The 72,089-nt window shown below is 38.3% G+C and overlaps 1 non-coding gene across 1 annotated transcript; it reads right to left on the bottom strand.

The window, feature by feature from the left end:
- Positions 1-45,390: 45,390 nt before the first annotated feature.
- On the bottom strand, positions 45,391-45,463 carry TRNAW-CCA (transfer RNA tryptophan (anticodon CCA)). The gene has a single exon. It is a non-coding gene; the product is annotated as a tRNA-Trp (tRNA).
- Positions 45,464-72,089: the final 26,626 nt, after the last annotated feature.

The raw sequence follows: 72,089 nt of genomic DNA, 5'->3' as shown, positions 1-72,089 counted from the left end.
TACTGAATTGAAAATCACTTAGTTATTTCAGTTACAAAAGTCAGAACAAAATAAAATTCATGCTTGTGTTCAAAACCTCTGAATAGCTTGCTGTTGTGTGAATCCTTACAAAGAGAAGAAAATTATGCATGGCATTAGACATTAATATTTGGTATTTTCTTTTGTTATCTCCTTTGTTTTATAATGTCACCTACTGAACAAATTCAATAAGGGGCATTTAAAAAAATTTCCCCCCTGATTAAAATTTTCAATAGTTAAGAGATTAGAGACGATGAAAGTCTGAAAACTGACTGCCACCCATAAGACTGACCTTTACTAACATTGAACTTGACGTCTGTCTACTCTTTCTCAAGCCATTCCTCGGATGTAGGCATTCCTCTGACACTGGTCTTAGCCCTTCTTGCACATTATGGTTTTTTTTCTCCTTGGAAATTGCAGCTACTTCATGACATCAGCTACCACGGGGAATGTTACCACGTTTCTGAAACCTTCTTGGAATTTTCCCCAGCAGAATGAATCCATGTTCTCATAGTAATCTGAATATCCCAGTTAGAACCCATCATACTCTGTTAGAGTTCCAGTACATTTTGACAGTGTCCTCTTGCAAACATCTGTGACTCTGTGCGTGGACTTTATGTCAGCCCTTATATGGAAGGGGCTGGCTGGGAGTGCTGGGTTTCTAGAAATCTTCAGCCGATAGGGGATGGGAGTCAGAAGACACTCCAGCTTCCTCCACTCTCAAGGGGGCTAGATCTCAGACACGTTTAGTACTGTCTCCCAGAGATCCAGCTCAGGATTGAGGCACAGTGTTACCCGCTTGTTCATACACCTTTTATTGGCTTTCTTCCTTCTCATTCTCATTTCTTATTCTGCTGATGTTTCCTGGAAATCGTCTCCTAAATAAATGACTTTCTTTTAAATCTTTGTCTCAGCATCTGCTTCTTGGAAATCGCAAGCTAAGATAGTTAGTGTCAGAAGTGATCCTAGGAAGCAGAACTTCAGAAAGGAATCCTGGAATTAGATCACTTGCCATGTAAATGGTAACAAAGATCTACTGATGGTGAGAGGAGGATTGCTGATGACTCTTGGCCTGTTGTAGCATCATGATTACTAAGACTTTCAGGTGTGGTTAAACTGGGATGGAATATAGGTGTGCTAGCTCCAGTACCCTAGAGATTTGGGGGAAAAGGCAATGGTAAGGATTGGATTTGGCTGGCTGTTGTTAACTCTGATTGGAACCCTGAGGAAGGAAAATTGCAAGCTGAGGTCAGCCAACTATCAACCTCAAGCATGGTGTGGTGTGAAAGTCAGAAAGCTACTCGGCAGCTATTTAAGGAGATTCTCATATCCTAGAGCCACAGGGCAGAATGTGCTGAGAATCACTACCAAGGTCTGGTTGTAAAAGTGGTAGAGTTACAAAGAAGGCCGAATATACAGCCCCAGCAAAACTCCTATGCTAAAGGTAAGCCCTGATGGGGAAAGAGTAGAACACTAAGAAATGGAATGGGGACATTTGAAAATAAGCACTTGAAAAACCTTGATCCAACAGATCTACTCTCTTTTACGCTCATGGCTTCTGCCAATAACTAGAGTCAAGTCTCAGCATGGCTTGAGCTGGGGAGTTCTGTTCTGGCTATACCAGACAGATATGTAGCAGTAGGAAATGGGAAAATACACCTGGGAAAGATCTTTTGGGCGCTGGATTGGGGTGAGGGTCACTGAGCTTAAAGCTGGATAGAGGAGATTTTATTGAGGCCCTCTCCTGAATCAGAATTTAACATCCTGGCAAGGACATTGGTGCTAATCTTAAAACACAGGTGAGATGGTTCTTTAAAGTTTGGAAACGAGAACCTATAGGAAACAGGCGAGGTGGCTGGCAATACCTTGGCAGAATATTGAGAGTATCATCAAAAAGTTGAGAGAAGTGAGCATTGTTTTTTTTTTCCAGTTTTAATATTTTTTATTGAAATATAGTTGATTTCCAATGTTGTGTTAATTTCTGCTGTGATTCTGCAAAGTGATTCAGCTATACAAATATATATACATTCTCTTTTTTAAATATTCTTTTCCATTATGGTTTATCATAAGATACTGAATATAGTTCTCTGTGCTATACAGTAGGACCTTGCTGTTCATTCATTCTACATATAATAGCTTACATCTGCTCACCCCAACCTCCCACTCCATCCCTCCCCCAACCCCCACCCCCGTGGCAACCACAAGTCTGTTCTCTACGTCCGTGAGTCCGTTTCTGTTTCATAGAAACATAGGTTCCTTTGTGTCATTTTTTAGATTCCACATATAAGTGATATCATATGGTATTTGCCTTTCTCTTTCTGACTTACTTCAAGAAGTGAGCATTGTTAAATGGATTCATTTTGGAAAGCTAGAGAATTCTCTAGTGCACGATGTTTCCCAAGTAGGTAGCTGTAAGTTACATAAACAAGTAGTCCAAACGCCCATGCCACCCACCTCTGTGCTGACATTTCTCACTATGCTTTCACCTATGACTTCATAGGATAGTCCCAGTGATGAGCTGATGAAAGAGTTAAAATTCTGTCCCGGTACATATGTGTCTCAATATGTTAGTACAAGCAGAAATGAACTGCTCCCACATCAAAACCCCACTGAGGGGTGGCCTTAAATGACAGAGGTGATGGTGAAAATGTTCTGGAGTTTTGGGTAGTACACCTGCTTATCAACTTGTGTGGAGAGATATGAGGTCTCAGCTAAGACTATATGGAGTCCTTGGCAGTGGTAAGTGGCTTGGCTTGCTGGCCAAGGCTCCTATAAGGAGCAAGATGGGAAGAACAGAGATAAGAGGGTCAGGTGAAAAGGCATATGGCTGTATCTATGGGAGTGAGCATATATAAAGTCTGTGAATCTTTGGTTTGCATGTCAATGTCTATTGGGGATCATTCAGCACAGAAAAGGCACAGAATTATAAAGTGAACAGGATGATTGTCCAGTGGACATCAGCCAACCTCTATCCTCAGCTCCCTAGGGGATTCACTATGGCACAACGACCCCCTGAATGACATAGCCGTGGTGGCAGCATGAAGGTCGCACATGGATGCAGCAGCCTGGACCTCTCTTATCTACGCTGATCTATCTGCTGCCATGTCTGCACATCCAACTTGTCAGCAGCAGACAACGATGAACCCTCAGTGTGGTGCCACCTTTAAAGGAGAATAACCACTAGTGACAAGTAGATTACATTGGATCCCTGCACTAGTTTCTTATGGCTGCTGTAACAAATTACCACAAACTTGGTGGCTTAGGACAACAGAAATTTATTCTCTCACAGTTCTGAAGTCCTTAAGTCTTTGAGTCAAATTCGAAGTATTGGTAGGGCTGTGCTTCCTCCGGAGGCTCTAGGGGAAAATCCTTCCAGCTTTTGGTGGCTGCTGGCATTCCTTGGTTTCTGGCCACGTCACTCCAATCTGCCTCTTTGGTCCCACTGCCTTCTCTGTGTGTCAGATATGTCCCCTCTCTTATCACACATGATTGCATTTAGGGCAAACTGGGATAATGCAGGATAATCTCCCCATGTCAAGATCCTTAATTTAATCACACCCACAAAGACATTTTCCCATATAATGTAACACAGTTTCCAGGGATTAGAACCTGATCTTTGTATTCAGACCACTACACACCTTCCACTCAGGATGAAGCAGAAATCCATTCTTACTGGGGTTGACATGTGTTTCTGGTGTGGGTTTGGCTTTCCTGCCTGTGATGGTACCACTGACGCTAATATCTGAAGACTCACAGAGTGAGTGTCTGATTTACCATTGTAGAATGCCACAGAACATAGCCTCAGACCCAGGGATCCACCTTCTGGTGAAATTGGGAGCTATATGCACAGGTCCATGGGATCCCCTGTTCCTACCATATACCATATCACTTGGTCTATTTTCATGTTTAACTGTCTAAAGGGGACCTTAGGGGTGACAGCCTGTAAGTTTGGGACAGTGTTGAAGATTCAAGAAACGTGTGAATCAACAGCCATTATATAGGTTACTGTATTCTTCATAGGTAGAATATACAGATTTGGGAACAAAAAAAGTGGAATTAGGAGTTAACTATCTCATTGTTACTCCCAAGGGCCCACTTGGGGAATTTGTGCTTCCCATTCCTCCAAATTTAGGTCGAGTTGAACTAGAAATTGTAGCTCCTGGGTGTGGGTGTCAAATCTACCAGGGGACAGAGTGAAGTGCCACAAAAGCTAAAGTAAAGGTACTGAGTGACTATTTTGAGTTCCTCATGTCAGTAGATCATCAGGCAAAGAGAGGATTTACTATATGGTCGTGGGTGATTGACCCTGATGAGCATGAGCAGGTAGGATTATTGCTACATAATAGAAGCAGAGAAGAGTATTTCTGGAACTCAGGAGACTCACCGGAGTGGCTCTTGGTGCTTCCCTGCCAGCTGATAACCTTGAACAGGCAATTGCCTCAATCATGGCCTGAAAAGGACAAGGTAACCAGGACCCCAGATTCCACAGGGCAAGAAACCTAGACCAGCACAAGTGCTGGCCAGAGTGATGAGAATCAGGATTGGTTGATAGATGAGGGAAATGATAAATCTTGCTTCTGGCTTCAAGATCACCTACAGCAGTGTGATGCTTGTGTTAAAAAACTTTATTCTTAACTTTTTTAAAGAAATGATGACTGGCCATCCTCTTGAAGAAGCCGTGCCGGGACAGAAAAAACTTAATGTGGGCACAAGTGGATCTGAGTGGTGCAAGGGGTGGATGACAGCAGACACTCTCAGCACGCCACTCACATCCGCTTGGCAAAGAGTGTTTGTTTGAATGTTATGTTCCACATCAAAGGTATAAGAAACATGATTCCATGGTAAAATACACAAACGACTACAAAACTGCTTGGTGGTATAATAGATACTCAGTAAATGTTTGCTGAATTGGTTAATGGATACAGAGGATGTATTATTATACAGATGACTTCTGTGGTAAGCAGAATTCTAAGATGCCTCCTCTTATGCCTGTTATCTCCTCATGTTACTCCTGTGATGATGTTAGGTTACATGGCAAGCAAAAGGAATTTTGTAGACGTGATTAAGGTTATTAATGAGTTGACCTTAATATAGAGAGATTATCTGGGCGGGCCTAATGTAATCACGTTGGCCCTTTAAAAGCAGAGTTTTCTCTGGCTGATAGCAGTACAGAAATCAGAGAGATTAAAAATATGAGAGGGATTCATGTGAGGGAGGTTCTCTGTTGTTGGCTTTGAGATGGACATGGCTAGAGGGCAAGGACCCAAGAGTGTCCTTTGGTTGCTGAGAGCAATCCCTGGCTAACAGCCAGCAAGAAAGCAGGGATTTCAGTCCTATAACCTCAAGGAATTGTATTCTGCCGACAACAAGAATGATGCTGGAAGCAGATTCTTCCCCCAGAGCCTCCAGAAAAGAGCCCGACATTGATTTTGGCCTTCTGACACCCCCTGCAGAAAAATCTACCTGGACTTCTGATAGTCAGAACTGTAAGGTAAAAATTTGTGTCATTTCAAGGCACTAAATTTGTGGTAAGCTGTCACACAGCAATAGAAAACTAATATGACTTCTAAACCTATAAGCCTCATCCAGAACTAGGCTCAAGCTTCTGTCTTGAATGGACCCCTGAGTGCCAGAATTCTTGAGGATATTTTATTGTCACCTAAAACTGAATATGCATAAAGCAGAATCTATCATGGTCTATGACCTACTAACTCATCTTCAGGGGATTCCTAAGTGACCCCACAATCTTTTCACTAAGTGTGACTCAAAACCTCTGAGTTTTCACCCGATTCCAGGTGGCTTTTGTAATTTACTGTAGTATTGTTAAACTCCAGTCTTCTGTCACCTTCAACATTTTTGCTACATACTAAAATTAACTGCATTGCTATTTCCTTAATATTTTTCTTTATATCCACTCATTCTTTTACTTAAGTACATTTATGTTAAAAGTTAAGGATATATCACTACCATAAATGGCAAACTAGTATCATTGACCATAAATAGAGGGTAACTGTAAAAATAAATACAATGAAAATAAACTTTTAAATTTCAGCTAGATACTGCTGGCTGCTGAAGGCTCTGAACATAAGGCCTGCTCACTCTTTGTTTAAAAAAGGAGATTAGCAAATGTTAGAGAGGTGTTAAGTCGAAATAGCTCAAATAGCTCAAATTGAGAATTTCTTCTTGACATAATTAGAGGGATTGAAAGAGATTTAAAATGGAAATAACATTTTTCCTATGTGATAGTTACATTCTTTAATGCCTTTTCCACTGCAATTTAAATACCACCAGAAATCATCTTGGATACCTTGTGGCGAGAGTCCCACACTTTGCAAAACGTTCTTAGAGTGACTAAAAATTAGCTTTCCATCTAAGAGAACTGTGTAACCTTGGACACGTACTGAGTAAATGTTCAAGACATACCTTTATTGCTGTTATGATCAGTACCATCATATCATCATCAATCATCATCTCCACCCTCCTCCACATTCTTTATCTCAAATCAACTTTATTATTTATAGAACACATCAGTGGTTTCTCTTACAGCTATTGCTTCTCCTCATTCACCTTCTAAAGCTTTATTTTGGATAGACATTTATTCTCTCCTAATTGATACTGTTGTGTAATAATCCTTTGTGTTACCACTAGCTTTCCTTCCAAAATTCATATTTGATCACTTCTGTCCTCTGAATAACATAAGATCAGAGTGTTATATTGGGAGTATCATGATCTGTTGAGTAAGGCAGACTCTTCTGCATCACCCCCAGTCACTCCCAAGCATATCAGCTTGTTTTACTCTCCTTTAGGCCATTTGTCATCATTTGTGAATTTTCTTATTTATTTTTGTGGGGTTTTGTTTAAAGTCAGTCTCACTCAACCAAAACATAAGCTCAGGAGTGTGAGGACCTGGTTTGTCTTGGTGCCAATTTATCTGCAGCATCTAGAGGAGCGCCTATCACATACTAGGTTCTCAATGACCTTGGTTAACCTTAACTTCCCTAGCCTTGGTTTTGTAATCTGCAAAATGGAGATCATAGTGCTCACCTAACCAGGTGGTTGTGAGGATTGAATGAGATAACTAATGTAAAGGTTCTGGTACATCAACAGAAGCTGTTATTACTATATCTTCCTGTTGTTGTTAGAATAAAGCCAATTTTAGACTAAGTATTCTGAGACTTCCGGATTATGTCATCAAATTTTCTTTCTGTTTCTCAACCCATTCCTTCACATTAACCTAATACTCCAGCTCTTGTTGCAATATTTATTTATTGACTGTTTGTCTTAGGCTAGATTTTGGGTATACAAAATAAAAAGACCTGGTTCCTGCCCTCATAGAGATGTAAGATAGACTCATAAAGGAAAAAAATCATGAGTTAATAACCATAAATAAATAATGCACAACATGTAGTACAAACATTAGAGAAATAGTGTCCTGGGCTACCTGGCTAGGAATGAACAAGGGGTGGAGGAAGCAGGAGGAGAGGAACAAAATGAGTGAGCGCCGTGGGTCCTCATTCGTACAACTTTCATGCCACAGTTGCATAACCTGGGCTTTTCCCGCCCTCTGAGATGCCTTTGCACCCTACTTAAATGTCACTTTTTACAAGGAATTTCCACCGAAGCTCCCTATCAGCATTTACGCTGCCTTTTTCTTTACTCCTTTACTCTTAGCTCATACCTTGTTGGTGTACTCCTCCCAGACTCCAAGCTCTCATATTTAATTTTACATTTTTCTGTTCATTTCACAAGATTGCAAGTTTCCAAAGCATGGTGAATGTTTTTTGTTTGTTAATCTCTACAGACTTCGTGGTTATTTTGGAAGTATTTTGCTAAAACTAGGACTTCTACTTTTTCTCGGGGTCTATAGGTCCCAAATCCATGCCTTCGGTTTTACTGTAAACTATTGGTATTTTTGTTTAAGACTACTATGTTCTTAGAAAATATTAATTTTATGAAAGCAACCATATATAACTCCTTTCATAAAGTGTTAGAAAGAGGATTTAAAACACAGAACAAGTCAATGCACAATCCAGTGCAAACTGTAAACTGGTACTTGAGTTTAAATGAGTCTGAATATGGGAATAAGAATAAATGTGGGAAAAAGTAGAAGTGAGTGAAAAATGCTTGTGGCAAAATTACCAGCTGTTATTTATAGTATGTGCCAAGTATAAATCTGTCCTTGAAAAACTTGAAGAGATGAGTCGTCAGTAATTTCAAGACAAATTTCTGACTTGCTTTATATTATTTAAGCATATTTTATGGAGACAGTATTAAAAGTTCTGTGCATAGAGGGAAAGATATATGGAAGGACATTATGATGTGACCAGTGGGCCTCACCTAAAGAATTTAAAATTGTGGTCACCAAATCTTTTTGGTTTTACATACCTATCTATTTTTTTCTGAAATAATATGGAAAGAAATGCATTTGACTTTATAGTAATCATAGCAGCTCATAACTCAACACAAGTTTAGCAGGCTAATTGCAGAGAGCCATTGGTTTGTAGCTCCTCAAAGGTAAGATCAAAGCAAGAGGCTTTCTGCCCCAAATATACAGATCTCAGCCACTATACATATTTTGTTTTGTGGTTGCTACTTCTTTTGTCCCTAATGGTGATTGCACATATTTATTTAACGTGGGAGTTGCAGCAGGCATGAACTCCCAACAAAACCAAAAATGACCTTCTGCTCCCTTTACGCACTCAACAATATCTGTTATGTGTAAGGCATTGTGCTAGGGGTTGGGATAAACAAGAAGGAATACAGCAAAATCCCTTTCTTCAAGAAGTTTATAGAAAAGTAGAGAAGCTAATATAGAGAATATAGAAAATGGAAAAGTAGAGAAGTCAATCCCTGACAATATGATGTGATATTCAAGAAGTACATATCCCCAGTGTCTTCACAGGGTCCTGTGGCAGGGAGTGCATCCTTCAGTGTGTGGCATTTGGGAACGATTTCACTAAGGAGACAGCAAGCTGGCTCAAATCATAAATATAGGGGATTGCTTGGAAGAATGGTGGAAGGAAAAGTCTTCCAAGGAAGAGAAGTCATAAAATTAAAATCCTTATGTGCTGGATATAGTGTTAAGCACTAGAGGTATAAAGACAAAGATGATGCAATTTCAGAATTTAAGGTATACACAGCTTTGGTAAAGTTAGGGATAAAGACAAATATATATGTAAACAAAATACCTGCAAGATGGTAATGAGAGCATAACTAACTTGGCTGGGCCTAGCAGTGAATCTGAAGACAGAGCGGGCCAGGGAGCCCCAGTCACAGGATGGGGCTTGGGAAGACAAAGTGTGCAGACAAGTTTTTGGGACAGAGGAGGCAGCTGAAATTCAGCCTCTGTACACTGGTACTGAATTGAATCTCAGAGACAGAGTTTTGGGTAAAGTAGAAAAGAATAGCTTTATTGCTTTGTCAGGCAAAGGGGACCACAGCGGGCTAATGCCTTCAAAACTGTGTGTCCCAACCCCGGGGGTGTGGGGATTGAGGAGTGTTATAGTCAACGGGCAGTGTTGCTGATAAGGATCAGGGTGCCTGCAGGGCCTGCATTCCTTCAATCCAGAGATCTTCTGCCATCGGGTGGTCTCATGATCTGTAGTTCTCAAGGTTATTGAACTGTGACCTTCTCTCTGGAACATCTTCCATTTGGTGGGGTTTTAGTTCTGCAGAAGAGCTCAAAGATATTGTTATGTGTATCCCTTGTGGCAGAACCAGGACCCTGACCCAAGGCTGCACTATTGTTTCTTTTTTTTTTATAAATTTATTTATTTATTTATTTATTTTTGGCTGTGTTGGGCCTTCGTTTCTGTGCAAGGGCTTTCTCCAGTTGCGGCGAGCGGGGGCCACTCTTCATCGCGGTGCGCGGGCCTTATACTGTCGCGGCCTCTCCCCTTGTGGAGCACAGGCTCCAGACACGCAGGTTCAGTAGTTGTGGCTCACAGGCCCAGTTGCTCTGCGGCATGTGGGATCTTCCCGGACTGGGGCACGAACCCATGTCCCCTGCGTTGGCAGGTGGATTCCGAACCACTGCGCCACCAGGGAAGCCCTGCACTATTGTTTCTTGACTGTTCCTCCCTTGTCTTCATATCCCCTCCCTTCCCTGATTAGCAGCTGTTTGAACCTGCCCTTTGGAACTCAGGGAAGGGGACACAGAAAGGTTTTTGTTCTCAGGAGCCCCACAGGGTCCTGCTCAGTTTCAGGAAGGAGTGAGGCCAGGATCATATACGTAATCATCACTTAGTTTTGGCTTCTCCAGAAGCATAACCTGAAATAAGGATTTGATTGCAAGTAGTATATCTGTTAGGTGTCTCCAAGAAACACTGGGAGGGAGGGCGGGCAGCCAATAAAAGATGTATTGTTAAGTTCCACTGTAAGTAACTGGGGATTAACCATGCTGGAGGAATTCTGTGATCCAGGGTACAGTGGGTCTAGGTGTTAGTCCAACCCAGGGGTAAGGGTGGCTAATCTATCCAAGGAGTAGGAGAGCTGGGATATTTATACACTAAATCTTATCAGTTATGGGTCCAGGATTGCAGAATGTGTGCTAATTCTTAGTGCTTCTAGCCTAGTGTTGTGGAGGACTCAGTGGACTCTAGTATCCAAAGTAAACCCTCAGGCAAGGAGATGCACAAGCGGGCAGTTGGAAGCCAGGCCTGGGTGGACCTCCATGGGAAGGCCTGAGGGCATATAGGCAGATTGGTAACAGTGTCTGCCACATAGCTAATCAGCGTTTATTGTGGTCAGGATGGTGTCTTCTAAATCCTCATCTCTATTCACAGCCCATTGCCTTCACCATACAGGATTCAACCTGACTGTTTCATTTAGATTTTATTAATAAGAAGGGACATTAGGGGTCATCCAAATCACTCATTTTTATAGAAACCAAGCTCCCCAAAAGTTTTAACAGCTGGTTAATGGTTTAGTAAGCCTTAGAATCCAGGTCTCCTGATTCACAGCCCCAAATGCTAGTACTTTAGCCACATTCATCCACATCCTCAACCCTTTGAAGGAATGTAGCCCAGATTTGTTAACAGATTAACTGATAATAGTATTTGAAATGCTTGAAAAAGATGATCAGACTCACGAAGTTTCATATCTATTGTTGTATAGCATCCACTAACTAGTAAAAAAGGATTTCTTGAGACTTTTAGTTAAATAAAACTTTAGATTTTATTTAAAAGTATATAGATAAGTGAATCTCACTTGATACAATAAATTATTAATCAGATTTTAGTAAAAACAAATCTTTTCTTGTTGTTTCATTTTTTTTTAATTTAATTTTTATTTTATATTGGGGTATAGTTGATTTACAACGTTGTGTTAGTTTCAGGTGTAGAGCAAAGTGATTCAGTTATACGTATACATATATCCATTCTTTTTCAGATTCTTTTCCCAAATAGATTACTACAAAATATTGAGTAGAGTTCCCTGTGCTATACAGTAGATCCTTGTTGATTATCTATTCTATATGTGTATATGTCAATCCCAAACTCCAAATTTTTCCCTCCCCCCAACTTTCCCCTTTGATAATCATAAGTTTGTTTTTGAAGTCTGTGAATCTGTTTCTGTTTTGTAAATAAGTGCATTTGTATCATTTTTTTTAGATTCCACAAATAAGTGATATCATATGATATTTGTCTTTGTCTGACTTACTTCACTTAATATGATAATCTATAAGTCCATCCATGTTGCTGCAAATGGCAGTATTTCATTCTTTTTATGGATAAGTAGTATTCCATTGTATATATATACCACATCTTCTTTATCCATTCCTCTGTCAATGGACATTTAGGTTGCTTCCATGTCTTGGCTATTATAAATAGTGCTGCAATGAACATTGGGGTGCATGTATTTTTCAAATTATGTTTTTCTCCAGATATATGCTCAGGAGTGGGATTGCTGGATCATATGGTAGCTCTAGTTTTAGTTTTTTAAGGAACCTCCATGCTGTTTTCCATAGTGGTTGTACCAATTTACATTCCCACCAACAGTGTAGGAGGGTTCCCTTTTCTCCACACCCTCCACACCCTCTCCAGCATTTATTGTTTGTAAACTTTTTGATGATGGCCAATCTGACCGGTGTGAGGTGATACCTCATTGTAGTTTTGATTTGCATTTCTCTAATAATGAGTGATATTAAGCATCTTTTCATGTGCTTTTTGGCTGTCTGTATGGCTTTTTGGAGAAATGTCTATTTAGATCTTCTGCCCGTTTTTCGATTGGGTTAGAAACAAATTTTAAAATGCACCAAGCAAGAGTATTATTTAAGGAAGCCACTGGTGAAATTATTTTCTGGAATTTTTAATAGCTGTCTAATTTATGTATTATAAGGGATTATTTTTATTATTCTTGTGGGCTTGGTGTTTTTTACATTTATTTATGGATATTAGTCTTTCTTAAAGCCCAGCTACTTTTTAAACATAATAACATTGATACATTACAGTTACAATTCTTGCATTGATTATTAAGCCTAAACACAAAGATAAAATGCATCTCATCTCTTGTAAGGGAAATAATTGTGCTAACTTTATATTTTATTCCTGTATTCTTTGTGGTGAACTGTTATTAAATATTAAATTGCATTTTAAAACACAATCTTTGGTTACATTTCTGTTCTGTGTTGGTTCAGATGTTTATGATTCCCCTGACCACTAGAAATTCTTTCTTTAAATTCTCTCGTTCTTGAGTGGAAGTCATGAATTTTAAGCTGGATTGTCATTACTGAAAGTAAAGGGAAATACGGTAGTATCTATTGGAGGTGTTGCATCTTTCTGTTTTTTCACAATTCTGGGAGGAATCTGAGATGCAAAAAGGTATGCATCATATGGATGTCTATGGTTACTGTCTATCAGTAATTTACGTATCAGGTTTGAATGGATCAATAAAGTCTCACTCCTCCTTATCTTGATAAGATCAGCCCCTTGGGAGGAGAATTTTGATTGAGGAGGTGGGTGACTTTGGAACAAGAACATGTTGGAGGGCTTCCCTGGTGGCGCAGTGGTTGAGAATCTGCCTGCCGATGCAGGGGACACGGGTTCGAGCCCTGGTCTGGGAAGATCCCACATGCCGCGGAGCGACTAAGCTCGTGCGCCACAACCACTGAGCCTGCGCGTCTGGAGCCTGTGCTCCGCAACAAGAGAGGCCGCGACAGTGAGAGGCCCGCGCACCGCGATGAAGAGTGGCCCCCGCTCGCCGCAACTAGAGAAAGCCCTCGCACAGAAACGAAGACCCAACACAGCCAAAAAATAAATATAAATAAATAAATAAATTAAAAAAAAAAAAAAAAGCACTTGTTAGTGTTGGTTTAACACTAACAAGGTGGTTTTAAGAACATGTTGGAGCTTAGGGCAGAACTGGGTAGAATGTGAAATGGGGGTGGTAAATTACAATTACAGTAGCAGCAAGATAATGTGTCCCTAAAAGGTGAAGGATGATGACACTAAAATAGTAACAGCTCTATTTGTTTAATGTTTACACTGTGACTGATACATTTCTAACCACTTTATGGAAATTAACTCATTTAATCCTCCTAACAATCTACGAGGTGGGTACTGTTAGTATCACCATTTTACAGAAGAAGAAACTGAGTGTTATGGTCTGACCTAAGTCCATTTGTCATACTCAACTTTAAGTTATTTAAGGTAGATATTTGTTAAAGGGGGGTGGTGAAGGCAACGGGTTATTCCCTCATCATCTCACTATTAGGAACTTTATAAAAAGCAAGTTTGATACTTGTACACCAATGTTCATTGCAGCATATTCACAATAGCCAAAAGGTGGAAGCAACCCAAGTTTCCATCAACAGATGAATGGATAAACAAAATGTGATATATAAATAGAATGGAATATTATTCAGCCATAAAAGGAATGGAATTCTGATGCATGTTACAACATGGATAAACCTTGAAAAGATTATGCTAACTGAAATAAGCCAGACACCGAAGGACAAATATTGTATGATTCCACTTATATTAGGTACCTAGAATAGGCAAATTCATAGACACAGAGAGTAGAATAGAAGTTACCAGGGAAGGGGGGAAGGAGGGGATTATATAATGGGTACAGTGTTTCTGTTTGGGATGATGAAAAAGCTCTGGAAATAGTGGTGCTGGTTACACAACACTGTGAATGTAATTAATGCTGCTGAACTGTATAATTAAAAATGATGAATTTATATTTTGTATATTTTACCACAATATATTTTAGAAAAAAGTTCGAAGATGAATTCAAAAGACCTCAAACATTCATGAGCCAATATTTATTAGTCAGCAGGCACAAAACTAGCTCAGACAACCAGTCCTGTAAACTCAATAAAGTCACAGGCCTCAGTCCTTGTGGGTGTTCCTACCACATCTTACATGCAAAGTGCACAAGAGGAAGACACAGCAATCTAGAGGGAGGGTTCCAATAAATTTATGGTCAGCATCAGGTGTAGACAATGCTATAAATTATTGGTTGGGTAGAGGACAATTTCAGGATCAAACTTTGGGAACATTCCAAAAAACCAATAGCTTGTTTATTCCTTCTACCCCACTGGTGCAAGGATGTGGAGGGCCTCCCAGAGTTTAACCCATCAACTCATATCCTGGATATTAAATTGCACTCAATTTTGGGCAGTTTCCTGGCAAAAAACACCCAGATGGCATAGTCAAATGTCGTAGTTAGGAAAAGTTTGAGAAAAGGACCATTCTTTATTATAAAAAGCAAGCCAGTAAAATGTGAAATTTTAATATCCAAACTTATGAAGTTATGCAACTTCTATGAAAGTTATGCATCTCTCAGTATATTTTTTATTCGAAGTTTATACCTGAAAATTTTGTATTTATACCCATTTGACTCAGGATAACATTAAAAACACAATGTGGGGCTTCCCTGGTGGCGCAGTGGTTGGGAATCTGCCTGACAATGCAGGGGACACGGGTTCGAGCCCTGGTCTGGGAAGATCCCACATGCCGCGGAGCAACTAGGCCCGTGAGCCACAACTACTGAGCCTGTGCGTCTGGAGCCTGTGCTCCACAACAAGAGAGGCCGCGATAGTGAGAGGCCCGCGCACCGCGATGAAGAGTGGCCCCCGCTCGCCGCAACTAGAGAAAGCCCTCGCACAGAAGCGAAGACCCAACACAGCCATAAATAAATAAATAAATAAACCCAAAGTTTAAAAAAAAAAAAAAAAAAAAACCACAATGTGAAGGAAAAGTTTCAAGTTACATTTCAAATACAATTTCTAGAATTTCATAATCCCCTTTAGATATTAAAATGCAAACTGAATATCAACAAATGTGATGTGTGGGATTTGGGGATTAAATAAGTTTTGTGTGCTGACCAGCCAATCAATTTTTTGATCCAACTGAATTATATATGAAATTTGAAATAAACCCGTTTGTACGTAGGCATTACTATTGATCCTGATATTTTACCTCTTTGTCTGTAGTTCAGGGTTTTAACCACCCTTGGACTTAAGGGAAGCATTATTAGCAAAGGAAATTGGCATTCCTTTCTCCTGAAAGATTTTTCTCTTCTCTTGTTTTGGGAGAAATTACGGGAGGGAGAAAAATGTCATTCCGCCTTGCTTCCTCCAGAATCTCTTGCCTAATTGACCATTCCTCTACGTCAGCGGTCCCCAACCTTTTTGGCACCAGGGACCAGTTTCGTGGAAGACAATTTTTCCACGGACTGGGGTGGGGATGGTTTCGGGATGATTCAAGCACATTACATTTATTGTGCACTTTATTTCTATTATTATTACATTGTAATATATAAAGAAATAATTATACAACTCACCATAATGCAGAATCAGTGGGAGCCCTGAGCTTGTTTTCCTGCAACTAGATGGTCCCATCTGGGGGTGAGGGGAAACAGTGACACCCCAAGTGTGTGGCTTATGTCCAGTCTACTCCGTAAGCTGCAGCTTAATCGTCCCTTGCCACTCACTGATCAGGTTTTTTTTTTTTAAAGACTTTTTTTCTTTTTTTAAAAAATTTAATTAATTAATTAATTAATTAATTTATGGCTGTGTCGTGTCTTCGTTTCTGTGCGAGGGCCTTCTCTAGTTGCGGCAAGCGGGGGCCACTCTTCATTGCAGTGTGCGGGCCTCTCACTATCGCGGCCTCTCCCGTTGCGGAGCACAGGCTCCAGACGCGCAGGCTCAGTAATTGTGGCTCACGGGCCCAGTTGCTCCGCGGCATGTGGGATCCTCCCAGACCAGGGCTCGAACCCGTGTCCCCTGCATCGGCAGGCAGATTCTCAACCACTGCGCCACGAGGGAAGCCCACTGATCAGGTTTTGATATGAGTCTGCAAGCAATTGATGTATTATGGTCTCTGTGCAGTCACACCTCTCTGCTAATGATAACCTGTATTTGCATCTGCTCCCCAGCACCAGCATCACTGCCTCAGCTCCACCTCAGATCATCAGGCATTGGATTCTCATAAGGAGCGCGCAACCTAGATCCCTCACATACGCAGTTCACAGTAGGGTTCACGCTCCTAAAGGAATGTAATGCGGCCACTGATCTGACAGGAGGCAGAGCTCAGGCGGTAATGGGAGCGGTGTAAATACAGATGAAGCTTTGCTCACTTGCCCGCCACTCACCTCCTGCTGTGTAGCCCAGTTCCTAACAGGCCGCATAGCGGTCCATGGCCCGGGGGTTGGGGACCCCTGTTCTATAGAGTCTCCTTCAGCACTGATGCTGTCAGCTTCTACTTTATAAAGAGGTACTGATCTGTCATTTGGCTTTGTGTTGTTTAGCATTTTTCTTATGTGTATGTGTTCTGCTTCCCCAGCTAGACTGTTGGGGAATGTGTCTCTTATTTTGTATTCCCATACAGTTCTGCAGGCAGTTGGTTCTCCCTAAGTCTTGGTGCACTAAACTCTGAGGTTTCAAATGCACAGGAAGCATATACTTGTCGATACCTTCATTTTAGCCAGAGAAAGAATGGAGCTACCAAGTTTCCAAGTAAGGTTTTACAAGTGCTCCCCTTTCACTAAACAGAGGTAGAGGAAAAGATTTGCTAGCGTTTGTCCCTGATCATTATTTTAGTTGGTTGTAGGACAGCTCTTGGGCATCATGCTTGCCTTAGGGGCTGAACACAGGGAAGACAAGGCCAGGAAAATTCTGCACACTATTTGGGGCCAAATGCAAAGTGGGAACTAATGGTGTTCAATATCTCTTCTCCCCTGAAACCTTCTACTTTTTGTGTAACAGAAAAAAAAAAAAGGAAGAATGTAGGAGTGGATGGCATACTATAGGTGTCAGAAAACTATGACCTGTCAGCCAAATCCAACTCACAGCCTGGTTTTGTAAATAAACTTTAAACGGAACACAGTCATGTCCATCCATTTCCATATTGTCCTTGGCTTCTTCGGAGCTACGATGCTTAGCTGAAAGGGTGTGACAGAGATCCTATGGCCCACAAAGCCTCAAGTACTTACTCTATGGCCCTTAACAGAAAAAGTTTGCTGACTCCTGGAATACTAGATCCATGGAATTTTTTAAAAAATCCTGAATTTTGAGTATTGCTTTAAAATAAAAGTAAATAAGTAAATGAAAATTTAAATGACTGGCTTCTGTTTGCCTGAGGTGAGAGCAATGCTTTTGAGTTCATGACTCCTTTTGTGGTATGATTTGAAGCACATGCTTGTTCCAGAAGAGGTGGCCCCTTTTCTGGTAGAATTTGAGGAATCTACCACTGTAGACTTTCCCAATTTAAGCAAAATATTTTAAAATGCAAATACTCTTGCAGGAAGATGCTTAAGGACTTAAAAATCAGTCCTTTTTTTCGTGTGTGTGTGTGTGAATTAATCTCCTACTTTTCTTTCCTGCAAGATAAGGAGGGAGAATAACAGAGTAATCATTAGGAGTTGAACGTTGAGCTGGAAATATGGAGGAAGCAGTAAAGAAGGAATGGAACTGATGTTACATATATTATCTCATTGGACCTCACAACAATCCTGTGAGCTTTGTAAGGTATAATTACCCCATCCTTAAATAAAAGGAAGCTGAGTCTCAAAGAAGCCAAGTGAATTGCTTAAGGTTAAACAGTTAATAGCAGCGAAGGTCTAATTCTCACTCTGAGGGGGTTTTTTCTATTATACTCCATTTCTTCTTTTTTTAAAAAAAAAAAATTTTTTTATTTGGCTGTGCTGGGCCTTAGTTGTGGCACGTGGGGTCTACGTTGCTGTGTGCAAGATCTTCGTTGCGGCATGCGGGATCTTTATTTTTAGTTGCAGCGTGTGGGAATCTTTTAGCTGCGGCACTCGGGATCTTCATGGAGGCATGTGGGATCTAGTTCCCTGACCAGGGATCCAACTCTGGCCCCCTGCATTGGGAGCACGGAGTCTTAACCACTGGACCACCAATGGAGGGAAGTCCCTTCATTTCTTCTTCAACATCTTTGCCATCTCCACTGAGGCCACCATGCTAAAAGTATAATCTCCTCTCTCCTGGAAATATGTCTGCCTTCTGGAACTTAAAATCATTCCCATAAGAGTTGTTGCTGCAACTTGGTCCCATCTAAAATCCCCAAATTAAAACCAAACACTCAGCACTTAAAGATGTTTCTTAAATTCAGTCTGGATATTCACTGGTCAACACACTACTAAATTGATAGTCAGTAATAATCACTCTGTTGTATCAGATGTGATATAGGACATTGCTCTGTATTGAATTACAGGTGATACAAGTCGTGAATTAAAATCAGGCAAACCATCTTTTCACAATAAAGAATGTATAATAATTAGCTTCAAATTGGGGTAAATCATCAAAGAAAGTTAGGTATCCTGGGAGTTATTTACATGAGAACAGATGCCTATGGAATTTAAATGGAGTGTGGAAATTTCACAGCATGCTGTAGTAGAAGAGAGAAATTAATAAAATGATCACATCTCAAGTTATGTCTGGTATGAAATAGAAGTTTTATATATTTTCATAGATTCCTATTTTCAGTAGCAGAAAATAGAAGGTTCAGAATAGTTATTTCGATAAGTATGATCATACAAAACACCAACACAAACAAACACATCTAACTTTATACATATATATCTATGTGTATGTGCATATACACATACACATAGCGGACAGAAATCAGTAACAATAATTTTGTTTTTGTTTTTGTTTTTGTTTTTTTGGCTGCGCCGTGAAGCTTGTGGGGTCTTAGTTCCCCGACCAGGGATTGAACCTGCGCCCTCAGCAGTGAAAGCATGGAGTCCTAACCACTGGACTGCCAGGGAATTCCTGATAACAATAATTTTGAAAATCTAAAAATGATTGCCGCATGTACATTATCAATAAGCTACCGTTGGAATTGGAAGCCACTAAACCCCCACTTTCAGGTAGGATCTCATAAACACACTCAGACAGATGGTTCCCATAATGGTAGCAATCAGAGCCTATTGGGCACTTATTTGAGTTTTACCTAGATCAGTGAAATCGCAGTTTAAGCCCATTCCTCTGCCCTGCTTTCAGAGAATCGGGGTCAGGTAGAAAAAGTCACCTTCTTACAACCTTAGTTCAGACCTGCTACATTGTCTCTAGTTGACTTTCAAATATCTTTGCATAGAAAGTGGTATTTAATCCTATACTATTGGTTAACTTTGAAATGCCCTAATTAAGCATTCATACTTCAGGTGTGGTAAATTAGCACTGGAACAGATTAATTAGAGTATGCTTTCCTGTTTTGGCTTCAGTTGTCTCATATCACAGCAACGCAAGAAGGTTGAATAATTTGCATATTAGCTATTGGAAATTATTTTTCATTGGTAAAAGAATGGTATTTCAATATATAGACACTGGTTAGAAAGAATGAACTGGCACCTCTGACCCTGCATGAGCAGGTAAAACCCTCTGAGTGGCCATCTTTATCTAGGGTTCTATTTAGCACACTTGGGTTCAACAAAGATTCTGTGGTGTCACTCCCAAATTTAGCTGAACCTGGCTACTAAATGTAGATCATGTGCCTCAAGTGAATTTTTTTATGCAGGCTTCTTGTCAGAGAGACGAAAAAGACAGAGGGGTAGAGCTTCATGAATTTGCAAGGACAGGCCATGTGTGTGTGCTGCTAAATGTTTGCATGTTTGGCAGAATTTGGTTTGAGACTTTAATTGCAAGATGCCACCTGGAAGTGATGATGCAGAGGAGAAAAGCTGTTGTCAAGGAAGGATTGACATCAGCCTTCTTCCTTTGCATAAGCCTTCCATGGTTAAAAATTAACTTTTATTGGAGTATAGCTGCTTTACAATGTTATGTAAGTTTCTGCTGTACAGCAAAGTGAATCAGCTATACATATACATATATCCTCTCTTTTTTGGATTTCCAAGCCTTCCATTTTTATTTGGATTTCACATCTTGCCCATAGGTTGATATAAATATCACCCCAAAATACGCATAATAATAATTTACAAGAGAATAATATGAAATCATTTATTTAAAAAATCTTGTGGTATATGGAGGCTACCCATCACTAGCAATATACCTAGCAATTAAAAAAATCCACTAAATTGGCTTGAGTCTGTTTCAAGAAGGCCCTAATTAATTCTGATGGCTCCTATTTTTTATAGCCTCTTAACTGGTGTCCTCACCAGTTAACATATTATATGATTATTATTAGAATATTCTAATAATGATCCCTGAATGCTAACTTATTTTCCTCATTAATTGGAATGGTGACTAGATTAATTTCCTAGGACTGCCAAGACAGAGTACCACAAACTGGGTGGCTTAAAACAACAGAAATTTATTCTCTCACAGTTCTGGAGGCTAGAAGTCCAGAATCAAGCTGTTGGCAGGGCCACGCTCCCTCTGAAACCTGTAGGGGAGAATTCTTCCTTGCCTCTTCTAGCTTCTGGTGTTTGTTGGCAATCTTCAGCACTCCTTGGCTTATAGATGCATCACTCCAATCTCTGCTTCTGTTGTCACATGGCCATCTTTCTTCTGTGTCTGTGTGTCTCTGTGTCTTTACATGGTTTTCTCCTCTCTGTGTGTTTCTGTGTCCAATTCTTTTTCTTATAGGGGCACAATCATATAGGATTAGGGCACACGCTAATCACCTCATGTTAACTTGAATACGCCTGCAAAGACCTCATTTCCAACTAAGATCACATTCACAGGTACCCAGGGTAAGGACTTCAGCACGTATTTTGGGAGGTTGAAATTCACCCCATGACAGTTACTATATCATGTTCAATTGAGGGCACTTTTGAGAGTCAAAGGATATAGGCTGTTGTAAGCTGGCACTGTCCCAGGCACACGGGGAATAATAGTTGTAAGCTGATCATCCTGCCTATCATATAACCTGGCCCATGTCTCCAGCTCTTATACCCCTATTCATCCTACACATTCCCTAACTTCCAGTCTGTGCTCTAGACCACAGGTTGGCAAACTTTTTCTATAAAGGACTAGATAGTAAATATTTTAGGCATTGTGGGCCATGCAGCCTCTATCTTAAATGTTCCACTTTATACAATATATAAACAAATGGTGTGGCTGTGTTCTAGTAAGGCCCCAAGTGGATTTGGCCTGAGGACATAGTTTTGAAACCTGAGACCCTATAAAGGGGAGGGAAAAGAGGATGATCTGTGAATTCCTGGAGGGGGTTCTTTATATATTGGTAAGAACCCTTTCTTTGTGTTATGGACTGAATTGTGTTCCCTCACAATTCATATACTGAAGTCCTAACCCCCAGTACCTCAGAATGTTACTGTATTCAGAAATAGGGCCTTTATAGAGATAATGGAAGTAAATGAGGTCATATGAATGGGCCCTAATGAAATGACTGGTGTCCTTATAAGAAGAGGAGATTAGAACACAGACAACACAGAGATGGATAGGTGGACCTGTGAGGACACAGTGAGAAGGCGGCCGTCTGTAAGCCAAAGAGAGAGGCCCAAGAAGAAACTAAACCTGCTCACATCTTGATCTTGGACTTCTAGGCTCCAGAACTGTAAGAAAATAATTTTCTGTTCTTTATGTCACTCAGTCTGTGGTATTTTGTTATGGTAGCCCTAGCAAACTTGGTGATAGAAGATACAAATATTTTCCACATTTTTAATTCATCCATTGATTTTGGTTTTTTTGAGGCAGGGGTTTTGATTTTGATTATCTGAAATATCCATCATTTCTATATATTGTCTTATAGTTAGAGAATCTTTCCCTATATAGTGGTTCAGTGAAGGATTATCCCATGTTTTCTGCTGATACTTTTGTGCTTTCATATTTTGCACATTAAATTTTGATCTGTTTGCAATTAACCCTTATGTGCAGTACATACTGTGGATGCAACTTTCTTTTCCCCCCCCAGATTGCTGTCTGATTTTCCCAATGCCATTCTTAGAATATATTTTTTCCTCACAGTTGGTTTATGATGCCACTCTTTTCATGTTCTAAAGTTCTGTATGAATCGTGTCTATTTCTAAAATTCTTATTCCTGTCTTTCTATTCCTATGGCAATATTGCATAGTTTAAATTACTGAATCTTTTGGGTATATATCTGGTGGGAATAGTTCCCCTACATTGCTTTTCCTTTTTTTCAGAGTTTTTCTATATATTCTTCTAATTTACATTATATAAAATTTGTCTTATTTCCCACTCCCCAAAATAATCCTACTGAATTCTCTCATTGTTTATACTAGTTTTAAAATGGTTTCTCTTGGACTTTCCAGATATAATATCATATCATCTGAAAATAGTGATAATTTTACCTAAAGTACTTTCTCTTGTTTAATTGTATTGGTGACTCTCTCCCACAGAGTGTTAAATAAGGAATATGAGAGTGAGCATCTCTACCTGGATCCTGAATTTAGTGTGAATGCCTTTAATGTGTACTCACTGCTCAGCACAGTGGGCTGCAATAGAGAAACGTTTTCATGTTAAGGACATATTCATTATTTAGTCAACACATTTTTCTTGAGCATCTAATATGTACTAGGTGCTGTTCAAGGTGTTTGAGATTCTTTAAAGAACTAAAAGTATTGCACTTGTGGTACTTATACTCCAGTGGAGTACTGAGGTGGAGACTTAATGTTCTCCTCTCTGTCCTAGGCACAAGTGAGGGCTGTATTTCCCAGCATCCCTGCAGTTAGGCAGGGGCATTTGCTGAATTGCAGCTAATAGAATGCGAGCAGAAGTGACTTGCATCACTTGTAAGCCCTACCACTCTCTTTGTCTTCACTCATTGGAAGGCCATGTAGAGAGGCTCAGTCAGAGATTTCACGGATGCCCTGGCGGAAAGTAATCTTATAAGAGGAAGGAGCCTGGATGCTTGGTCAGCACTTGGAGGTGGAAAGTAAAATTAAATATATAGAAATCAATGGTTTTCATAGAATCTATGAAAACAACAATCAATTAAATATGTAATGGTAGAAAAGATCTCGTTTACAGTAGTGTCAAAAAAGAAAAATGACCTAGGAATTAAACCTAATGAAAAATGTTCAAGACCAATACGAAAAAATAACCTTAAAGCACACTTGAAGGACAAAAAAAGTGTGTATGAGCCAACAGAAAGACTTACCATGTACTTATGTTAAAAAAAAAGTCATAGGATATCAGTCTGCTCTGAAAAGATGAGGGTATATGAAATGTAAAATAGATAGCTAGAGGGAAGCAGCCGCATAGCAGAGGGAGATCAGCTCGGTGCTTTGTGACCACCTAGAGGGGTGGGATAGGGAGGGTGGGAGGGAGATGCAAGAGGGAGGATATATGGGGATATATGTATATGTATAGCTGATTCACTTTGTTATAAAGCAGAAACTAACACATCATTGTAAAGCAATTGTACTCCAATAAAGATGTTAAAAAGAAAAAAAAGATGAGGGTATATGGTAGGGTGAGCCAACTTGTCCTGATTTTGCTCGGGATTTTCCTGATGTTAGCACCAAAAGTCTTAAATTTTCAGGAAACTCATCAGTTCCAGGTAAATTGAGAGGATTGATCATCCTAGCACAAGGTTATTTATTGTAGCACTCTGTGTAAGAGAAAGAGACCAAAATCACTCAAAAGTCCATCAAATGTGCACTGTTTGAATAAACATGGAACATCTATACATCTATACAGCTGCTCTATAGCAGTTTGGAGATATGGGGAGAGAGGGGATGAGAAAATCTGATTGCTATACATTTCTGCTAACTATTCATAAAACTTGTTGCATGAGAGAGAGAAAGAGGAAGGAAGGAAGGAAGAAAAGAAGGAAGGAAAGGAAGATGGGAGGAAAGATCAGAAGAGAATGTTTACTACATATTTTATAAGAAATTGAATGAAATATGAATATTTATCTACTTATATTTTCAAAAATAAAATTTTGTTTTATAAACATTAACATGAGTATAAAAGGGGAAAGGATAGACTGGATGAAGAGACTGAAATGGAAACTAGACCTCTCTGAATGTATGACATTTTATAATTTTAACTTAGGAACCATGTAAATTTAAAAACAAAATTGAATTAAAAAGTTTAAATAAATACATATGAAATTGAAACAAATGACCCATGCATCAACTTGGAGGCATAACCACAGGGAGAGGAATTATTTCAAGTAACTTGGAAACAGTATTTTGGCTGAATAACTCTGGTGGGCTATATTCCAAAGACAAAAAGAATATCAAAGACATCTTAAATTTCATTTAGTAGACTTATTGTTAACATTAAAACTGGTATTGTTATTTTGCAATTGCACACACACATATATACATATATGTATATATAACATATATATGTACATACAACTACACACACAAATATATATATACATGTATGTATATATAGCATATATATGTACACACACATTTGAACTATGCAACATTGCTACCATTCTGTAACTACTGATCTATAAATGTGTTACTTTAAGATAGCTCAGCCTTTATGTATATCTATGAAGAAGAAGAGGAAGGGGAAGAAAACACCTGTGCAGATAGGTCAGTTAAGATGAGGACTGAGAACTGACCACTCGTTTTAGAGATATTGGAGGTCTCTGGTGAACTTGACAGGTACGTTTTTCTTAGAGTAGTGGAGTTATAAAATCAAATGAATTGGGCTTCCCTGGTGGCGCAGTGGTTGAGAATCTGCCTGCTAATGCAGGGGACACGGGTTCGAGCCCTGGTCTGGGAAGATCCCTACATGCCACGGAGCAGCTGGGCCCGTGAGCCACAATTGCTGAGCCTGCGCGTCTGGAGCCTGTGCCCCGCGACGAGAGGGGCCGCGATAGAGAAAGGCCCGCGCACCGCGATGAAGAGCGGTCCCCGCACCGCGATGAAGAGTGGCCCCCGCTTGCCGCAACTGGAGAAAGCCCTCGCACGAACCGAAGACCCAACACAGCCAAAAATAAATAAATAAATAAATAAATAAATAAGAAAATCCTTTAAAAAAAAAAATCAAATGAATTAGTTTTAAGAGAAAATTGGAGGAGAGGTAAGTACAGTTAGCACAGGCAACTTATTTGGAGAAGTTTTGCCACCAAAGAGAGCATAGAAATGGGGTAGTAGCTACTCTGGGAAAGAGGATCAGGGAAACATTTTTATGAGATGAGAGATAATACAGCATGTTTGTAGGCTGATCAGAATGATCTGGTAAAGAGAGGAAAAACTGATGATGTAGGCTAGATTGAAGATAATTTCTGGAAAAATGTTTTTGAGGAGGTGAGAGGTATGCTTGAAACTGGCCATTTCTGACAGATGTGGGATTCCTCTGAGAGGCCACAGCTGCTGGATTTCCCATCGAGCTGGCTGAGACAACTCTCACAACTGCACTGAGGCTCTTACTCAATCCTCCCTCCTCCTTCCACTTTCAGAGGTGTCAGATCTGCACTGAGGTCTGAAAGTCTTTCCTAGACTTCTCTTGCTCAGTCACACTTGATCTTTCACATGCAATTCTCCAAAAGATCTTATGCACTTCAGATCTTGTCTTGACATGTGCTTCTTGGAGAGCTCAGATTGACTCACCTTTTGGAGTTATCTTCAATAGTGCTTCATGAAATAGCCATTAGATAAAAATTTTCCCAATTCTTCTACAGAAATCCAATATTACATATGCTTTCTTTCTTTTACATTAGTTTGGTAAATTACATTTTTCTAGCAAATTATCTATTTCATTCCAAATTTTGAATTTATTTATGTGTAGTTGAGCAAAATAGCCTCTTATGATTCTTTTAATTTCCTTGCTTGTTTCTTACTTTATTTAGTTGTGCTTTCCCCCCTTTTCTTGGTTTGGTTAACTCAAGGTTATCTATTTAATTATTCTTAATAAAGAGAGAGTTTAAAAAAATCAAAGTATAGTTGATTTATACTATTGTGTTAGTTTCAGGTGTACAGCAAAGTGATTCAGTTGTATGTATATATATTTTTTCAGATTCTTTTCCATTATAGGTTGTTACAATATATTGAATATAGTTCCCTGTGCTATGCAGTAAATCTTTGTTGTATATATATTTTATATATAGTAGTGTGTGTATGTTAATCTCATACTCCTATTTTATCCATCCCCCCTGCCTTTCCTTTTTGGTTAACAAGTTTGTTTTCTAGGTCTGTGAGTTTGTTTCTGTTTTGTAAATAAATTCATTTATTATTTTTTAGATTCCACATATAGGGTGATATCATATAATATTTGTCTTTCTCTGTCTGACAATTCACTTAGTATGATATTCTCTAGGTCCATCCATTTTGCTGCAAAGGGCAATATTTCATTTTTTTATGGCTGAGTAATATTCCATTGTGTATATCTATCACATCTTCTTTATCCATTCATCTGTTGTTGGACACTTAGGTTGCTTCCATGTCTTGGCTATTGTAAATAGTGCTGCTATGAACATCAGGGTGCATGTCTCTTTTCAAATTATAGTTTTCATCTTTTCTGGATATATTCCCAGAGGTGGGATTGCTGGATCATATGATAGTTCTATTTTTAGGTTTTTAAAATAATTAATTAATTAATTAATTTATTTATTTATTTTTGGCTGAGTTGGGTCTTTGTTGCTGTGCGTGGGCTTTCTCTAGTTGCGGCGAGTGGGGGCTACTCTTCGTTAAGGTGCGTGGGCTTCTCATTGCTGTGGCTTCTCTTGTTGTGGAGCACAGGCTCTAGGCGTGTAGGCTTCAGTAGTTGTGGCACGTGGGCTCAGTAGTTGTGGCTCGTGGGCTCTAGAGCGCAGGCTCAGTAGTTGCGGCACACGGGCTTAGTTGCTCCATGGCATGTGGGATCTTCCTGGACCAGGGCTCAAACCCGTGTCCCCTGCATTGGCAGGTGGATTCTTAACCACTGCACCACCACGGAAGCCCTATTTTTAGTTTTTTAAGGAACCTCCATACTGTTTTCCATAGTGACTCCACCAATTTACATTCCCACCAACAGTGTAGGAGGGTCCCCTTTTCTCCATACCTTCTCCAGCATTTATTGTCTGTTGACTTTTTGATCATGACCATTCTGACCCATGTGAGGTGATACCTCATTGTAGTTTTGGTTTGCATTTCTCTAATAATTAGTGATGTTGACCATCTTTTCATGTGCCTGTTGGCCATCTGTATGTCTTCTTTGGAGAAATGTCCATTTAGGTCTTCTGCCCATTTTTTGATTAGATTGTTGGTTTTTTTGATATTCAGTTGTATAAGTTATCTATATATTTTGATAATTAACCCCTTGTCAGTCACATAGTTTGCAAACTTTTGCCCATTCCATAGGTTGTCTCTTTGTCTTGTTTATGGTTTCCTTTTTTCCTTTGCTGTGCAAAAGCTTTTTAAGTTTGATTAGGTCCCATTTATTTATTTTTGCTTTTATTTCTTTTGCCTTGGGAGACTGATCTAAGAAAAGATTGCTACAATTTATGTCAGAGAATGTTTTGCCTATGTTCTCTTCTAGGAGTTTTAGGGTGCCATGCATTATATTTAGGTCTTTAAACCATTTTGAGTTTATTTTTGTGTATGGTCTGAGGGAGTGTTCTAACTTCACTGATTTACATGTGGCTGTCCAGCTTTCCCAACACCACTTGCTGAAGAGACTCTTTTCTCCATTGTATATTCTTGCTTCCTTTGTCAAAGATTAAATGACCGTAGATGTGTGAGTTTATTTCTGGGCTCTCTATTCTGTTTCATTGATCTATATGTCTCTTTTTGTGCCAGTACCATGCTGTTTTGATTACTGTAGCTTTGTAGTATTATCTGAAGTCTGGGAGGGTAATGCCTCCAGCTTTGTTCTTTTTCCTCAGGATTGCTTTGGCAATTCTGGGTCTTTTATGGTTCCATATAAATTTTAGGATTATTTGTTCTAGTTCTGTGAAAAATGTCATGGGTGATTTTTATTTTATTTTATTTATTTATTTTATTGAAATATAGTTGATTTACGTTGTGCCAATCTCTGCTGTATATTAAAGTGACTCAGATATACACATATATACCTTCTTTGTCATGGGTGATTTGATAGGAATCACATTAAATTTGTAGATTTCTTTGAGTAGTATGGCCATTTTAACAATATTAATTCTTCCAATCCAAGAGCATGTGATATCTTCCCATTTCTTTGAATCATCTTCAATTTCCAATAAAGTGAGAGTTTTGAATTTTTTTAAAAAATAAATTTATTTATTTATTAATTAATTTACTTTTTGGCTGCATTGGGTCTTCGTTGCTGTGTGCGGACTTTCTCTAGTTGTGGCGCGCGGGGGCTACTCTTCGTTGCGGTGTGTGGGCTTCTCATTGTGGTGGCTTCTCCTGTTGTGGAGGACGGGCTCTAGGCACGTGGGCTTCAGTAGTTGCAGCACGTGGGCTCAGTAGTTGTGGCTTGTGGGCTCTAGAGCGCAGGCTCAGTAGTTGTGGCACACGGGCTTAGTTGCCCCGCGGCATATGGGATCTTCCCAGGCCAGGGCTCGAACCCATGTCTCCTGCACTGGCAAGAGGATTCTTAACCACTGCGCCACCAGGAAAGTCCTGAGAGTTTTGAATTTTTAATGCTTCAACATCTGCTTTTATTTTTAATAAATTTATTTATTTATTTATTTTTTGCTGCATTGGGTCTTTGTTGCTGCACGCGGGCTTTCTCTAGTTGTGGCGAGCGGGAGCTACTCTTCGTTGCGGTGCACAGGCTTCTCATTGCGGTGACTTCTCTTGTTGTGGAGCACGGGCTCTAGGCTTATGGGCTTCAGTAGTTGTGGCATGCAGGCTCAGTAGTTGTGGCTTGCGGGCTCTAGAGCACAGGCTCAGTAGTTGTAGTGCACGGGCTTAGTTGCTCTGCGGCATATGGGATCTTCCTGGACCAGGGCTCAAACTCATGTCCCCTGCATTGGCAAGCGATTCTTAACCACTGCACCACCAGGGAAGCCCCACCATCTGCTTTTGTCCTTATTTTCTTTTTCTTATCCTTCCTATTCCCTTCTTTTGTTTGTTGTGATTTCTTTCTCATATGTTAAGCAAGATAAATCAAATATTTAAATTATTTATTTGTATTCCTTCCAGTTATATCCCATGAGTCTTGATACATAATTTCTAATGATTATTTTTTAGATACTTTGCAGTATTATTTAGTATTTCCTCTTTGACTCAACTAGTATATGAAAGTATTTCAAAACTTTTAGTAGATAAGAGCTTTTTCTTTTTTGGTTTTGTTGTTAACAGCTAGATGTATTCTCATCAGAGAATGTTATATTATTTGTTCTATTTCTACATTTTGCAGTTTGTTGACATTTTCTTTGTGACTAACATATTTTTTTAATAAATTTTTTATTGGATTATACTTGATTTACAATGTTGTGTCCATTTCTGCTGTACAGCAAAGTGAATCAGCCATACATATACATATATCCACTCTCTTCTAGACTCCATTCCCATGTAGGTCAGTACAGAGCACCAAATAGAGTTCCCTGTGCCATACAGTAGGTTCTTTTTAGTTATATTTTATATATAGTAGTGTGCGTATGTCAATCCCAATTTCCCAATTTATCCCCCCCCTTTTCCCCTTGGTAACCATAAGTTTGTTTTCTACAGTGACTAACATATTATCGATTTTTAAGAATATTTTAAGATTTTTAAGAATGGGTATTTGAAAAGAACTTGTATTCTCTTCTTTAGTAGTACAGTATTTGGTTCACTTTATACTATATTTTATCAAATATTCTATTTTCATGTACTGTTTCCTTATAGATTTTTTGATCTTTTTGAAATTTTATGGCCCAAGAAATGTAAATTATTATCTCCCATCACCAGTGTTATTCTATTTTTTCTTTTATGATTTGTAGTATTTGCCTTATGGATGTTTTTGCTGTTATCTGATGTATAGGTATTTATAAGTATTACAACTTCATTGTGAATTTTACCATTTATTTTTATAAAATGGCTTTCTTTGTCTCCTTTAAAACTTATGACCTAAATTCCATTTAAACTAATGTATTAAGAATAGTATCCTGATTCCTTTTTTATTTTCATTTATTTATACAACTTTGCCATCCATTTATTAGTTAGTTAATTTTGTGGAGCCTCAGTTGAACAGATCAATTAAACATAATTATTGGTTTATGTTGCATTATCATCACTGATTCATGCTTGGCCTTCATTTGTTGGTTGGTTTATTACAGAATAAACACCCAGGGACCCACTACCCAATCCAATCCAAGAAGAGATCCTTAAAATTAGCTTATTACTCATAAGCTCCTTCTCTATTGCATTCCCCTGCTTCCATCACTCCCCTCCTACCCTCAGGTATCCACTATCCTGAACTTGGTATTTATTATACTCTTACTTTAAACATAATAGTTTAAATATATATTATTTAGTTTTGATTATTTTTGAACTTTTAAAAATGGATGTTAGGCTTTTGAGGTGGTGGATACAGGGAGACATGAACAAATCGTCAGCCATTGTTAACAATCTATCTATGGTAGGTCATGTGGAATGTGAACATAAGGTTCACTGAGGTATTGTGTTAGAATAATGGATTCAGAGTCAGCCTGAATTATTTAAACTCTTTCATGTTGGAAGATGTAGAGATTCACTCAGGTAAACTTTGTTAATGGAGTATTATTATAAACATTTTGGGTCAAGAACGGAGGAAGTAGTGGCAACATCTGCTTAGACATACTGGTAAATAATTGGAAGATAATTCTGGATAAGACAAATCACTAGTGACTATACTATGTTATTTTCCCTTCTCTAGTTCTCTGACACTTTTGTGATTCAGCTATTGTTTCCTTGTTACTGTCAATCAACTGGTTATAGTTTGGAGTGATACTCGGATGAACTCCAATATTCACCAGGTATAGTGGGGACTAATATTAAGTGGAGTCTTTGTGCCTTGTCACTCTCGGCTATTGGTAAATTATTAGGTGACTATTACTGAGTCAGATCTTCATCACTAATTCAGGTCAGCCTAGAGGGCCATTTGAATAGATATTTATGTGTGGGGGGATGACATTTGGATGACACTAACCAACATTAATTTTCTTCTCCACCTTTCCCCTAACTCTTCAACATTCTTCTGCTCCCATTGAGTCTACTGAGTTTAGTGAGGCATTTAATTATTTGCTCCAGGGAAGGTAGGATACAAAAGATCTCAGAAACAACAAAAGAATCAATTGAGTTCCTAGATAAGTTTTTAAAACTCTTTAATATATGTGGGGGTTTAAAGGCACAGACTTTTTTTAACTTGAGGTATAGTTGACATACAATATTATATTAGTTTTAGTGTATAACAAAGTGATTTGACATCTGTATACATTGCAAAATCATCACCACAATAAGTCTAATTACCATCTGTCACCATACAAAGTTAATACAATATTATTGACTATATTCCCCGTGCTTTACTTTATAGCTCCATGACTTATTTATTATATAACAAGAAGTCTGTACTTTCTGATTCCCTTCTCTCATTTCGCCCCTACCCCCTTCCCTCTGCCAACCACTAATTATTTTCTGTGTCTGTGAGTCTAGGTTTTGTTTTGTTTTGTTTGTTTGTTTGTTTTTTAGATTTCATATAAATGAAATCATGTAGTATTTGTCTTTTTCTGTCTGATTTATATCAGTAAGCTTGATACCAAGGCATGGACTCTTGATTTTCAAGACCTGAGTTTTTTGAAAGAGAAACATGAGGATTTTGTTGTTTTGTTTTGCTTTGTTTTACATCCAGAAGCTTGGCATCAGATAACAAAAGCCAAGGACCCAAATAAGTAAGGGCTTAAATTTATTTTAACATCATGGATAAGAGCAAAGATGAAAGAGCTAGGTTACTTCATCCTTAGGAAGACGCCTGGGATCCAGAGGGGGAAGGATTGCTGAGGGTATAAATGTTTTGAGGGAAAGATTGGTGGGGCACCAGATAAAAGGTACCTTCACTAGTAGGAGGCAGAACCAGCATCTGCAGACTGTATCCCTAGTTCTTGTTCCCTCCTCATGGTTACACACCTATAGCAGCTAGTCGAGTATTTGATCAGTCCTAGGAGGGCATCCTCCTTTTTAAAGGTCCCGAAACCATTAAATGTCCAGGAACGTTTTAGCATGGAGCCTAGAACATCCAGAGGAGCCCTTCCCCTATTTGTACTGGGAGGTGCTGAGGGAAACAGGACTGTGCTTTCCTGAGATGACAGGAGAGTGGTGAAAATCTTTAACAAGTGAAAACAAGAGTGAATTTGTATGGGATAGGCTTTAGTTTATTATAGACGCCTTTCCAACAATCAGAACCACCATGCCCCCTGCCATGTGACCCTTAGCCTAATACTCATGCCTGCAGATCCTAGGTTTCCTCAAATATAATATATAATGTATATAACAGTGCTTACTTTCAATTTTAGGTTATATTTGAAATATATAGAACTAGTCCAGATATAAGGAAGGGATTGTATCAACCAGTCATTTTTTTTAACATCTTTATTGGAGTATAATTGCTTTACAATGGTGTGTTAGTTTCTGCTGTATAACCAAGTGAATCAGCTATATGTATACATATATCCCCATATCCCCTCCCTCTTGCGTCTCCCTCCCACCCTCCCTATCCCACCCCTCTAGGTGGTCACAAAGCATCGAGCTGATCTCCCTGTGCTATGCGGCTGCTTCCCACTAGCTATCTGTTTTACATATGGTAGTGTATATACGTCCATGCCACTCTCTCATTTGGTCCCAGCTTACCCTTACCCCTCCCCATGTCTTCAAGTCCATTCTTTAGTAGGTCTGCATGTTTATTCCTGTCCTGCCCCTAGGTTCTTCATAACCATTCTTTTCTTTTTTTTTTAGATTCCATATATATGTGTTAGCATACCGTATTTGTTTTTCCCTTTCTGACTTACTTCACTCTGTATGACAGACTCTAGGTCCATCCACCTCACTACCAGCCAGTCATTTTTAACTCACTGACTCTTCTTTGCTGCTTGTGTGTAACTTGCTAGAGGCACTTTACTTCACTTTTTAAAATAAATACATCTTAAAAATTGTACATTCTTTATACTTAGATTATTTTTAACTGTTCAAGTCACAAAATTGGGCGCTGGCTAGTTTTTTATGAAGGCTTTGCTGGTAAAACACAATCTCCAGCTGCCTTCTACATTTGATTGGACAATTGTCCCCCTGCCACCGCAAGGAATTGGTACAGGATGATTCAATATATGAAATTGGAAATACTGACAAAACTTTCACAATATAAATGTTTTAATAGAGATATATAAGGTATACCAGTGTGTTCAATTAAAATATATAAAGTTTCCATTTATGAGAGAATTGGTAGCAGCAAAAAAATCTCTTTTCCATGAATTCTATTAATAGAGCACAAAACATTCCACATCCCATACCCGCCATGGACTGTTTTACCCCAGGTATTCATCGAAATAGGCTGTTAAATTGGGCACAACTTAAACAATCCGTAAAGTCTTCAGCTTCACACACACTGGAGGTTTAATTTTTTAAAGAAATGTTTAAAAAAAACCCTTAAAATATAGTACTGTCTATGAAAAAGTGAATCAGTTGATCTAAGAAAGAAATGGAAATTTTATTTGAGCCAAATTGAGGATTATAACCCGGAAACAGCCTCTCAGAAAGCTCTGAGAACTGTTCCACTGGTTGGGGGTCAACGCACAGTTATGTCAGTTTTGAGACAGAGGGCTGAACAAAAAAAGATGTGTTATTGACAGGTTACACAATCTAGTGAGTAGTGGATTGTGGCTCATCATGGCCCATTACAAGATTAAGAAGGAATGTTATCTTTAAGGAGTTATCTTATTGATGCTGGGAGAATATTGCTCTTTCCGGTTGAGATGGGGGAGGTTTGGTCAATGCATAATGCAGATACACAATGCACAGTGCCGGGAGAGAGGAGGCCAAAGGGCAGAGAACATTCTTTTTTATGTTTAAATTTTTCACGTCTTGCTATAAAATATGAATTTATTTCACACTACTAATCCATATAATAAAATATAAGGACATTTTAATGTTATAGTACATTCTTAATAATCACCCAGAAAATACTTTAAAAAAAGTAACTGATGTGGGGAAGCAAAACTTGCCACCCCAGTATGTCTCTTTGGCATGTGGATTTTTTGCAGCTGAAAACAATCAATGTCCAAAAGACTCAGGAGGAAGCTTTGACCTTCCCCCTAAACTGCCTGATGAATTTAGTTAGAGGACCTATTCCAGAAAAGAGTTATCATCAGAGATATTTGAAAAGAATATGGGCTAGTTGAGGTGCAGGAAACCTAGCAGGGCCTGGAGATGAGAGTCCAATCTGTGTCCCATTGTCTCTGCAGGGCCCAGCAAATACTTGTTTACCAAACATTTGCTTTTCCATCTCCATGTCAATTGCCTTCCTCCCCTTTCAAGTCCCAAACCACTATCCCCAACATCTTCTGTCTTTAGCTGAAGATGGTATTTAAGGTGAGGGCTTCAGCCATTTTGGCGAGTCACTCAGTTCTCCTGGGTCTGATGACGAAAACTCGGCCTCCGTGCAAAGGGGCCAAATCGAATCTCAGAGACAGAGTTTTGGGTGAAGTACAAAAGAATAGCTTTACTGCTTTGCCAGGCAAAGGGGGACACAGCAGGCTCCTGCCCTGAAAAACTATGTGTCCCAACCCGGGAGGATTTGATGGGGAGTTTTATAGCAGTGGTTCAAGGATGGGGTTGCTGACAAGATTAGGTTGTGTACAGAGGCTGCGCCTCTAATCTAGTCTCAGGTAATCTTCTTGGTGAGCTTCTCTGGTACCTTTAATTTAGCCTCAGGTTGTCTTTCTCTGGTATGAAGAATGCTGACATCTTAAAGAGCTTAAAGACATTGTTCTGTGTATCCCTTGCGTGGAACCAGGACCCTGCCCCAAGGATGCACTATTGTTTCTTGGCTGCTTCTGCCTTGTCTCTGCTCCTCCTCCCTTCCCTGATTAGCAACTGTTTGAATCTGCCCTTAGGAACTCAGGGAAGGTCATGGAGGCTGGAGTCAAGAAATGCGGGGCAGAAAGGCTTCTGTGCCCAGGAGCCCCACAGGGTCCTGCTTGGTTTCAGGTCTCTCCCATGTATACATGTTATTAAACTTTTGTGTGATTTTCTCCTGTTAAGCTGTCTCATGTCAATTTAATTCTTAGGCCAGCCTGAAGAGCCTAGAAGGGCAGAGGAAAATGTCTTCCTCCTGTCACTGACATACACTACACTGTGCCATAGGCACAATTCCGGGTTCAGTTGAATTCTTTTTTCCTAAAATACCTAATAAACTCATAATTCTTGAATGTCCCATCAGGTCAATTCTGTGGGTGAGGGGTGGGGGATGAGTGGGTATAATGCAAGTGAATACTGATAGCATGTGATTGTCCAGAAGACCTAACTGACCATAGAGGCCTTATGGCTGCTTGTTCTGATGACCCCAAGGAGAGGAAGATGAACAATTTTAAGGCCAAAGAGGAAAGAAAATCAAACAGAGAAAGAATAGGAAAATAATAAAGAGAAAGGGAAGTAAAAAGAGAAAGGGCAAGACTGGAGCCAGTAGGGGAGAAAATAATATGAGAGGGTATAGGGTGTGGGTGGCTGGCTGGATAAGTGACTTAGGAACAGAGGGGAATGGAGTCATAGGAAATTATGATATGAACACTTCCTTTCCTCCATACAGTGCTTTGTCATTCTCACAATAGCTCTTAAAGACAAACAGAGGAACTCTGATTGCCTCATTTTATGGATGAGGCGACTGAGGTCATAGACAAGTCATAAACACAGTACTAGAGTTGAGACTGAAAGAGGGAGCAGTAGAATCCTAGTTTAGTACTCTGGGGAGTACTAATCCTAGATGGATGAGACCTGTTAGTCTGCACACATTAAAGAAAAAAAGTGATATCTGTACATCATGAAGAAGTTCAGACTAAGAAAAAAAATTACTATAGAGTACAGTATTTCCAAGACCTTATTCTACTGCAATGGGGCAAATTGCTCAACTTGACAAGTTTTGGGGAGCAGTGGCATGTTCTTGGTATGTAGATTTTACCTGTAAGGGGGCTTATACAAGAAAAGATTATTGGGTACCTTTTTGTCTCCATTCTCATTGAAGAGGCAAAATATTTTACATGAGCCAATCCAATTGCATATGCTGTGTGGATTGTTTGTGGGGCTGCTCTGGTGTTTTTAAATTCCCTGAGGCCTTAGAAAGTTTAATGTTTCTGATGAAAAACATTAAGCTGACCATGAAGTTGTAAGAAAAAAGAAGGTGAATATTTCAGAAACTGAACAGCATAACATTTCTTCCCCTACCAAACAGTCTGTTGAAAATGGTTCATTTGGTCAAATTCATTCCTATCATTCCTATCAGGTGCAAATAAATCTAGGACTACTAATTTGGAGCTGATTCAAGTGATAAAAATGCTATATATGTTCTAGTTCCAGTTTAGTTATAATAAAATTCTTCAGTAATGCAAGAATAAGGGTCCATTGCATAATACATATAATGTATATACAGAAAAATATCTAAATACTTGACAAACATACCATACTTGGAATATATTTAGATGATATATTTAAACCAGTTTTCTCCCCTCACGTGGTAGAATGTTAAAAAGGATGGTCTCTAGAGTTCTAAAATACTTCGTATCACTTTTTTTCAGTAGAATAATTGCAAGACCCAGAGAAGATGGGCTTTGGGGGGGCACACTAGAGACCAAGAAAAGACTCTTGCTCTCAGTTTTTTTTGTTTTTGTTTTTGCTTTCAATATCTGGCATCAGGATTCTCCTCAAGTATTGTCTTAGAGAAGAGACAGAGGGCAAAGCAACTCAACCTTTAGCCAAATCCATTTTTTTCTCTCTCTCTCCATCTCTCCCTTCTTCTTTTCCTTCCCCCCTCCTTTATATCCTCTCTCCCCATCTCTTTCATTGACAGCTTTAAGGAAAATATGACACACATTTTTGGAAAGGAAAAACACCCATGTTCTTGGGTTTATTTACTTATTAGGGATGACTAGGAAATTTACTTATTTTTTCTAATCATCAGTAACTTTTGTGAAATGAAGATAGTAACAGAACCTACGTCATGGAGTTTTTGTGAGAATTGAATGAAATATGCAAGTAAAGTTTACAACCCCAGGGGCATAGTAAACCCGCAATAAATCTTCACCATTATTATTACTGGGGAAAGGCTGTTGTCAATCACTCTATTTATGTTTCTTCAGAGATTTAATTGATCTGCCCTGCTTATAAGCTTCAAAGCATTCCTGCAAAACGTGCACTATTCTACTTTTCTGTTACGTAAAAGTAGTGGGAAATGAAGTTTGAATCTGGAATTAGTGTCAGATGAAAATATGTTCTCTGAGTGGTCCCAGGCTGAACTGGCCTCTGTTATCAACATCTCCTTGATGTCAGATGTTCAGCCTGGAACCCCTAGAACATAGTTGCATCCATGGTGGGCTCAAGAGGGTCTACTCTTGTCTAAGTGGCCACAAGAGGGAGTTAGCAATGCTAATGACAACGCCTAATGACCACTGACAAGAAATTGGGAATAGAGTCCTAGGTGTTTTCAATGATAGTATAAGTCTGCAGTACAACCGAATATCTAGGGGAGAATTTGGGATCAGCTTCTTTCTGATAGAATCAAATTAATCCACCCGGAGAAGTGTGGCACATTTTGGGCTAGATTTAAATAGATTCTGGAATGAATGCTCAGGAGAAACTTTCTTCTCACTTCACTTGGATTTCTGTTGGATTTTGGTGAAATTTGGCTCACTGGTATGCTGGATGCATTAAATCAAGGCACTGCACTCCGGAATTTATATGCTACAAATAAGTAATTTATCTTCTTTGGAAGCAAAAATGCATTTAGTTATATGACTCTAATGGTCTTTTTAAAAATGGAACCAGTTTGATAAATTTTTCATCCATGCAAGGGCTCCAATTTCTATTTGAATCCAATTCCAAGTTGTCTAGACATCAGCAACTTAACCCTAGGGCTTAATCCCACCACTTCTTGAAATTCTTGTTGCTGAGGTCAAAAGAATTTAGGAAAGAAAGTGAGTTTTATGAAAAGTCTAACAAAAAGCAGCATTATCTTTACCCTTTAGTAAGATTCTGTATTTATCTGAAAACTCATATTGTTAAATCATGGGGAAAAGATACTTAAGAAACTTGCCTGAATTTTGTTTCCTTTATTAACATTTCTGCCTCTAACCCCCATGCCCAGCCCAAATTAAATTCGTCTTCCTATTCTGGTAGATGAGAAGGACATGGTATGTGTGTGTGTGTGTGTGTGTGTGTGTGTGTGTGTGTGTATTTCTCAATTGATAGGTCTTTTTCTCTGCACATTTTCTTTCCCTAACTTCCAATGATTTCCTTCCCCTTATATTTAAAGCAAGTTTTCACAGATAACTAAAAAGCCTCTTGCTATCTTTAGAGATGCTCTCATGCAGCTTTTCTTTTTAGTTAACACGAAAAAATAAATGAGGAGCTATGATTGTGTGATAACCATTATGAAGAAAATAATCTATTAATTCTCCTGGGTTTTAGGGAACATTTTCACTGTATGTGGTAGTGGATGGAGGTGGAGGTGGGGAGCTTCATAGGGAAAACACTCAAATAGATAAAAAGATAAAAATAACCTCAGTGTGAAATTATAATATCCTTCTTATCATTTCAGTCAAATTGGAATTCAATTCTCAGTGTGTCTGTGTGGTCTAGGTAATTAATAATGATAAAGAGAGAGACATCTCTCTCAAGTGGCAAAACCACTATTTTCCAAGATTTTAGTTCATGTTTGAACTAAAGCATGTAAACGGATATTTATGATAACATAAATACCACTTAATGATCATTATATTATTAAATTCATGCTCACATAATATAATTTATTAAATAAATTTGCAAAATGTTTCATTCAAATCTGTATTAGCATAGCAGATGTATATTTATTCCCGAAAAACAGTTTTTGCCCTTTAGTTCAGTTATATAAATATTTTTTTTCATTAAGATTAAATAGAAGGACTGGGGATCAATAAAGAAAATGTTTAAAACTTGAAAACATGCCTCTCTTTTTTGGTTCCTTCTCTATTAATTTCAATTTTGAAATGAGCATTTAGAGACACTAATAAAATTGATATTGAATGAGTTCAAATGCTCTTTATACCTTCTCATTTTTTTGTTGTAATGAGTACTAGTTAAAGATGTCTCCAAAGATAGGGATCTGGAAATACTGATTCACCTTTGATATTTGCCTGCACACTTTTAGAAATAGCATTCTTTTTTGGTAAAATGTAATCTGCTTTTTATTTGCCTAATAATAGCTTATGAGCTCTTTCTTTCTGCTCAGTACTTAACCATGGTGTCAGGCTAAGCTAAGTCTCACATACGTCTCAATATAAAAAACTTCACATTTTATCACATTATCTTTCCTGGTTGTAGTTCACTGATCCCCTGAAAGTAGTTTAACAGTATTTTCCTGCTCTCCCCCAAATTAAGGTCTCATTTATTCATTGCTTCATTGTGATTTCTCTTCCCTCAGAAATAACCCCTTAACTTATTATTATCATGTCCCAGCAGAGATCAGGGCTTAAACAGGGAAAGCTCACACAGAATCTCACTTCTCAATGCTTATCTTTGTCCCCCAACCTGTGGCTAATTTGATCTTAGAAAAAGTTGGGTGCTTTTACTGATTTACTTGAAGTGTGATTAGTGTCTCAAACCTTTATTTTATTTAATTTTTCCAAGAAAGTGATGCTTGCAAAATTTGTTTGCCGACGTAGAGTTTTGTGTGTGACTTTCATCAGGCATTAGAGGAGCAGTCACTCCCAGCTCCATGCTGTTCACTTGGCTACGTGGGGCAGTTAAATCAGAGAATGTTAAGATGGCAGCAAAGGCCCCTGATTAATCTCCTATTCTGAATGAGCTGTTTGAATGTCTTGGGAATGATCTCACCCAAATTCTCCTACTTCACTTCAAATTGCCTTTCCTATAAATATCAGTGCCCTTCAGTTGTCTTAGTATCCCTAAAAGTTCCTACTAATTCCAAATCCATAGAACAGTAGCTCTCAAAGTATGGTCCCTGTACGAGCAGCATCAGTATCATCTGGGTACTCACTAGAAATGCACATTCTCAGGTCCCCTCTCAACCAACTTCCTGGGGGCAGGTCCAGCAATTTATATTTTAACAAGCCCTCCATGTTTAGAAATCACTGCTAGGTCTTATGCTTCTTATTACCCACATTGCACAGCATGATATCTACAGAGATGAGGAACTCAATAATACATGCAATGAAATTGCAATGCTGACTTCTATTTTTCATTCCCCTCTTATGTTCATGCCCGTTACCATGAGACCTTGCAGTTCCTCTTACTAAAGATGCATAGTCTATTTTCCCACCCCTTGGATCTGTACTGATTTTCTGACTTGCTTCACCCCATAGTATATGGTGAAAGTGATTGTGTACCAGTCCTGAGGTTAAGTCTCTAGAGACTTTGCATATTTCCATTTGCTCTCTTTTGTGCCTTAGCCATTGCCATAAGAATATGCCTGGATTAACCTTCCGGATGATGAGAGACATGTAGACTATGCCTAGTTCCTCCAGTCATCCGAATTGGGAAGAGTTTAGATCAACTGATAGCCATTTGATCCTCAGACAAGGTCAGCAGGTAACTCCAGACATGTGAATAATGAACTCTTACTGTTGTAGGCTACTGAGATTTTGTGGTGTTTGTTATGAAGTGTTATTGTAGCAAAGAACTAACTGCTATTTATGTACGCACAGTGAATTAAGAAATCTAAACTTCTGCAGTTGTCTGGTCCAGCCTTCCCCAAACTTGGTCCAAATATCTGCTTCTTACCACCTCCAGCTGTCATGGTTTGACTTAACCTTGCATGCTAGATTTACAGGTAATTTTTGCAATACTGTTCCTGGAACTCCCTGGGACAAAATGCTTTCCCTTCAGAGTCAGATTGATGTCAGCTGATTACCTTTCTAGAGAATGGGCTGTTTTAAACTCATGAAAGACATGACAATACATCTAACTCAATATTATTTTGACATTCTCAGTAATCATCTAAAAATATCAGGACATAATTCATAAAGAAGCAACACAAGCCAAGTACCATGGAATAAGAAATTTCCTTACTTCAGTATACATCATGAGAAATATCTCATATTGTAAAGATCTCCTGGCCTATCATTCTGTTGAGAGACAAATTGGGATTTGGCTATAATGTTTTAGCTAACTTTAAAGATATGTAATAATTTTTAAATTCACTCATCCATGACTTAGCTTTCATCCATTTGGCTTTTATTTCTTGGTTTTCTTACAGTCAAAGCTACTGAACTGAAATCTGTCTTCTTCTGAATAATACTTTTCAAATTATAACAATGACATTTTTTGAATAGTACCTTATGAAGCAGACAGAAATGCATTTTATCCAGCTTTCACCTCACATTCAGAGAGACATCTATTTTCTAATTAAACTCTACATTTATCTTTTCTAGGATTGACAGAGCTCATCATTGCAGATTGAATATTTATTATGAAATTGTATCAATTTCTACAGTTTTTACAGCACCAAGTACAGGGCACTGCACAGAAGTATGTCTTGATGATAATTTGAATCCCATTGTTCTTTTTCCTTAAATTTGAATTACTTGCTAAATGGTATGCTAATTGCCTTAAAGAGTTCTTGCAGTTTCTAAAGGCACAGAACTTTCTTCTAAGTTGCAGTGAGAACCCTAAGAAAATCAAGCTCATTGTTAGGCAATAATTCTCAGATTTGGGGGATGTATAGCAACACTCTAGCAACCCTCAGGTGTCTAAAAGTTTAGATTCCATGACCTCACTTCCAGAGATTCTGATTTATTAGGTTTGGGGATAGGTCCAGGAATCTGCATTTGCAACCATAACATAAATAGTTATTCTTAAGGTATTGATACCGCTGTTCCAGGATCCACACTTTTAAAATTACTGGTATATTGCAAGTAGCTATTTGGAATACCACATTTTATAATAGAATAATCACATACTTAAAGATCAAATCATCTTCTTACTAATACAGTATAGTACCTTATATAATATAACCTAAATAATATAAATGAGATCCTCAATAGTTTTAGGAAGCTACACTGGGAGACCCTGAGAGGGCTGGGAAAGTGACGCAATTCATAATGTATTACCAGCTGTATGTTTCTCAGAGAAGATATGCCCAATGAGGTAATATATGTGAAACCACTTTTAAGTTGTAAAGTACCCTACAAATATAAGAAACATTCTTTTGAATGTGTAGAACAGAACCTTAGAAGTAATCTCTTTATCATTCAAATTTTTGATCTGTGGGTGCTGTTGATGTGGGTAAGACACAGGTGGTGCTGATACAAGTAAGATATTAAATGACAGTAATTTGAGAACTATAACAGAATGCCTTTCTAAGTTATGTGTCAGGATGGATCTAAGATAGCTGTGAAATGATGACTAGCCCGAGGCATTTGCTTCCAAAAGATTCTGAAAGCATCATACCAAATATTGTTGAGAATCCTTGATACCCAGAAATCTATTGGGTGAAAAGGACTGAACTGTCTATGAAGAACATCAAGAGGCAAGGCTATAGCACATGGAAGGAAAATCTCCAGAAAGCAATGTCATATTAGGTGGCTATTATAATCCAAGTTTGGGATGATGCACATGAAAATGCTTTGAATGCTGCATAGTGCTACAAAAATTCGGTGCTGGCTATAATTGTGAATTATCAGGTTCAAAGACTTCACCTAAGCTTTGGACTACTTTCCTTTATAATGTTAGATAATGTCCAGCTGAGCCACCCTATCATCGATAGCTGCAGCATTCTGGGAAGTTTGCCCTTCCCGAATTATTTCCTTTTATTTATAGGAATGTGCCATTGTACTGTACTGTGGTTGATCCTCAGTATACCCTTCAAGTGTAAATTGCCTGAATATCCAATGTACTGTCATATCTCAGAGTAACAGGGATAAAGGGGCGATTATCTACACAGGGTCATGTCCCACCTTGTTTTTTTCTTGGGCTCATCCCCTTTTGGTGTGGGTAGAATAGAGTACGAGGTGAAATCAGAAAATTGGACCAAATGTTTTAAGTGCCTTCAAATTTTCTAATTCTCCAATTCTCCTAGCCAGAGTGCACATTTTAAAAAATCTGAAACGAGGATCTTAACATTTCCCTTCCTTACATTGATGCTTAATGCCACCAGAGTGTTAGCTGAACCTTTGAAGTGACTGTAACAGAGAAAAGAAGCCTCACTGTATGGTGTGGCAAAATTGTTTCCTAAATCACATTTTGTTATATGGTAGGATGTAGCCACAAGGTAAATGATGAAAAGCTTATCACTAAAGGTGATTATAATAAAACTAGAGAAAATATTGCCAACGTAAAAGGGAAGGCTACAGAAATCTGTGTGATAGACTGGATTATCCAGCATCTATTTTAAAACTTTAACTCATGAAGTAAATAGGAACAATGTGCACTTGGTATAAGTACATGGCATAGGCTTAAACTATGCCACTCAGTATATGAAAACTGGACCCCAATTTTGCTCCCTCAATTTTCCTGTACTTTCATTCACTCAGTAGATATTCATTTAGTGTCTACACTGTGGCACTCACTAGTAGGTGCTAGACATGTAGCTGAGAACAAGACACTAGCAGGTGGTACTGATATGAGGAACTGCTTTCCTAAACATTATTTTGTATCTGGTGCTAAAGAATAACAGTGGTGGTTGTGGAGATAAGCACTGGTAACACCAGAATTTGGGGTATGACTGTGTGGTACCCAGGGTTGTAGCAGAGATGTTCGTATAAACACTGGCTCTGAGGCTTGGGCATGTGTCTTGCAGTTTCCTATGGCATATAAGCTAACAGGGCACAGCAGAGGTTTGAAAGGTGCTTGTTCATTGGAGCTTGTCTTCTCCTGCTGCTCTTTGCAACTCCAAGTCAACCACATGAAGAAACTGAGGCTAGTCTCTTGGAAGATGGAAACCATGTGGAGAAACATGTTGCAGAAGTGAGCCATCCCAGCTGAGCCTCGCTACTTGAACTAGCCTGACAGCCCACAGACATATGAGTGAAGACCATCCAGTTTCAGTTTCAACAGAGCCTCTAGCTGATTGCAGAGATCAGGTGAGCCAGCCTGGACCAGAACTGCCCAGCAGGTCCATAGACTTGTGAGAAACAGTAAATACTTACTGTTTTAAAACACTAAGTTTTGGTTGGTTGTGCATCCAAAAGTAACTGATAGAGGAAATCCACATGCATAAGAATGAAGTTGAACCCTGAATTCACACCATATACAAAAATTAACTCCAAATGGATCAAAGACCTAAATGTAAGAGCTAAAACTATAAAACTCTTAGAAGGAAAGATAGGACTAAATCTTTGTGTCCTTGGATTAGGCAATGGTTCCTTAGATACAACATCAAGAGCACAAGCAACAAAAGGAAAAATAGATGAACTGGGCATCCCTGATATAAGGAGAAATGCTTTGGGGGAGGGTCATTACTGCACAATCTAGCCCAGCCACTTAGTGTTTATGTGATGCTGGGAAAGTCACTTACCTCACTAAGCTTAATTTTCATTATCTGTAAAATACAAATACTATTTATATCATAAGGTTCTTGTAAAGATTAATGATTATATTTTAAATTCTTTATATGTATTTAGGCTTATAACACTGCCTATAAGAAAACCACATTTTTGTTTCATACTTTCTGCTCGGTCTACATTCTTCATAAGTTATATAAATATCTACTACCTGGTATTATCTTCAGAATTGAAGTCAAAGCTACTCTGTTTATAGTTATTATAATTATTATAATAGTTATATTTATAGTTATTTTAAAGATATTATTTATAGTTTCCTAAAATGGCTATGCCAGGATAATTAATTTTTTTTTAATTTGGTTGCACCGGGTCTTAGTTGCGGCATGCGAGAACTTCTTTGAGGCATGCGGAATCTTTAGTTGTGGCATAAGGGATCTAGTTCCCTGACCAGGGATTGAACCTGGGCCCCCTGCATTGGGAGCGTGGAGTCTTAACCACTGGACCACCAGGGAAGTCCCTGTGCCAGGATAATTAAGAGTGTGGTTGATGCCTGAGTTAGGATATATCTGTGAATCGATAATACTAAGCAGGATCATACCGAAAGCACCTATGTTTGTAAATATGGGTATAATATGTAATTCATATGTATTACATGAGTAATATGTAAATATCATAAAATAAGAACTATTGATTTTTTTCCAGTATCTTATTTACTTTGCTAATTAATTTGTGAAATCAATTAGGATCAGAAATTAATATCAATTTCTATATCAATAGCAGCAAACTCATTCAATTCATTAGTGTGAGAAGTAACTTAAGCCTACATTTTAAAGACTGTGTTTCCTATGTCAGAGTGAATTAAAGGGAGATGCTGTTTAAAAGAACTGAATGGAAAAGGTCACTTTCTGAAAGCACAAAGTCAGTTGAGGTAAAGAGGAGCCAGATATCTCTGATAGCTTCAAAAGAAACAAAGCAGTCAGAAAATTCCTACCCATAGATTAAATATAGTTACTTGGCCCTTGGAAAGGGATGCTTGCAGGAGCAAACGATAAAACCATATAGAGATGGATAACTCAAGGAACTTCATTTAGCACATGAATTGGTGGAAGATGTTGAGTGACATATTACATTTTTATGTCCCTACTCTCTTGATTGAACAAATTAGTGATTGAAATTAAAATTTTGGTGAGAGTAAGAGAGGAGGTTTGGGATAAATACATTTTCTTGCCTTAGGATTTGGGTCAGTTTCATTTGGATGCAACAGTGTACATTCTCTTAAACATGAACTATCTCAAGGAGAGACAGCATAAGAATTGTTGCTAATTTAATTGGACATTTGACACCTTGCTGGGTCCAGGTTCTGAAGCTTTCCTCTCAAGCATCTGGGCCAGCAGATGACGTGAGGGTTGGAGCAAGAAAAGTCTCTAATGAAGTGCAGGTATGAGGGGAAGATTGGCCTAATTCTAAGTTAAAACAAGTAGCAACTTACAATAGAGACAGCATACTGAAAGATACTCTAGCATTTACTAGTGATTCACATTCTTTAAATTGGTATATCTATCAAAAATATTCCTGAATATTGAATTTTATTTTAAGATTTAATTACTTAGAAAAAAGAAAAAGTAAAAGCCTCGGAGGTCCTATTGGGTCTGCTAAGTCTTTACTATTTGAGGAAAGCAGTGACACTTGGAGGCAGTGGCCTTGAATTTCAGAAGCAAGGTCCCTAAGTCTCTGAGGGAGGTCTGCTAGAGATTTAACAATTTGGATGATAGCAGAACCTACCTGGAATAAGAATGAAAGAGGAACACCATGAGCACATTGGAATCACATAATACTGTTATTTTTTTTTTTTTTTTTTTTAAATTCACGTTCTTTTTTATTTATTTATTTATTTATTTATGACTGTGTTGGGTCTTCGTTTCTGTGCGAGGGCTTTCTCCAGTTGTGGCAAGTGGGGACCACTCTTCATCGCGGTGCGCGGGCCTCTCACCATCGCGGCCTCTCCCGTTGCGGAGCACAGGCTCCAGACGCGCAGGCTCAGTAATTGTGGCTCACGGGCCCAGTCGCTCCGCGGCATGTGGGATCTTCCCAGACCAGGGCTCGAACCCGTGTCCCCTGCATTGGCAGGCAGATTCTCAACCACTGCGCCACCAGGGAAGCCCAATACTGTTATTTTTCACAGAGAATAATTTAGTACAAGCAGGTCTTTCAACCAGACAGTCTGGTTGAATTGCCATGGTCACCAAAGACTCCCATTTAAAGACTGTTCCTCTGCAAAGAGGCATGACGCTACCCCTAAAGAGAATATTCTAGCAAGGTTTTGGTACATTCAATAATGAGTGCCCAGTGAATTGCAGAAACCATTTGTAAAGTGGTTAGAATACTGTAGCTCTAATATTGGGAGAGATTAGACACTTCTTATCTGGCACTGACATCCGAACCTCTTAATCAGCCACTAGTGAGTCATAGTAAATTTTACAGTTGTTGCATTAAAGGTTAAACATAATGGGTTATAGTCTAACTTTTTTTATCCACTACAGTAGCTTCTACTATGACTTCAGTTATAGCAGAGTCTTTTAAGCTCATCGTCTCAGCTCTTATTTAGTGTTTCAACGGGTAATTTCAAGTCGTTATGAATAAAAATGTTAATGTGTCTATAAAATTTTCTTGAAGAAAAAATATTACCTGGGAGGGTCACAGTGCAATTAACTAAATATGCCTAGTCAGTACATAGTTAATTTTAGTACTTTTATTTATGAAGAATCTTTCTCTCAGGAACACAAAGTTTTTTGGAAGCTGAACCCTGCTATGCTTCTCTCATTGTCCTTGGTGTTATGATTCTGACCATGTGAACCCCTTGGATAGGACTGATTCCTGGGGTTGTCATTTGTTGTTCATAGCATTTGTAGGTTGCTCTGGACTTTTGGTCAAAAGGAGTTGCTTGGTTGTTGTCTTTATCAGCTGAGATAGCTCATGCTGCTTCAGAGAGTCAAGAATTATTATTTTTCAGCTCTGTAGGACATTGTACTGAGTATTTTAATAGTTGTCAGAGACAAAATGTCTGTTCTCCGTTGTCTTATGATTTAATTTAGAGGCAAAATGCAGACTAGAGGCTTACTCTTAGTTGTGTGTCCTCAAAAGTTTCTACCTCAGGAACCCACACCTTGAGTTTGGGGCCCACCCTGTGAAATAATATCATATAATACAAATATAGTTATCTAAACCAACTATACAGTAGAGTCTGTGGGGTAGGGTAGGAGAAGTTATGGAAAAGGACCCTACAGACCAGAGAGGTCTGCCATACATAGTAGTCGTGGTCCTTTATCATATGAAAATGTATCACCTTCACCCATAAGAAGTGACATAGTGAAATACAAATTCAAATTATAAGAGGTCTTTTTCTAAGTTATCAGCTTGGCAAAGATAAAATGGTTTGATTTGTGTTGGCAAGGGTGTAGGTAATCAGGCACCCCTTTACATTGCTCATGGTAAGTTAAATTGTGTAATTTTTATTCAAGAAAATTTAGAAAGAGCTATCAAAACAAAATGCAAGAACTTTGGAACTAGTAATATCCCTTCTAGGAATATATCCTATAGATATTTGCAAAAACATATACAATGATAGGCATTGCAGCATTGATTAAAATGATAAAACATCAGAAACAACTAAATGTCCAGCAATAGAGCATTTATTAAATAAATGATTGTGTATCCATTTTATGTAACAGTATAAAGTTGTATTAAGTGAAATGAGGCAACCCTGTGTACTGACATGTAATACTCCCTGAGATATATCTTTAAGTGGGAGAAGGGGCCAAGGTATAGAACTGTGTGTGTAGAATGATACCATGGCATTAAAGTATTTATTTGTGAGTATACTTATATTTGCATAGCATTTCTCTTTACACAAGCAATGAGTAACAAGTCTTGTATCCAGAGGGGAACTCTGTGCCTGGGGAACAAAGGGGATTGGTTTATTGTTCAGCAAATATTCACTCCCATGCCCTCTCCCCTTTAAGATAGAGTATAATTTCCTGCCCTAGTGACTAGGTCTTGGAAACATGACTTGCTTTGGCAATAGAATATAGCAGATACGATACAAGCATGGGCAGTTCTGGCTTAGTCATATGCTTCTGTGATTGTCATGAGAATAACATGACCCAGGTAGCCACTGTCTCTTCAGCCTGTGACTCTGAAAGACACGTGTGGATTATCCCCAAACTTGATCCAAAGCCTAGAACCAAGGCCACACAGCCCACAGTCGGAAGTGGAGGTGCCCCTGCCAATTTGTAGGCTTGTAAGTGAGAGAAATCAGTGCTTGTTAATGTAAGTCACTAAGTTCTGGGGTTGTGTGTTATACAGCATTATTGCATCAATACCCAATTAATATAGCTGTAGACTTACTTGTTATGTATAGCCTTTTGTACTTTTTAAATGGTATATAGTGTACATGTATTACCCATTCAAAAAGTACATTAAAGTAATTTGTTAACCTCTATCTCCTCAAAACCAACCCCAAAAAATACACACAAAACAAGAAATAGCTTTAGATTGAACAATGCTGAAGCTCATGCCTCAGTCATATTTGAACTGCTCGACTGAAATGGTTATTTGTGGTTTGAGATTCCTCCTTTCCTCCTGAATCTGGCAAGCCACTGAGGCACCAGTTAGTCTTATAAAGAAAACTTACTAAAGTGGAAAGAAAGAAAGTGTTGGAACACAATGAAAGACTAATTACGTTGTCTAGGAGAAGAAGAGATATTGATGGATGTTTTAATTGATTTTAAATATATTTTTTAGTGTTTGCTGACCTAATTTGGTTATACCTGAATAGAAGCAGAGAGACTTCAACAGCATTTTGTTTGAATTCTTTATTTAGAAGATGGTAGACAAATGACTTTGTTTTGAGATTATTACGTGTCACTGAACCTGAAATTGTAACTCAGTTGCTCTATAAAGCCAGACTGAAGATGATTTACCAAAGTGTATTTTTGGAGAGGTCTCTATCGACTATGGGCATTTGTGATAACCAGATCCTCATTGAGAAATCTGGTCATCTATCTACTCCATGGTTCATTGAATGAAAGTTGGGATCAACAAAGTGAGAAATCCAAAAAAAGTATTCTGTCAGGTATGAATATTTTATATGAGAAAGTGACTGTAAGTATCAGATCAATGCTCTTAGGGTTTGATTGTGTGACATAAAGAGAGACAGAGTTGGCAGTGGGGACAAAATGTACGAATCTCTGAGACAGAAGATGCCATGACATAGAACAAATAGTAGAGAGGTGTTTTGGGGAGTGGAGAGAGCAGAAGTAGCATTAGCAGGAGCTGGGTCAGCATTCAGGGCAGATCACTAGACTGGGGAGTGTTGCAGGCCTGCTGGGGAGTAGCCGAAATGTGTCCCAGGCTCCGAATTTGCCTTGAATTCTTGAAGTCCAAAGGCTTCTGTTCCCTTTAGGCCTGTTTCTGAGATGGCATCTGTTTTTCCTGTTTTCCCTGCACATTCTTTTTTTTTTTTCCTCAACATCTTTATTAGAGTATAATTGTTCTACAATGGTGCATTAGCTTCTGCTGTATAACAAAGTGAATCAGCCATACGTATAAACATATCCCCATACCCCTCCCTCTTGCGTCTCCCTCCCACCCTCCCTATCCCACCCCTCTAGGTGGACACAAAGCACCGAGCTGATCTCCCTGTGCTATGCGGCTGCTTCCCACTAGCTATCTAATTTACATTTGGTAGTATATATATGTCCATGCCACTCTCTCACTTCATCCCAGCTTACCCTTCCCCCTCCCTGTGTCCTCAAGTTCATTCTCTACATCTGTGTCTTTATTCCTGTCCTGCCCCTAAGTTCTTCAGAACCATTTTTTTTTTTGGATTCCATATATATGTGTTAGCATACGGTATTTGTTTTTCTCTTTCTGACTTACTTCACTCTGTATGACAGAATCTAGGTCCATCCACCTCACTACAAATAACTCAATTTCGTTTCTTTTTATGGCTGAGTAATATTCCATTGTATATATGTGCCACATCTTCTTTATCCATTTATCTGTCGATGGACACTTAGGTTGCTTCCATGTCCTGGCTATTGTAAATAGCTCTGCACATTCTTACAAATACATGAGCATATCTCTGTTCTTGCAATAACGTGAAAAAGTCCAACTGACCTCACGGTCAACCTCAAAGCCTCTAGTTATTGCCAGATAGAGAAAAACTGTTTTGTGGCAACTGATTATATCACTAAGCCCAGAAATGGCACTTTAATTGTGATAAATCAAGACTTCAAGGATGACTTCATGGAAATGTGTTGCCACTATTGGAAAGGAAAAAACCCTCAAATATATAGCCCTATAATTGATTTTCTTTTTAGTGTGTTACTTGTATATTCATATAACCATGAAGATAATAATTCTGAATAATTTAAAGTCTTACTACCCGAGAATAATAAGCTTTTGAAATGATTAAATGACACTGAGCTCAAAAATTAGAGAATTCTGTTTATCTAGTTATTATCATAATACACAAATTCTATTCTAATTTCTCTATCTATGAAACAGGCATAATAGTTATAGTTGTCTATTAGTGGACGCAAATTGAATTATTTAAAGTGGAATGGATATTATCCCAACTCTATACTTGTAAATATTAAATATCCTCCTACCACATCCTCCTTTTTTTAAAAAATTATTTTAAAAAATTTATTTATATTTATTTTTGGCTGTGTTGGGTCTTTGTTTCTGTGCGAGGGCTTTCTCTAGTTGCGGCAAGCGGGGGCCACTCTTCATAGCGGTGCGCGGGCCTCTCACTGTCGCGGCCTCTCTCGTTGCGGAGCACAGGCTCCAGACGCGCAGGCTCAGTAGTTGTGGCTCACGGGCCTAGTTGCTCTGCGGCATGTGGGATCTTCCCAGACCAGGGCTCGAAGCCATGTGCCCTGCATTGGCAGGCACATTCTCAACCACCGCGCCACCAGGGAAGCCCCACATCCTCTTTCTAAAGTCATTGATATCGCCATAAAATTTTCAGTACAAATGAGGCTTCAACTAACACTAATAGAATGAGGATTAATGAGGTCAATTTGCACTGACCATCTTCCAACTGATAAATGTCAAAAATCTTCTGTTCACTAGTCCACAGGGACCCACCTGCAATAAATGCTTTAAAAGCTGTAAGCAAGTAGTTTCTGAAAAGTATTTGGCTGTATTCCTATTCATCAAAACACTGAACTCATAATACCATGGAACAACAATTAGTCAGACTACGAATTAACTAAGAAGCTTTACGTCTACATTACTATGTTTAATTCCCGAAATCAGCTCTAAAAGAGTGAGAGACCTACCCTGGGTCCAAGAATAAATGGGTCCTTGGACTTTTTTCTCCTCACGAGGCATCTACAATTTAAGCAATAATCTCAGCTACTTCACTTTAGCATATGGTATTTGTTATAGTTCTAAAGTCTACTTCACTTTAAATCTCTAGTTGCATCATTTTTGTCTTAAGAACAAAAGCATCATTTGAAAGTATGTAATAGGTAATAAATAGGTTAGCCCATGATTATGATATAGTTATGGAAAAATGTGAAACACCAGGGAATGATTTCGAAGCATTTGTTTTTTATATTAAATGTTTTTTATAATTCAACACTTCTATATAAAGAAAAAAATTCTGTTGATAAATTCTATTTCTAGAAGGGGAAGGTAATATTAAACGTGTAATTCTTCATAAATATTTGAAATATAGGACTAGTTTGCTATATTATGTTCCATAATAGATTTTTGCAGTTTTATATCATAATTATGGTGTACATAAACTGACATTAACTTTTTCAAACATTAATGGATCCCAACGAACCAAATGGAAGGAGAGGTGTATCAGAAGCTTTCTGGGTGGCAGAAAAAATGAATATAGGCTTTTGCAATGGAAAATTCAGAGGATAATAGCTGCATTAATTACTTGCACTCCCCTGAATAATTTTTGACCTCATACAGTTTATAAGATCAAAGCTATATATTACTTCCTTTCTCATTTAAAAATAGCAGATGAAAAGTGGGTTTTCTGAAAAGAGCTGTAATGTGTTTGTGTTCTCCTAGGTTTATACGTGGGTCATAGAAATGTCCAAAATTGTAATTCAGTTACTGAAGGAGTATGTCTTACAGAGGTGACCTGTTTGGAAGTGGGATGAGAAAGGATGCCTGGCAGTTGCCCTCAGGGTGGACAGAGGCTTGCTCAGAGAAACTGAATTCTAGAGAAGAGTCTGTGTTGCATAGAACTTGTTTGGGGCTGCATTCAGAGTATTGTTTTGCAGGACTTTTCCAAAGGGGAATTCATTTCCCTATCTCTTTTCCTACTTGGTCATCTCAAGTGAAAATACCCCCAGCTTCCTACACTGACCCCTACTTACTTATACATCTTCATTTCTTTCTTTGCTCCTTGGTTCAGAAGATGAGCTGTTTCTTCACCAGTGCTCTAGAATCTTGATAGAATCCTAACCTCTCTCCTCTGAGATATTGATCTGCAATCACCCTTTTCTCTAACATATATTTATTATATTATATTAATATATAATATATTTAATCTCTCTATTAGCTCTTTACTTTCTCATCATATGTGGCAGACACTATTGGCTGATAAAACTCTCAACAAGTTGGGTATAGAAGGAGAATACTTGAGCATAACCAAGTGACCTTGATTTCCCTTTCTTTTTTGCTGGTTTTGCTATTCCTCCATGTTAAAGACCCAGAGTGCCCAGATATCCTATTTCCCAGCCTCTCATATGGTGGAGGGAAAGACTGATGAAAATGCTGCCGAGTCTTTTGCAAAAGACAGTCCTCACTGATAAGACGGTGGCATGTGAGGAACAATTCCCCTTCCTTCCCTTCCTCCCTGCTTTGGAAGCTGACTAGTGATGATGTGAGGCTTGGAGCTGCAATAGCCATCTTGCAATCATGATGGGAAAACATGGAGGGCACACTGAGGAATGGTATCTGGGAACAACTGAAAGATCCCGGGAATCGTGATGAGAGAAGACTAATAGAATCAGAAACAAAAGGGGAGACGTTATAATTCATACAACAGAAATACAAAGGATTGTGTGAACTATTATATGCAACAAATTGAATAACCTAGAAGAATTGGATAAATTCCTAGAAACACACAACCTCTCAAGACTGTATCATGAAGAAATATAAATTTTGAGCAGACCAATAACAAGTAAGCAGGTTGAATCAATAATCAAAAACCTCCCCCCAAAGAAAAGCCCAGGAGCAGATGTTTTACTGGTGAATTCTACCAAACATTTAAAAAAGAGGTAACGCTAATTCTTCTAAAACTCTACCAAAAATTTGAAGAGGAAGGAATATTCCCAAACTCATTTTATGAGGCCATGTTTCCCTGATACCAAAGCCGGATAAGGACACCATCAGAAAAGAAAACCACAAGCCAGTATCCCTCATGAATATAGATGCAAACTTCTTAACAAAATACTAGCAAACTGAATTCAACAGCACATTAAAAGGATCATACACCATTATCAAGTGGAATTTATCCCTGAGATGCAAGGATGATTCAGCATATGCAAATCAATAAACGTGATACATCATATTAAGAGAATGAAGAGTAAAAGTCATATGATCATCACAGTAGATGTAGAAAAAACATTTGACAAAATTCAACATCCTTTCATGATAAAACTCTCAATAAATTGGGTATAGAAGGAGAATACTTGAGCATAACAAAGGCCATATATGACAAAGCCATGGCTGACATCATACCCCATGGTGAAAGGCTGAAAGCCTTCCCATTAAGGTCAGGAACAAGACAAGGGTGTCCACTCACCACTCCTATCCAACATAGTAATGGAAGTCCTAGACAGAGCAATTAGGCATGAAAAAGAAATAAAAGGCATCCAAATTGGCAAGGAAAAAGTAAAATTTTCTCTGTTTGCAAATGATGTGACATTATACATAGAAAATCCTAAAGACCTGACAAAAAACTGTTAGAATAAACAAATTCAGTAAAGTTTGCAGGATACAAAAATCAACATACAAAAATCAGTTGCAGTTTATACACTAACAATGACCATCTGAAAAAGGAATAAAGAAAATAATCCTATTTATAGTAGCATCAAAAACAATAAAATACTTAGGAATAAATTTAACCTAGGAGGTAAAGGTCTGTACACTGAAAATGACTAGACGTTGATGCAATCAATCAGAAGACACACAAAAAATGGAAAGATATCCCAAGTTTATGCACTGGAAGAATTATTACTGTTAAAGCATGCATACTAATGAAAGCCATATATAGATTCAGTGCAACTCCTATCAAAATTCCACTGGCAATTTTCACAGAAATAGAAAAAAAATCTAAAATTTGTGTGGAGCCACAAAAGACCTTGAATAGCCAAAGCAATCCTGAGGGGGAAGAACAAAGATGGAGGCATTACACTTCCTGATTTCAAAATATACTACAAAGCTATAGTAATCAAAATAATATGGTACTGGCATGAAAACATAAATAGACCAATGGGACTGAATTGAGAGCCCAGAAATAAACTAATGCTTATATGGTCAACTAGAATTTGACAAGGGGGCCAGGAATACTCAATGGGGAAAGGAGGAAAAAGTGGATATCCACTTGCAAAAGAATGAAATTGGACGCCTATCTTACACTGTCACTAAAATTAACTCAAATGGATTAAAGTCTTAAATATAAGACCTGAAACTGTAAAACTACTAGAAGAAAACATAGGGAAAAAGCTCCTTGACATTGGTCTTAGCAATGATTTGTTAGATATGACACCAAAAGCTCAAGCAAGAAAAGGAACAATAAACAAGTGGGACTACTTCAAACTAAAAACACTTTGCACAGAAAAATAAAGGATGAACAGAATGAAAAGGCAGCCTATGGAATGAGAGAAGATATTTGCAAACCATGTATCTGATAAAGGGTTGATATACAAAATATATAAGGAAATCATACAATTCTGTAGTGAAAAAACCCAAACAGGGCTTCCCTGGTGGCGCAGTGGTTGAGAATCTGCCTGCCAATGCAGGGGACAAGGGTTTGAGCCCTGGTCTGGGAAGATCCCACATGCCACGGAGCGACTAGACCCGTGAGCCACAACTACTGAGCCTGCGCATCTGGAGCCTGTGCTCTGCAACAAGAGAGGCCGTGATAGTGAGAGGCCCGTGCACCACGATGAAGAGTGTCCCCCACTTGCCACAACTAGAGAAAGCCCTCGCACAGAAACGAAGACCCAACACAGCCATAAAATATAAATAAAATAAAAATTTAAAAAACAAACAAACAAAAAAACCCCAAACAAACCAATTAGAAACTCAGTAGAAACTTCCCAAAGAAGACATACAAATGACCAACAGGTACATGAAAAGATGCTCAACATCACTAATCATCAGGGAAATGCAAATCAAAACCACAATGAGATATCACCTCACACCTGTTAGAATGGCTATTATCAAAAAGGCAAGAAATAACAAGTGTTGGTGAGGCTGTGGAGAAAAGGGAACCCTCCTGCACTGTTGGTGGGAATGTCAATTGGTGCAGCAGTATTGAGTTTCCTCAAAAAATTAAAAGTAGAATCACCATATGATCCAGCAATCACACTTTGGGGTACATATCTGAAGGAAATGGAATCACTATCTCAAAGAGATATCTACACCCACATGATCTTTGCTGCATTATTCACAATAGCTGAGATATGGAAACAACCTGTGTTCATCGACGGATGAATGGATAAAGACAATGTGTCGCACACACACACACAAAGTGGAATATTATTCAGCCATAAAAAGGAAATCCTGCCTTTTGTGACAACATGGGTGGAACTTGAAGGCATTATGCTAACTGAAAACAAGTCAGACAGAGAAAGACAAATACTGTATGTTCTCCCTTATATGCGGAATCTAGAAACCCCAACTCAGAGAAAGAGAGATTAGAAGGTTAGTTGCCAGCGGCTGGGGGCTGGGGGAGATGGGAAGATGTTGGTCAAGGGCACAAACTTTCAGCTATCAGATGAGTAAGTTCTGGGGATCTCTTGTACAACATGGTGACTATGATTAAAAATACTTCATTATATACTTGAAAGTTGTCATTTATCCCACCAAAAATGTGACGAGGGGATGAGGTGTTAACTAACCTTATTGTGGTCATCATTTTGTAATATATATATGTGTATCAAATCATCACATTGTAAACCTTAAACTTACATATATGTCAATAATATCTCAAAGCTGGGGAAATTTTTTAAAATTAATATAACTATTTCAACAAATTTTAAAAGAACAACTTTTCACTTAAATTTAACTTTTTAATCACTGAGAGAAATATAACCATAGAAAAATGTATTGACTGAGCAAATATCTCTTCAGGTTTCTCTTTAAATTTAATAGTTTTCTTTGAACATTGTATATTAAGCTAACTCACATTTAAAAAAATAGATATGGTGTTAAAAATCCAAGTCAGTAAGTTATGAAATTAAAGGTGAAATTAATTCTAGAGAGAAAAACACAAGAATGTATTTGTTGTCATTTCTTAAGGCTTTGTGTTATAAATTATTTTCATTTGTATCATCAGAGACTTCTAGAAATAACTGTTTCAAACATCAGACTCCAGATGGATGGATTTAAGCTGTTGCACTCTAAAGATAGAAAGATTTCTGTTAAATCAAATTGTATTATGTCAAAGTTACAGGACTAAGTCAATAACTTCTTCAAAAATACTTAGGCATAATCACTAATACTTTTAATATTCCTGTCACTAGACAATGACAATTTGAATTCTTGAAATTTATTTACATGAATCTTATGATTATTGACCATATTCTCCAGATTTGGGATTTATTCTGTGTCTCTAATATTTTTCCTTTTCTGGTCCGAGGCTGAGTTATGATTAAGGAAAAAAAAAATCTATTCCCTCAGTCTGACTTTGGCTCCGTTAGATTCTCATTCTCTCTGACAGGGCAAAGAAAGCTCAGCTGCCAGTTTTTATGACAAGAACAGCATTCTCTCATATGTATTCTAGTACCTTACTTCAAAGCAAACTTTCATTTCAACAGTCTCAGTAGAATAACACATTTGTCTTTTATTTGTCTCAATACTGAGTCAAGGAAGCTTTCTATACCAGCAGTTTTCCCAAAGAAGAGGAAAAAAAATTCAACATTAAAAACAACCACCTACACAGTCCTCTAAACACGGCTTTCTGAGTTAAAGTATAAAAGATTCGCAATGAGAGAAAATCACATAGGATGTCTATTTCGGTGTAGAGACAAGGAACTAAAGAGGAAACCCAAAATAGGAGGGATGGAAGTAGAACTGCCAGTTACTCAGTAGGGGACCTTTAGTAAATCACTTAACCTGGTCTCATTGCCTTTCAAACTAATCCAGACCTGCCCTCACCTCCCAACCCTTTAATCCCTGTCCCATTTATATTGCTTCCCCTGCTTCCTCTGGGCCTAGGCTACTTCCCTCCCTCCTCTCGCTATGACTAAACATATTTCTTTTCTTAATACCTTTCCTGGGTAGTTTTTTTTTCTTTCCTCCTCATCTTGCTCTGTATGCCTGGAATGATTCTAGTGAGTCAGAGGTATCCTTTTAGAATCACAGTTTCCATAAAGCCTTCCTGTAACAAGCTGTAAGTTGCTGCTCACCCTTATTTTAGTAATTATTAAAGCAAGCAGAAACTTTTCTTACTTTGATTTCAAAAGTTTAATCCCATTGTTTATCAAGACTTATCGAACTTGCTAATAAACTGCGTTGGTAAGATTTCACTCAGCAAGAGACATGATGTTTCTTCAAGTAATTACATCTTGCAGTCTCTGCTGTGTGCTTCCTTTTTCCTAGCCTGGGTCATGTGCACAGAAATAGATTTTGGGAAATGACACTTTTGTCCTAGACCTAGATGGAAGAGTTGTTTACATCTTGGATGAAGAAGTGAATGAACATAATTAAAGGCTAGAGATAGTATTCTCACCAGATGAAAAGTGCTGCTTTAACCCCATATCTTATAGTTGTTCCCTAATAATACTATTGGATTTATGAAAAGTTTGGAATTAGATATAACTATATCTAAGCTGCAGAATGCTTGTAGAAATGCATTATGCATTTTAAATTTTTTTTTTTTTATAGCTACTTTATTTATTTATTTATTTATTTATTTTTGGCTGTGTTGGGTCTTCGGTTCGTGCGAGGGCTTTCTCCAGTTGCGGCAAGCGGGGGCCACGCCTCATCGCGGTGCGGGAACCGCTCTTCATCGCGGTGCGCGGGCCTTTCACTATCGCGGCCCCTCCCGTTGCGGGGCACAGGCTCCAGACGCGCAGGCTCAGCAACTGTGGCTCACGGGCCCAGCTGCTCCGTGGCATGTGGGATCTTCCCAGACCAGGGCTCGAACCCGTGTCCCCTGCATTAGCAGGCAGACTCTCAACCACTGCGCCACCAGGGAAGCCCGCATTATGCATTTTAGAAATGCAAAAGATTGTATTCCTATAATTGTGCTGAAAATTAATATTATTCTTAGGCACTATTTTTATAAACACTAAATTGAATTAATTGAGAAGTAGGAAAATTCCAGGGAGGCACAAATTCTTGTGTGAGAAACTGCTTCCTCTGGAACTGTCTTGGGCTGAAAATTGTTAGAGGAGGTCATTGAGAGGATGTGACTGCTGGTTGACCCTCGGGCTGGACCCAGGCAAATGGAGGCTCCTCAACCCCCCCTCCCCTGGCCTTGGAATGTACGTTCTGCCCACCGTTCCCACAGTGGGAGCCATTATCAAGGACGCAGCCTTGAGAGAGAGAGCAATGTGTTGTTGAGACCATCTGGACGGAACCCAGTTAAGGCCTCTGTATAAATTTTTAGGATTCTGGCAGGCAAGTGTGAAGATCTACTTATCTTGTGGCGCCCAAGACAAACCTCGTGGGTAAGTTCCTTTGCTTATTAAACCTGCCACCTACCAACATGGAGGGGCTGCCTCTTTCTTCCATCTCGCTTGCCTTCTGTATACAGAGACCACTTTACAAACCAATGAAATGGATACAGATGAATGGAAACCAAAACAATTCTGGTGTCAATTTTGATTTTGTTGTGTTTCTTGGTAAACTTTTTCAATAATAATCACCAAGGAGAAAGGTGGGGAAGGCAACTTACAGTTTTTTCTTCAGACATTTAGCATTATTATGTATTCTATTTTACAGACAAGAAATATTAGATGGGTTCATGGTTAAGAACTGCACCAGGGCCAATATGTCTGCCTCTTTCTTGGCCCTAAAACTGATAAAGGGAATTATGGTAAGCAGAGAATCCGAAGACTAGTTCCATGCTCTATTATTTCTGGTAATTTCCAAGATGCTTCCATTTTCTGTGGGAATGATTTTGAAACCTCCAACTGTAATGTGTAGGGCTTTTCTTTTGTTTTTGTTTTTAACTGACGTTTTTGTATCATTTTAATTTGCCAATTTAAATCATTTTTGCAATACAGATTTTTAATCTCACATTACTTTGAAGTCAGCTGCATACACTTTAGTTTCCCCCCCCTCCCCCAGCAAAAATCTACCTATTTAACTACCTGCTTAGACTCGTTGTGGTTCTCTTTATTTTCTCTTTCCTAGTTCACGGAATCAGAGCTGTTTTTAGATGATTATACACTTAAAAAAAAAGGTTCTACCAAATCAGTTCTTACAAGCATTAAAAATGTTTGGAAGATAGGGAGGGAAAAGAGAAATGTTTTGATATTCTTAGGGGATTTTCCAGGGAACATGTTAGCAACGCTGACATTTTGTATCAAGTTTTACCCACACAAATGGGCTCTTTACTGCCAACTTGACTTTTAAGAGGGCCTAAAAATGTTATCTAGAATAAAAATTAATTCAAATGATGCAAGCTGACATATCACTTGCATTTCGGATCATACATATTTTCCCATATCCCCAGATACAACACAACAAATAAACATAGGGAGACTCTGAAAGGTGGGAAGAAAGAGGTGAACTGCCTAGAGACCTTGGGATTTGAGGAATGGCATGGTGGTGAATTCTCTGTGTTTCCTTATTACCTCCCATATATCCTGGACAGGGCTCTCCAGAAGCCTCTAATCCAGAATTTCCAATAGACAAAGACAAAAGGAGGAAAAAAGTCCTTTTCCCTAGCCAAAGGACCTGGAGAAGGGTAGTTTAACATTAAAAAAAAAAATGGAAACACCCACCATACTTCAGCCAAACACCAAAAACAATGTTTCCCACCTCTAGGATTTCAATGGGGCTGAGTGAGGATTTGATCTTCCATGCCTGCACCTTGCCCCATGGAAGCAGGTGGTAGTGCTCTAATTCTCTCCTTCCTTCAGGTGCAGGGCCAGGCAGGGGCCTAACCTTCTGAGCAGGGAGCTTATCTTCCATTTCCTGCCTGGTGGAAGCAGGCAGCACTCTAATTCCCCTGCTGAGTAATGTCAGCAGGTTATTCAAGGGAGCTGATCTTCCATCCCCCACCCAATGCAACCAGCAGGTACACTCCAGTTCCCCTGTAGGGATAGTGTTATCGAGGCTGAGCTGGGACCTGGTCTTCCATTTCCTGCCTGGCAGTAGCAGGTGGTGCTCTGATTTCTCAACCAGGGCAGTGTCAGTGGGATCCAACTGTGAGCTGTGCCTCCACCTCCACCTGCAGTCAGTGAGGCTGAGTGAGGTGAGAAGAAGTGGGACTAGCTGGCATTCTGCTTCCTCCTCTCTGCTTTCCTGGTGTCGGAGGGGTCCGTTTGGAAGAGTGAGCTTCTGCCCTCACCCTGCAGCATCAAGGTGATATGAGTAAGTCAACTTCTTCCCTTATTCGTGTCAGCAGCGTCCAGCAGGAAGCTGAGCTTTCGGTGTGAGTCGGTGCCCCACTTTCACCAGGAGAATGTCGACACAGCCAAGTGGGGAGCTAAGCCTCCATCCCACTTGTCTGTAATGAAGCAGTGTGTGTTGCTGCCAGGAGAGTTGTTGGGACCCACTGAGAAGCAAAACATGCACACCAAACTGCCCTCACGCTAAACTTGAACAGGGGACTGCCTACTAAAAAGGGGACGTTAAATAGGATCCAAAGTCTCATAATATCCAAAATGTCCAAAACAAAATAGAAAATTACTCGTCATACTAGAACCAGGAAAGTCATAGCATGAATGAATAAAAAAGACAACCAACTGATAATAACACCAAGATGAATCAGATCTTGGCATTATCTGACAAGGATTTTACAGTTATTGTTGTGTTTGTGTGATGAGAACACTTAAGATTTTCTTTCTTAGCAAATTTCAAGTATACAGTACAGTGTTATTAACCATAGCCACCATGTTGTACATTAAATCCCAGACTTACTCATTTTATAACTGAAACTTTGTACCCTTTGACCAACATCTCCTATTCCCCCCACTCCTCAGCCCCTGGTAACCACCGTTCTATTCTCCAGTTCTATGAATTCAACTTTTTTTTAGATTTCACACATAAGTGAGCTCATACAGTATTTGCCTTTCTGTGTCTGGCTTATTTCACTCTGACAAAGATTTTAAACCAGTCATCATACAAATGTATAAACAAGCAATTACAAATTCTCTTAAAACAAAGGAAAAAATAGGAAATCTCAACAAAGAAATAGAATTTATTAAAAATAACCTAATGTAAATCATAGAACTGAAAAATACAATATAAATAAAAACTCAGTGGATGGCTCATTAGTGGAGTGGAGATTACAGAGGGGTGGAATTAGTGAACTTATGGAGAGATTGTTAGAAGTTACTCATTCAAAACATACAGTTACCATATGATTCAGCAACTCCTAGGTATATGCCCAAGAGAAATGAAAACTTATGCCCACACAAATATTTGTAAATAGATATTCATAGCACCACTATTCATAGTGGCCCCAAAGTGAAAACAACTCACATGTCCATCAACAGATGAAAGGATAAACAAAATGTGTATACTCATACAGTGGAATATTATTTAGCCATAAAAATGACTGGAGTACTGATACATGATACAACATAGCTGAATCTCAAAAACATTATGCTAAGTTAAAGAAGACAGGTATAAAAAGTCACATATTGTATCACTCCATTTCTATGAAGTGTCCAGAATGAGAAAATCTATAGAGACGAGAAGTAGACTAGTGGTTTCCAGAGGCTGTAGGTGGGGAGAATGAGAAATGACTGCTAATGGGTACAGGATTTCTTTTGGGAGTGATAAAAATGTTCTGAAATTGATTGAGGTGATTGATGGTTGCACAACTCTGTAAATATACTAAAACCCATTGAATTATATGCTTCAAATAGGTGAAATTTATGGTATGTAAATTATGTCTCAGCAAAGCTAAATATAATATTAATGTAGTAGACTAGGTTAGCCCATTTTGAATACCTGCATGCCTTTTGTGCATATATAAAAATGGTTATTTAAAAGAAAAAGACATTCAAATTCAGTTCCACTCAAATCCTATCTTTTTTGAGTAACTGTGCCAGGCACTGGTTTGGGGGTGCTCTGAGGAATATAGAAATGAATAAGAAACAGGTCTTAACCTCAGAGAGCTTACTGGTGGTAGAGCCGTACATAAATATTTGTAATCTAAAATGGTCATTTTCACATAATTTATTTCATTTATTCAAATACAGCATCAATACACAAAAATATAGCAGTTAATGACAACATTAGGAACCTTACACAAGTGAACCATGTTTTTTCATATTGAGCCCCCCCATAGCATTTATCAGTATAAAAAATAGCAAAACTGAAGCTTGGTTCATGTTAACTATCATTCTTCATGATCCAATCAGATACTTATTACTAATACTTAAAGACCTTTCCTTTGGGCAATTGTTTGTGAAATCAACCTGTTCGACACTCCTATATTAACTTGGAAACAGTCACTATTTCTAGCTGTAACTCCTGACTGGGCTAATAATGTTTTGAATTAATTGACTAGCTTGCAGATGTGGAAGGAGCTACTTGATATATCTGTGTGGGCAATTTTCCGTGAGTCTTGTTGGCTCATTTAAGATTCTGTGAAGAATATAATGATTGACAGAAAAGCTTCCCTGAAGCAGCATTTATTTTGGAGATACATTACCTTTTACTAGTGAACTTGACAGTTCAACCTAATGTAAACTGACTGGAATTAACAGTCACACTGCAAGCTACTAATGTCCACATTGAGAGGGAGTATTTGTCCAATCAAATGCAGTTAATGATCTCTTGATAAACCACAAAGTTGGAACTAAACTATGTAATCTGAGGTGGAAGAAAATGAAATGCACTCAGAAGATGGTTATCTCTTAGATCAAAGTCTAGCAGTGCACATTTATCCAAACTTTTTACTCTGACTCCTCTCCACCCAACATTGAAAGGGGATTTGTGAATGAGGTCCATTTCTTGCAGGCCACAAAACTAATAAATGAATAGTAACTATCCAAAGACACTGAATAGTAGTGTAGTGTTGTCTGCCCTAGAGTAAACCTGCTTGGGTTCGAATCCCTCTTCCCCCACTTAATAGTTCATTGACTTTGGGCAAGTCTCTATCCCTTTCTGAGCCTCAGTTTCCTCATCTGTGTAATGGGAATAGAAATAGAACTTATCACATGGGATATCTGAGAGTTTTGAATGAGATAATACAGAGTGTTTACCATACTGCCTGGCTCTTAGAAGCATGCTATACATATTCATACTTATTAATATCAACCATTATTTCACTCACAGAATGAAAGTTGGACAAATAGTGAGGATGTACAACCACCATGAGTATGATTGTGGACCACAGACATAAAGTTGGAAGCTGGGTTTTAAGGGCATTTGGGATCAGGTAAATGGAGTAGGTCACAAAGAAAGTTAAAGATATGAAAAAGCTAATCGCACTGACCATACTCTATTTTTTTTTTTAAGATAATGGCAGGATACTGCTGTTCCAGTTTATTAAAGGGATTTTTAAAAATTAGTTAATTAATTAATTTGGTGTCACTGGTTCTTAGTTGTGGCTCTCAGGCTCCTTAGTTGCAGCTCACCAGCTCCTTAGTTGTGGCATGTGAACTCTTAGTTGTGGCATGCATGTGGGATCTATTTCCCTGACCAGGTATCGAAACCAGGCCCCCTGCAATGGGAGTGTGGAGACTTAACCACTGCGCCACCGGGGAAGTCCCCATACTCTATTTTCTGAGGTACAGTTTTATGGATAACTGCAAAGATACTAAAACTACCTAAAGCTACTCCACCGCTTCTTCTGGTGAAAATGGTAACATTCCCTCGAAAAGCCCAAGTTATCTATGCTCTTCATTACATCTCTGCTACGCAGTCAGAAAGCAGCTGAGATTGTTGCATTTATTTCTATCTAATAAATGACTCCCATATTTAGTAGCTTAAAGCAACAATTTCGTTTGCTTACTGTTTTGTGGGTAAGGAATTCAGGAAGGGCTTGACTGATACTTTTTCTCTGATCCCCATGGTTTCAGTGGGGAGGGTTTGGACCAAGATGGGTTTGTCATTCACAAACTTAGAGCCTTGGGGCTCCTCGTCTCTTACTCTCTTTACATGGATCTCACTTTCCATGGCCTTTTATTCTGGCTTGGGCTCTTGAAGACATGGCAGTCTCAGGGTAGCTGGACTTCTTATATGGCAGCTGACTTGCCCCATGGTATGGTTCTAAGAGGCAGGAAATGGACACTGCCAGTCTTTTAATGCCTGGGCCCACACTCTGGCACAGAAATACTTGTGCAATATTCTATTGTTCCAAGCAGTCAAGAGCTCCCCAGGTTCAAGGGAAGAGGATATAGACCTCACCTCTCAATGAGAGAAGATCAAAGAATTTGTAGCCATGTTTTTTTCCCCAACTTTATTAAGGTATAATTGACAAGTAAAATTGTATATAAAGTGTACATTGTATTGATTTGATACATGTATACATTGTGAAATGTTTACCATGATCAAGTTAATTAACACATCCATCACCTCACAGTTACCCTTTTTTTGTGGTGAGAAAAGTTAAGATCTATTCTCTTAGCAAATTTTAAGAATACAATACAATATTATTAACTATAGTCACTATGCTGTTTATTAGAGCCTCAGAATTCACTTTATAACTGAAAGTTTTTACCCTTTGGCCCACATTTACAAATTTCTCCTACCCCCCAACCCCTGGCAACCACCATTCTAGAATTTGTTTCTATGAATTTGCCTTTGTTTGGGAAAAATTTTACATATTATGCCATACTAACAGTTGTGAGGTGATATCTCATTGTGGTTTTGATTTGCTTCTCCCTGATGATTAGTGATGTTGAACACCTTTTCATATACCTGTTGGCCATTTGTATGTCTTCTTTGGAAAATATGTTATTCTGGTCCTCTGCCCAATGTAAAATCAGATTATTTGTTTTTATGCCATTGAGTTGTATGAATTCCTTATATGGCTGTCCCTTGGTACCTGTGGGGGATAGGTTCCAGGAACCCCCACAGGTACAAAATCTGAGGATACTCAAGTTGCTTACAGTCATCCCTCCATATCTGTGGGTTCTGCATCTGCAGAAATGAAGGGCTGACTGTATACATATATTGAAAAAAGTCTGTGTATAAGTGGACTCATGCAGTTCAAAGGTCAACTGTATATTTTCAAGGTTAACTCCTTATCAGATATATGGTTTGCAAATATTTTCTCCCATCCCATATGTTGCCTTTTCATTTTGTTGATTGTTTCCTTTGCTGTGCAGAAACTTGTTAGTTTGATGTAGTCCCACTTATTTATTTTTGCTGCTGTTGCCTGTGTGTTTGGTGTCATATCAAAAAAAAAAATTGCCAAGATCAATGTCAAGGAGCCTTTCCCTGTGTTTTCTTCTAGGGGTTTTGTGGCTTTGGGTCTTATATTTAAGTCTTTAATCCATTTTCAGTTAATTTTTGTGAATGGTGTAAGACAGAGTCCAATTTCATTCTTTCACACATGGATATCTGATTTTCCCAGCACAATTAATTGAATAAAATATTCTTTCCTCATTGTGTGTTCTTAGCACCCCTGTCAAAGATTAGTTGACCATATATACCTGGTTTTATTTCTGGGCTCTCTATTCTGCTCCACTGGTTTATGTGTCTGTTTTTATGCCAGTACCAACTGTTTTGATTACTATAGCTTTGTAATATAGTTTGAAATCAGGAAGTATGATGCCTCCAGTTTTCTTCTTCTTTCTCAAGATTGCTTTGGCTATTTGGGGTCTTGCAGTTTCATATGAATTTTAGGATTGTTTTTTCTATTTCTGTGAAAAATGCCATTATAATTTTGATAGCAATTTTATTGAATCTGTAGATCACTGTGGGTCATATAGATGTTGTAACAATGTTAGTTCTTCCAATCCAAGAACATGAGCTCTTTCCATTTACTTGTGTCTTCTTCAGTTTCTTTCATTAATGTCTTATGGTTTTCAGTGTATAGATCTTTCACCTTCTTGGTAAATTTATTCCTAAGTATTATAAATTTTGGTGCTATTGGAAATGAGATTGCTTTCTCTGTTTCTCTTTTGGTTAGTTTGTTTTTAGTGTATAGAACCACAAGTGATTTTTGTATGTTGATTTGTATCCTGCTGTAGCCATATTTGATCTACCACAGAGCTACATACCTATATGAATACATTTTTCTCAGCATTATCATTTGTTTGTTGATTAATGAAGCCTTGGTGTATGGAATATAGAGGTTAACATCATGAGGCTTATTTCTAAAGTTAAAACTGACATCAAATGTCACATTTAAATGTGTAGATGCTGAAAATCGTCTTTGGTTTTGAGTTTCCTTGGAAGCTTTCTTATTTGATTCTAGTGATATACCTAGATAAACTTTATTGAATGAAATGGAGACGTATAAAGGAATTTGCAATTATGTTCTCAATAGCACCTTTCAGTTCGATAAAATAAAATAGGTCAGAAATAATAGTAAATTAATTAAAACAGGTAAATTTGTGAAAGCAAAATGTATTCTGTAGATAAAATACAGGTTCCTAATGCAGATTGTTATCATGGGCTCATTATTTTAAAATAATTGTTTGCATCCAGAGAACATTCTTTTTAAGTCACATTGTTATTAACATAAAACTTGCTTACCCACCTAATTTATTCTGGTTATATGGCATCTATTTCCACTTGAATAAGAAAATGTTCCATGTGTTTCTTGCTAATAAGAAGAGTTCTGAGTATGAAAACTTGTTTTTCAATTTATATTGCATATTCCTGATTTTTACATATTGGTCTGCTGCCTAATGTCACTTATGTATGTGACTGATAGAGCCTCTTAACGTTGCTGGTCCTGCAACAAAGGATACTAAAGCTTTATTTTGTCTCCCTTCTGCTTATAGGGATTAGGTGATATTTGGCCTAAGACATTAACCTGACCATTGTAAAAGGATTTGGTCATTTCAAAGCTTTGGTAGTATCTTTGTGCAGCCAAAAAGCGGCAAGCAAAGGTGCAGGGTATTGACCATGCAAAGTTGTCAATGGATGCTGACTAGAGGAACAGCTAGTATATTCTAATGACTTAGCTTTACTGTTTCCCTGGGGACATGAACAGAACTCATCTCAAGGGACCTGAGTCTTCCTGGGCAGAGATTGTGACCTTTTTAGGGCATGTCACCACACTAAGCTTCTGGTTTCTGGGGACTCTTATTAACTAGGAGTGCTCCTCAAATTCCTGACCTAATTTTAGACTAAAGCAGTGATTTTCAACCTTGCTTCCATAACTACAGTCACCTGGGGAGATTTAAGAAGTCCTGATGCCTGGGGTTTACTGCAGAACAATTACACTGGGATATTTGAAAATGGAACTCCAAGACATCAGTGTTTTTTAAAACCCCAGAGGTGATTCCAATAAACAGCATAAATAGTGAGATTTTTATATATACAAATATGTATATGTATATATACATATATATTTTTGAAAACAGTATATGTAAGCCTTAAAATTTACTAAGTGGCAGGTTTACAACTCAAGGTTTCTGTAATTTTAAGTAGGACATACCAACCCACCAAGTGAATGTGGCATTTTATGTTTCCTGAATGGTGCATGACACCTCTTACGTTACGCAGTCTAAACTGGGGAGATGTTTTTCATCGTTTTTTGATTTCCTGTTTTGGTCATTGTCAATATTGTTGGAGAGCCTATTTTTAAAATTAAAAAAACCTCAATACAAAAAGTGAAATTAAAACATTTAAAAGGACTATAAAGAGATGAACACTAAATTTGAATCCAAACTAAAAAATAAGAATATATCTATGTAAAATTGATAGCACAACCACACTGGGAAAAAATAATTATTTGAAGTAACTTTTGATTAAGGACTCTAATTGTACAAACTCAGTGCTCTATATTCTTGAACTTAATATGTTTATTATTAATAATGGAATTAGTATAGTAAATCTGCAACTATTTTGCATATATTGTAGGACAGAGCAAGTGAGTAAACATATAGAAGTTATTGGGAACCAGGGTTATCATTGTGGGAAAAAGAATGATACAAATATGAAGTAGAGGAAAGGGAGGAAAAACCTGTGTTATTACATTTGAATAGAAGGTATCAGACTGAACAGTGGTTTAACAGATTTTGTAACTCTGCTCATTGAAGAGGTTTAGAAGCAACGCCATTCTAGTAATATTGAACATGCCTTGTTATTTCTGAATAACTTTTCCTCCAAAAAGGAACTAAGGCAACTTGGAAAAATTCTTGATTCTCACTCTGGGGGAGGTGAAGTATAAAGTGAAACTGGGACATTTCATTGTGCCAGAAAGCAAGAATGTGGTTTTTAAAAAAATCAGCGTACTTCAAACGGACATAGGGTTTGAATAGACATTTCTCCAAGCACATATACAAATGGCCAATAAGCACCTGAAAAGATGCTCAACATTGTTAGTCATTAGGGAAATGCAAACAAAAAACATAATGAAATACCACTTCACACCCACTAGGATGACTATAGCCTTAACAATGGAAAATAGGTGTTGGCGAGGATGTGGAGAAATGGAATTTCTCATTTATTGCTGGTGGGATGCAATAGTGCAGCCACTTTGGAAAACATTCTAGCAGTTTCTCAGAAAGTTAAACATAGAGCTAGCACCATATGACCCAGGAATTCAACTTCTAGGTATATACCCAAGGGGATTGAAAACAAATGTTCACACAGAACTGTGTACACGAATGTTCATAGCAGCATATTCACAGCAGCTAAAAGCAGAAACAACCCAATGTCCCTCAATTAATGAATGGATAAACAAAATATGATATATCCATACAATGGAATATTGTTCAGCCATAAAAAGGAACGAAGTACTGACACATGCTGCAACATAGATGAACCTGGAAAATGTGATGTTACATGAAAGAAGCCAGACATAAAAGGTCACATATTGTATGACACAATTTATATAAAATACCCAGAATAGGCAAACCCATAGAGACAGAAAATAGATTAGTGCTTGCAGTGGCTGGGTGAAGAGATAAGGGGAGTAATTACTTAACAAGTGCAGGGTTTCTCTCCGGTGATGAAAATGTTCTGGAGTTAGTGGTGATGGTTGCCCGACATTGTGAGTATACTAAAACCCACTAAATAGTACACATAAAAATAGTTTAAATGGGGACTTTTGTGTTATGTGAATTTTATCTCAGAAAAATAACCCTTACAAAAAGCAGCAAGTATCTTAGAACCAGACAGATCTGAGTTCATATCCAGACTTTGCTATGTCCTAGATGTATGAATGTGTGTCAAGCACTTCATCACTGTGCATGTTTCATGCTCTGTAATATGGGTATTAATAATCCCTAGCTCAAATCTGGGGGACATATCGCAAGGGGCCCAGATATAACTTTTTGGAGTGTTTATAATATTTGTGTCCCCCACATTTAAACTGAAACCTCCTTCTTAAAAGGCAAACCCTCTCCATCCTTTACCTTACTTGGATACGGTACAGTTATCAGCAGAGTTCACTCCATTTTCAAACACATGTATACTCTTTCTGCTCCCATGTCACCACACCCTGTTTTTTCTTTGAATTATGGTGTCTGTCAATTGGCTGATTCCTCTTCTCCTGCTTGCCTTTAAGTTTGGAAGACCTGGTTTGCATTCTGTCTGAGGACCACTTAGTTTTTCGGGCCGGGTAGTGTCTCCAGGATATTCATTCATGTCTTATTTTCGACCACAGTATATAAGCCAATAACTCCCATTTATTTTACTTCTGAGATCTGGGGCTAAGTATGCTACTGACTGGTAGATATCTTCCACTGCATACGACAAGTTAGCACCTCAAACTCAAGGTGTAAGAGATGAAAATCCTTCTCTTCCCAGCTTGAACCTTTTCTTCAACTTAAACTTCATTTAACAAAAACCACCATCTATACAATTCTCAAGATAGAACCTGGAAAATTGTCTTAGACATTTTTCTGTGAATCAACATTACATCCTATTAGTCAAGTTTGTGTAGTTTTCATGTTGAATATAAAATTCATCTATCTATACTTAGAGCTACCAAACAAATATTTACTTAAATAATAGGAAGACACATTATAACAGAAGTTAAGAAACTAGACTCTCAAATCAAACAGAAATAACGATTTTACCACTTTGGAGCCAGGCAATTTGGTCCTGTTAGTAACCTACCTGAATTTCAATTTCCTTATCAGTAAAATGGGATAACCCACATCTTACAGTATTTTGGTGAGAAATAAATGAGATAATGCATATAAAAAATTAGCATAGCATGGTACCAGTACATAGCAAGTAACCAGTTCAGGAAATCTTTTTTCTTTTTTTTTTTCAGATTTTATTTTATTTTATTTTATTTTGATTACCAAAGCAAAGACATTGATAAAGCAAATACAATCTGCAATAATAAATACATCTGCAATAGATGCTAAATATCACTAAATTATTATATAATTTAGACAGTAAATATGGTCTATTTTTGCTTCTTCCCAATAGAATACCTTTGATCACATTTTTTTTTATACAGCAGGTTCTTATTAGTCATCAATTTTATACACATCAGTGTATACATGTCAATCCCAGTCACCCAATTCATCACACCACCACCACCCCCTCCCCGCGGCTTTCCCCCCTTGGTGTCCATACGTATGTTCTCTACATCTGTGTCTC

Source organism: Balaenoptera acutorostrata, chromosome X, assembly GCF_949987535.1.
Source record: "Balaenoptera acutorostrata chromosome X, mBalAcu1.1, whole genome shotgun sequence".
Taxonomy (NCBI): Eukaryota; Metazoa; Chordata; class Mammalia; order Artiodactyla; family Balaenopteridae; genus Balaenoptera; species Balaenoptera acutorostrata.
This window is presented reverse-complemented; position numbering and strand designations above follow the sequence as displayed.